Below are 72,089 nucleotides of genomic sequence, written 5' to 3' on the forward strand. Positions count from 1 at the left end.
CAGGGCCCAGGGCCTGTGGATTTGGCCTGGTGGCGGTTCTCGCTATATTTCAGGTCTAAGATATTCTTTGATTAATTTCTGTGGGCTTCACTAGAGTTACAACAACAAGTCCCTGAGTGCTAATTAAGGAAGAGAGGCGGACGGTGACTCATGCTGGAAAGAACCCTCCCGGCCCTAACAAAGCGTCTCAGGTCCACACAGTGGGAACAGCCTCTGATCAAGGCAGCTTTGACTTTGGGTCAGCAGATAATGGTCAGGGCTCTTACTAGCCCCCCTTTCTCTCTCTCTCTCTCTCTCTCTCTCTCTCTCTCTCTCTCTCTCTCTCTCTCTCTCTCTTTGTGTGTGTGTGTGTCTCTGTGTGTGTGAATCTGTCTTTGTGTGTCCTCTCTGTTTATGTGTGTGTATCTGTTTGTCTGTATCTCTGTGTCCTTCTGTTTGTCTCTCTTTGTGTCTCTGTCTCTCTCTGTGTGTATGTACGTATGTGTGAGTCTGTCTCTGTGTGCCCTTCTTTCTGTCTCTGTCTCTTTCTATTTATGTGTCTGTCTGTCTCTCACTCTCTCTCTCTCTCTTTCTCTCTGTCTCGCCCATCTCTGCATGCACATACAGGCTCCAGGTTCCAACTGTGTATTCCCCAGAAGAGCTGACAGGGACATCTGCTATGGCTGCTTGCACAGTTCCCCTGATGGAGGCCAACAGACCCTTTTGGGGCTTGAACCCAGGGCCTCACACATGCAAGGCAGGCTCCCACTGAATTGTGATCCTGCTGTTCCAGATCACAAGTCCATGACATGACGAAGGATCTGCCACCACCTAGGTTGGAAGTCACAGCATCCATCTGGCCCCAACCACGCAGGGCCATTTTGGCTGACCAAACCTTGTCTTGAAAGCTTGGGTGGTAAGAAGGAGAGCAGAGGTCGTTGCTTCAGTCACATGCTGGGGAAGGTTGACAAGGCACAAGTAATTCTTATCCAACATAGAAGCAGAGTGAGCCAAGAATGAGAGCAAATTCAAATGTGTATTTTCTTTCCAAGTAAGAAGTAGCTTGGAGCCCTTCCTGCCATGTGACTAGACTCTGGCTATGGATCTGACCTGGGAGGCCACAAAGGACCCATAGCCTGGGATTCCTCTAGGAGCCAAGGACTGAGCAGCAAGTGTGGGCATTATTCCCAGTAGAACTTGGTCTTGTGCAGACAGGGAGCTGAGTGCCACAGGTATAGTGTATTGCTGTCCATCAGAACTACAGCCCTGTCGTCTGGGTGATGTCAAGAGTACTCCATTCTCACAGGCTTCAGCCTCCACTCCTGGGAACACTTTGCATATAGATAAGAACCAGCTCGCTGTTCAGCCAAAAGGGATAAATCTTCTCTGGACCAGGAGGGACCCAGTGGCTGAATCTTGACAGCTGGGCAAGATACAAGTGCAGAGAACTTTGCTGTGAGCAGAGACAGCCAATGCAAAGCACCGGGCCACACAGGGCCAGCAACTCAGTCAGTGATGGAGATGGGCCTATCCACCAAGCAGCATGCTGGAGACCAGAGACCCAGCAGGGAACACACACATGTGGTCAGGTCATCACGGGGTGGTAGTTGACAGACAAGCAGGGCAGAAAAGCACACTCAGACTACATCCCCTTGTTCTCTGGGGTCTCACAAAGGGCAGTGGGGAAGAAGCTTTGCCATCAAGCACAGAAACTGTGGGAAAAGCGGGGTTGGAAGATTTGAGAAGCTATTTAAACTGTAAGGTCTTTCATTGATCACATAGTAATCATAAACCCAGGTCACATGACACTGAAGCTGCCCTTGAGCCCCGGCTTCCCCATGGGAGTCACTCCCCTTTATTTAGTTTTAGTTTATGTGTATAAGTGTTCACATGCATTTATGTATATGTGCCATATGCCTGGAGTACCCACAGAAGCCAGAAGAGGGCACCAGATACCTCTGGAACGGGAGTGGCAGGCCTTTGTGAGCCTCCATGTAAGTGCTGGGCACTGAACCTCAGTCCTCTTCAGAACCAGCCAGTGTGGTTAACCACTAAGCAATCTCTCTAGCCCCTTCACTGTCTCTTCTACATCATGGCACAGCTGACAGCACCCTCTTTATGAATTGTATTTTCATACAGCATTGCTTGTTTTAATTAACATTTTAAAATAATGGTAGATTCACAGGCAGTTGTAAAAAAAAATAATGCCCAGAGGTCCCATGTGACTTCTACCCAGTGTCAGATAATGGCAACATCTTGTATTAAGTAGGAACAGCAAATGATATCTTTTGCAGTCAGAGAAGAACATTCAACCATCCCTGTGTGACAGCTCAGATTCCCAGGTCTCTCATCCCCAGACTTCTTACATTACCCTGCAGGGATCCCTTCCTCCCTCTTTCCAGGATCCCTGAAATGGCTACTCTGTTCCCCAGGTCTACAGTTTATCTGCTATATAAACAGGACTGTCCAGATGCGATCTTTTGGAATTCACTGTTCCGCACACTGTAATTTTCTGGAGACTCATCCCAGCTGTGCTCAGGGGCTTCTTTCAACGGTGGAGGCATATTTGGTTCTAGCTCAGCTTGTGTCACAATTTGTCTTTAATATAAGGACATTACTGAAGACATCTGTGAACAGGAGTTTCTAGGATCCATGCCCAGGATCAAAGTTGCTGGGTCACAATGTAGTGAGGTGTTTTCCAGAGTAGCTGCCTCATTTCAAGTCCATGTGAGTGAGCAACCACCAGGACACTCACCCTAGAGATCGGGCTGCTGTGTGCAGCCAGTCGGATAAGTGTGAATAGATACTTGGTTCTCATTCCCCAGTGGCTGCTGGTGGTGTTTCATTGCGATAGAATCTCTCCATTGACGTGTCTGTCATAGCTTTTGTTCACTTCCTATTGAGTTTCAATAAAAATAAGAAATATAGTTTATTTCATCCACATCACTGTCCATCACCAAAAGAAGTCAGGGCAGGAGCTCCAGGCAAGAGCCTGGAGGCAGGTGCTGAAGCAGAAGTCATGGAGAAATGCTGCTTACTGGCTTGCTCCCCATGGCTTGCTCAGTTTGATTTCATTTACAACTCGGGACTACCTGCCCAGGGGTGGCATGGAGCTCAATGCACTGGACCCTCCCACATCCATCATCAATCAAGAAATGCCTCGCAGACTTGCCCACCAGCCCGCCTGGTAGAAGTGTTTTCTCCATTTCAGTTCCTTCTTCCCAAATGTCCCTTGTTTGGGTCAGGTTGACAAAACGTCAGCACAGCGCCCTTATGTTCACTGCTAACGCACCCAGATGCAGTTAGTTTTTGCCTGCTTGTTGTATAATTGGGCACTTTCTGACCTCAGTGAGTGTTGTAACATTTTAAAAAACAGACTTTTGGGGATTTGGGTGTTAAGGGGCACGTCCTCTACGATCAGGGGTTATCTCATTTCTTCCTTTCTACCTCACATTCGGTCTTCTGTAGTTAATGTAATCTGAATATGGGGACTTCATAGATGGTTTTTACCTAACTAAGAATCCGCTGAAAACTTTTTTTTCTAAGAATTTTGGTTCTCACCATCAGTGGGTGCTGAATACTGTCAAATGGTTTGCATATCAGGTGACAGGTCATTTGTCATTTCAGCTTTATTCTTTCAACATTAATGCACCATAGAGATTTGTTTCAAATCATTTCTTTTCATTTTTTAAAAATTATTTGAGAGTTTCATATATGTGTATAATGCATTTTCATCAAATTTATCCCACCCCCTCCCTTTCAGTTCCTCCCCTATCCTCTTACTATCTTTACCTCACAACTTCATGTGACTTTTTAAAAAGCCAACAGTTCACTTAGTGCTTCAAGTGTGTGCGTGAGTGTAAGACTATCTGTAAAACCTGATTGTTTTTCTTCTCCAGTGAACAGCAGCTGTCAATAGCTCCTGATCAAGGGACAGAGCTTCATGAGTTCCGCCCTTGCCTGTGCTTGGGTTTCAGCTGATTTGATCTTGTACATGTAGTCACAGCTGCTCTGGCTTCACATGTGCGATGGCCCTGTTGTGTCCAGCTGTGGGTTCACGTGTGTGATGGCCCTGTTGTGTCCAGCTGCAGGTTCACGTGTGTGATGATCCTGTTGTGTCCAGCTGTGGGTTCACTTGTTGGATGGCCCTGTTGTATCCAGAAGTGGGTTTATGTGTGCAATGGTCCTGTTGTGTCCAGCTGTGGGTTCATGCGTGCAATGGTCCTGCTGTGTCCAGCAAATGTTTTATTGCAGATGTCTATTACCTCAGGTTCTTACGATCTCTCTGTTCCCTCTTCCTTCATGACCCCTGAGCCTTGTGGGGATAAGGGCGTTATATAGCTGTTCAATGTCCCCATAACTGGATACTCCACAGTCTCTTAATTAATTGTGAGTCTGTATTAATTGTCATCTATGGTAAAATGTTTCTCTGGTAAGGGATGGAGGTACACTATCTGTGGATATAAAGATAAGAACTTGAGGATAGTTTATCGATATGTCCATTTAGTAGAATAATGGTATTAGGTTTTCCCTTAAGATCTAGGACCTTGCAAAGCCATGGATTTTGGCTCTGTTAATGCACCAGACAAGAGTTCCCTCTTATGGAGGGAGAAGCTAAATCCAATAAAAAAAATCTTGAACCAGCCCTGCGCTCCTGCAGTATCAATGGACACACACACACACACACACACACACACACACACACACACAGAATGGGGGGCCAAGGGGAGGTACACAATAGTGCTATGAAAAATGGTAACAATAAATGCATACATTGAAATTTCTCAAATAAATTTTTTTTAACTCCTCTGGAGCTAGAATCATAGGCAGTTGTGAGCCACCCAGACACTGGCGCTGGGAGCCACACTCAGGCAATGTTCGCCCCTAACCACTGAGCCATCTCTTCTCCCTCTAGTATTTGTGTTCTCAACTGTCTGTTTTTGATTTTGGTATCAGGGTAATGTTAGCTTCATAGATTGAATGGTTTCCTCCTATTTGTTTTCTGATTGAGACTGTAGATTTGTTATTGGTCCGTAGTCAAATGTTTGGTAGAATTTTGAGTATTAAATTATGAGTTTAGCTTCCTTAATATTTATGGGTTGTTCAAACAACCTACTTCATACTGGGCAAATTGAGGAAGGGCACTGATTTTATTCTGTGTAGGATTGGTCTGGTGAAGCCAATTTGGCAGACGTATGTAAAGCTGTCTATGGTGTGCCTTCACTATCCTTTTGAGGTCTTTAGGATCTGTAATAAATTCCTATTTCATGAATGGTATTGGTTTTTCCTTCCCCTTTCTTTGTGGGTATTGCTAAGTTTGTCAACTTTTTTTTTTATTTCTTTTCTCTCTTACATTCTTTAGGTAGAAGTTTAAATATTTTATTTGAGACATTATAATGTATGCATTTATTGTCACCAGTTTTTCTTACCACTACTGTGTACCTATGTCCTACAAATTTTTATGTGCTATATTTTCATTTTCTTTGATTAAATTAGACTTTAAAATTTTACTCCAGATTTTCTGTTTGACTTTTGTGTTTAAGTTTTGTAGACTTTTTTGTTACAAGTTCCTAGTTTCTGGCTTGATTATGCTGTGGTTGAATAACACATTTTCTATAATTTTCACTCTTTGGAATTTACTGAATTTATCTTATGGCCCAAGATACAATCTGCTTTGAGTTGTGTTTTTATTAGCACTTAAAACTTCGTCTACTCTGCTGTTTGTGGGTGTCTAGCTTTAATGTATATTAGATTCCACTGGCATCTATATTTTTAGTGTTCTTTTGTTAGATTGTTCTATGAATTATTGGGAGAGGGGCTGAAGTCTTCAACTATAACTGGATTTGTCTACTTGTTTCTGCTCTAATATTTTACTTATTTTTATTGTGTGTGTATGTGATGTATGTGTGTGTGTGTGTTGGGGGGTGCTCATGTCACAGTACATGTCAGAGGACAACTTTGTGGAGCTGGTTCTCTCTTTTTATCCTGTGGGTTCTGGGGATTGCAGTCAGATCATCAAGCATGTTCAACAAGTGCCATTACTTACTGAGCTGGCTTCCAGGGCCATCAATTTCATTGCAATTTTGTTGTTCTGTGTATGTACATTTAGTGTAGCAGAGTGGTTGATGCCTGCTTTTGTGTGTGTGTGTGTGTGTGTGTGTGTGTGTTTAAATCCAGCTAGAAATTCCTTTCTATTAGTGTCTTTAGACCATTTACATTGAATGTAATTATTACTTTGTTAGGATGTATGTGTACTATTTCTTTTTCTGCAAAGTTGTATTTTTATTTCTTTATCTTCCAATGGCATACTTGAACTTTTTTTTATGATTCCATTTTTGTTTAGTTTCAGTCACCCAAGTAATGTAAATTTGGGTAAAAATATGAATCTGGTGGTTAGTGTTTTCAGTTTTTCATAGGTGACTTTTCCTCTGTGCTCTGCTTGACACCAAGACTGCTTTCCTTGAAGTGCTCTGGGTGTAGGTGGGAAAACTGGTGGCTTGTTTGGGGACAAGAAGGCTTCAGAAAAGTGGAGAGTCTCTAGGTAGAGTCTCCTTCTTGAGAGGTCTCAGTTCCCCGCCTGCAGACTCTGAAATCTGCACATCTCTGGCATCTTTGAGGTACTAATAATTTGTGTATCTTTTATTTAAAATCCGAAATCCATTTTTCTTTATGCTTCAGGACTTAAATCTTCTTGTGTCTTTGATTTGAGCAGGGATTGCTTTTGATGATTTTTGTCTCTCAAGTTCCTAGAAGGAGAGGATTCAGATTATTTGCTTGTCTTCTCCTTCAGAGCAGAGCTGAGAATCTTGTTCGGGGCACTTTATTTTTTATAAAATACTCAGGCAATATGAGCTTGGAAAACAAAGAGAAGGCAGAAGTCTGAGGTACCCCACTGAGCTGGACATCACTGTAGGCAACAAGGATATGGCTGTGTTAAGGACCCTCAGCAGCCATGGAGACAGGCTCAGAGTTGTCCTACTCTGGGACCCAGCGGAGTGGTTCTGGATGTGTGAACTCCCTCGCACTAGCACCCCTGGATGTGTTCAGAAAGGATAAATGTCAAATGGCCAGGAAGCCCTAAGCAGAAAATGAGTAATACCAAAAGGTCGAAACACACTTGCCCTTAGCCAGTTCCTTAGTAGCCACTGAAGCAAAGAATGACAAGACGTTCTTCACTGTTATGACTTAAAGGTGTACAAGAAAAGTTTCTATGTTTAAAAAAAAACATAATCCCCAAAGTCACACATTAATAGTGTCAGTGGGTAATTAGGGTTAGATGAAGGTCTTCCTTTATAAAGGCATTATTGGCTTCCTGGGGAGAAAGAAAGAAAGAGAGAGTGAGAAAAAAAAGAGAGAGAGAGAGAGAGAGAGAGAGAGAGAGAGAGAGAGAGAGAGTCCATTCTGTCTCACTGTGCACCACCTCTGTCTACCCACCCCAGAAGCCGGGTAAGAACCAGGACCATGGGCTTGGGCTTCCCAGCTACTAGAACCATGAACCAGATGAACTTTCTTCTTTATAAATGACCTTGTTACAGGTATTTTGCTACAGCTGTAGAACATAGACAGACTAAGGCATTGTGTACTGTAGAATGCCATCACAGGGCAGTGGCCTCTCCTCACCTGTCTCTGTGTGGTCAGTCCATCTCTCCTCCCTACAGGGCTCCTTTACCAGCTGATTTCCTCTTCTTTCTCATGGATTCTGCTCCTTTATCTCCCAGCTTGCTTAGGGCTCACATGCCACCGCTCCCCCACCCCTGCTGCTGACTCCAGAGTCATATTCTTTTGGCTTCAGCTCTTCGGCCAACAAGAGCAGCCTCTGTTTCCCAAACCCCTAGAGGACCGTGCTTGGCCCAGCTCATCCTTTTGATAGAGGCCACCCATGCCTGGGCTCTTGGCAGCTAAGTGGTTATCCAGCGTTCACCTCCCTCCAATCAGCAGAGTGGGCGGGGACGAGAGGACTATGTGGAGACTGGGCTGTTTTCATAGAAGACCAATGGGCAGGAAGACTGTCCACGTGGAAGAGGAAGACTCCGGGACAGAGAAAGGTCTTCTGATTCTCCCTCACCTTTAGAATTCCTCAAAATGGACAGTGGGAGGAGATGGCTCCAGAGGTCAGTGAGACCATCCAACTAATAGAAATTCATAGCTCCTTCCAAGTGCTCAGCCTTGTCTGCCTTTGTTTAATCTGTGAATTGCTGGGCCGGTTTCAATATGATAAAGAGTCACATTTGTTAATCTTGGCATCAAAAGAGCGTTTTTAAAAAACTGAACAAAAACTAAGGAAGCAGTAAGTTTCAAAGATATAAGCCCACGAAGGAAAGGGGTACTTTTGTGGATAGTATATAAAGCAAGACAATCAAGCAAAAACCCCACTGGGCTGTGTGAATCTTTCACCCTACCACAGTGGGGAGGTGGGGAGCTTCCATCCAATTTGAACACGAACAAACAAGTACCTTGCACCAGCACAAATTTCTCTCATGGGCACGCCCTGTCTAGAACCACGCATCATGTCCCTTCATGGGCAAGCACAGCGCTGGTGTCTCCAACCTTACGTACAGCTTGTCAGTATGGAGTGAGTCCTTCCCACTCACTCATCTGTCGCACACAGCTGCACAAGGTCTGCAGAGACCGTGCAGCTCAGAGCTGGGTGCTAATCTTGTCGGAGTTTCTTCTCCTCTCTGCATCCACGTAGCCCCAAGCACTGGGAGCAAATTACCCAGGGGTTCATTTCAAACTCCACTCCTCCCTGTTCATTATTCATTTCAGGGACATCCCTGTGGGTTGGGCTTGGTTTTCATGATCCCTTCTTTATAGATATAGATTGCTGTTTCCTGGTGTTGTGGATCTCATGAAACCACAAAGCCATCTCTGGGCATTCTTTCCAGGGATACATGGAGGCCTTCCCAGAGCCTAGGGAGGATGCATGACCCCTGGGCTACAACCGTCCGTGCTCTAAGAATACTACACCCAGCTGCATTTTTCATTTTCCTCAGAGTCATTGTCAAGGTTCCCATTTGGCCATGGCCTCTCAAGATGTCAACGGGTCAAGAAAGTTTTCTGTGCTTTCTTCCTCCTTGCGATCTGTAAGCCTGGCCATTTTTAGCAGTCATTTAACTTCTGATCTTTATGGAAGTGCTGAATATATATTTGTTAAAATGTTCTGTTGTAAGCTGATAGGGAATCCAGGTCAGAGGGGTGTAGGGCCATGGATTCAGGAGAACTTTGATCTGGCATCAGTGGTGGAGCAAGCTGAGAAGTGCTGGGTGCCCAGCTCTCCCCATCCCTGGTGGCTGTATGCACTGCTTCTAGCTGCTATTGAGAAGAGACACCCTGACAGCAACTCTGCCCCTCCCCCATGCCAAAGAAATAGAGCATCCGCAGCAGGTAGTCCCAAGGCTCATTACACCCTCCCTTCTTGTCCCTTTCACCAGAGCTGTGCTCCTCAAGAATCACAGTAACAAATTGCCCAGCCTGGAAAGAGATTGCCACAGCAGCATGAGGACCCAAGTTTGGATCCTCAACACTAACATGAAGAATTCAGATGTGGCGTTGCAAGTTTAACCCTGGTGCTGGGGAGGCAGAGGCAGGCAGGTCTGCGCCGCAAGCCAGCTTAGCTGAATTGATGGGGTCCTCAAAAATAAGGTGGCAGGCCAGTCAGATGGCTCAGCAGGAGAGGTATTGTCTTCAGCCCTAAGTTACAATCTGAGTGTAATACCACTTGGAAAGAAAGAACCACATGTGTGCAGACCTCCACACACATGCATCGGTACAATGTGCCCACACATACACAGAATAAATAAAAGTAATTTAAAAATAGATAAGTAAATAAATGAGGTAAAGAATGATAGAAGATATCAACTGCCAAACCTCTGGCTTCCACATGCACGCACGCACACACACACACACACACACACACACATGTACATACACACATGTTCACATACACATGTTCACACACACATGTTCACACACATGTTCACACACACATACATACATGTACACACGTACACATACACACACATGTACATACACACATGTTCACATACACACATGTACATACACATGTTCACACACAAACATACACACATATACATACACGTACAAACACACACACACACGTTCACACACATGTACACATGTTCACACACATGTTCACACACATGTTCACACACACACACACACACACACACACACACTTGCCTACTTGCCTTTTTGGTGGGCCATGAAGGCAGACATGGATATCTTGGTGCTGTTCTTTCTTCAAGGCTCTGTAGGAACAGAGACCTGAACCCCATAAAGCTTCCTGCAAGACACTCAGCAGCCAATCTCAGCAGCCTTCTCTTCCCAGCCTCATGGAGACCCCATCTTGAGATGGATGCCTTTTGTCATGCCTTTGTCCCTCCCACCACCAACTATCAATCCCTACAGTCACCCCATGTCTCTGCCAGCTTCTATACTGCCAGCCTGTCCCCACCACCCCCTATTACTACTCCCTATAGACTCTATCCCATGCACTCCCATATCTCATGGCTGGTGCTCCACAAACCCGTGTGGCTTGTGGCCTGCTCCTTGCCTTGGGCCATGTTGCCTTCTGGCCGCATCCCTCTGGCCTCTGCTCTCTGTTGGCTGCTCTGTAGTTATCAGAGACCTCTTGGGCCAGTACACCAGCCTCACCTCTGTGTTTTGCTGCATGCATGGTGGCCAATCTTAGTGTCTTTTGCTCTATAGTCAGCATCTGGAAACGTCACTAGACTTACCATGTACTAGATGGTGTCAGAATTTGAAACCCCTTGTAATTGGTTCATACAGTTTCCTATAGGACAGTCACCCAAGCTCTGTGTATAACCATGCCCACACCAACAAAACCTGAAATCTGTGTGATCACAGAGCTCTAGTGACTTCATGGCCCACCACCAGCCCCTGGCTTATCACCAACTTCTGTATCTTTATACTCTGATAGAAAGACCCTCATGTAGGCCACTTCTCTAGCCTCTGGCTTCCTCTGGTGACAGAGTAGGTACCATAGGGTTCCAGTAGGCTAAACACTGTGTGTTCTTGCAAGCCTGCTGTCCCAGGAAGAAGAACTTTGCCACAAGCCTCAGGGCATGAGGCCTTGCTCAGAAGAAACAGTTTGGAGCTTCTGCTGTTTCCTGGCCTTAGACTTGGACAGGCCTCTCTAGCAGTGTGTCCCTGAGCCCGCTCTCTGTTTCCCCACCGCTGCGAGAGGAACAGTTGTCTACACACACTCCCCTCCATAGCTTAGAGCCTCAGCCTCAGCCTTCTGAAACTGAGCCGAAGTGAGCATTCCATCTTTCAAGTTGTTCCCCGTTTTGTCTTTCTGCTTGTTGGTTTATTTGTCAGGGTGACTCAAATCAACACATTTTGGTTCCTAGGCCCAGGTCTGCTGACCCTGGTGTTAACACAGATCAGCATGGCTGGCTTCTAGAAAGTCCTGCAACTACTAATGTGTGGAGAACCAAATGCATGTGTCTCATCCTTTCTCTTCCCCTTCGGAGTGGCAACAAATTCCATTTCTGCAGCCCTCTCAGCTGCCAGGCGTAGAGATGAGAACACAGGGAAATGTGGGACTGTGCAGGCCTCTTTATTGTTCCTGGGTGTGGGGCGTTATACACAGCACGTGGAGTCACTTAGCTGGTAAAATATCTCAATAAATAAACAAATAAGCAACATATACACTGAACAGGGAATATAAAAACTGGCTAGCTGAGCAGGTCATAGAGAAGTAAAGGACAGGAGTGTGCGGGCAAGAATTCCAGGCTTCCTCGAAACAGTTGCGGGAGGTCTGGGGTGGGAGGGATCTTGGGTTCTTGTTCTGAGAGCCTTGGTCCAGTTTAAACAGGTTCTACAAGAATGCATTTCTGTTTTATTTAAAAATATACATTAAAAAAGGCACTTAGAGGGAAATACAATCCAATATATATCCTTACAAATGCATTCCTGAATCTAGAACTTTCCAGGAAGATTCCCCCAAACTAAAACCCAGGAGGAAGATCCAACGGTGAGGAGATGAGGACACAGAAGTCACTGGCAGGAAAGGCGGTGCCCATCCCGTGGTATCTCTGAGAAGGATGTGAACCTGGGTCTCTGTCCCCTGCCACTGTTGTCCCCTCTGAACACTTGGGCACTGGGGTCATGAGGAGCCACAAGGTTGTCCAGGTGTCACAGCCATGGACGCATCCAGTTCCTCTTACGCCTGAGATGTGCAGGTCTGGAAGAGAAAGAGAAGGAAGTGAGATGTTGTAGCATTTGGCATTTGGGGAAGTATGGCCTTTATGTGAGGGAACCTCAGGCTGCAGCTATGGATGGAGAGCTGCTTCTGTTTTACGTGTGTCACTCCCAATTCCTTCCCCTGAAGAATCTGGGCAGGGATGGACCTCAGAGTTCCCAGGCCCTGGAAGGCTGCTGTCCACACAGCAGAACACCATCATCTTCTCAGGGCCACACACTGGCTCCTGGGAGAGACGCCCTTGGGCTTCCAGGGTGAGACTGCTGAGACTGAGAGGCCACTGTTGATGGTGGCTGACGAGGACTAGGAGGGACAGGATGAGCATGCAGGAGAATAGACAGCTCTGGGGAGAACTGTCAAAGGCAGATACATTTCTCTTTGTAAATTCTTAGGAATCCATACTTACACTTTGGAAAATAATTGCATTAAAATATGCAGGAAAAATCCTAGGAGCATTACAACCAATTTCCCCCAAAGTATAAATTCACACTTAGAATACCATAGCCTCAACATCTGGATAAGTATGTGATATGTGTACATAGTATATGTGTGGTGTGTGTATGTGTGTGTTATGCGATATGTGTACATAGTATATGTGTGGTGTGCGTATATGTGTGTGTTATGCGATGTGTGTGTGGTCTGTGTATATGTGTGTGTTATGTGTATGTATAGTGTACGTGTGGTGTGTATATGTGTGTATAGTGTATGTATGTATAGTGTGTATATCTGTGTATATGTGTATTATGTAATATGTGTGTATAATGTATGTGTGGTGTGTGTATATGTGTGTATTATGTGATGTGTGTGTGTAGTATATGTGTGGTGTGTATGTGATATGTGTGTATAATATATGTGCGGTGTGTATGGGTATATGTGTGTGTATAGTGTATGTGTGATGTATATGTGTATACGTGTGCATAGTGTATGTGTGGTGTGTGTATGTGTATATGTGTGTGTATGTTATTGTGTGTATAGTGTATGTGTGGTGTGTGCGTATGTGTGTGGTATGTGTATGTGTTGTAATGTGTGTGTATAGTGTATGCGTATATGTGTTTGTTATGTGATATGTATATATAATGTATGTGTGGTGTAAGTATGTGTGGTGTGTGATATGTATATAATGTATTATATAGTATGTGTGTGAATAGTGTGTGCATGTGGTATGTGATAAGTGTGTATAGTGTACATGTGGTGTGTGATGTGTGTGTATATGTATGTGTGTGATGTTACTGTGTGAGAAGTGTGTGCGTCACATGTGTACAGTGAGGTGTGTAGCATACACTATGCTGTGTTTCTCGCTCCCTCATCTGTCGGTGAGATTTACAACTTTCCATCACTACAGTGTAATACAACTGATTTTAAGCCATGTGAGACAATGAAAACTGGGCCAGTAGGGCTTGATGCCAATGCCAGCGTACGAGCTCTGCTCTCACGGTGATCTGGTGTAGGAACCTTCTGGGGTCACCTCTACTGGGGCCATCTAATGGTAGCATTCGGATGTGGGCAGTGGGTCAAATGTCATGTTCATAAAAGACACTGTATTCACATGCCACACATCTATGACCCGTGGGACAATTCATGTATACATGCATATATGGACATACATATGCACAATATATGCCGACATATGCCTGCAGTGCTCTGGGTGCTCCACTCAGCAGCACCCTACCTTCCCTTAGTGAAAGCTGATTTTGAGCCAAACTTCCTGGAGGGGGTGGTGTGTAGACAGGTGGGGAAAGGGCATCTGCAGGAGGGGGGTCCAGGTCCTTGAGGAGTCTGGAGGTTTTGACAACAGATCTCCACCACTCACCTCTGCCCACCTTGAGCTCACTGAAGACAGAAGTTGCTTGATGAGCCAGAATAAGAGGGGGTGGCCATTAATTCAAGCTTGCTTTACTGCTGCATGGTTCTCAGAGCAAGGAGGACGTGTTAGTTGGCACAAAAATCAGCAGCATGCTGAAAGTCTCATCCAGGTGGCTCATGAAGCCACTAAGGATGGGACCAGCCAGGTCTGAGCCATGCTCCGGGCTGCAACCGGAGCAGAGGCTGCATCTGACTTGTTAGTGGCTGTTCAGGGCAGCAAACCATTCTGCCACACCTACACTGGCCAGACAAAGGCCTCAGACGTTCAGTATTACTGTTCCCGAGACCTGAGCTCTGGGAGGGGCTTCTTAGAGCTCCAGGATGCTTCGCCCTTCTGGAATTATGACAACAATATAGAAAGTCTAAGATTTTCAATCAAATTAGTCATGTGCACACACACACGTGGACACACAGACACACATACAGACACATAGACACACAGAGACAGAGACATATATATGCACACACACACACACACACACACACACACACACACACACAAGTGTGCTTGCTTGCTCTCTTTCTCCCTCCCTCCTTCTTTTTTTTTTTTTTTAAGTTCAGAGTACTCCAAATATTTAAGCCTTTTTAAGTGGTCCTGGGCAGAGAGTCAAAGGCTGCTCAATTGGAGAATGTGGTTATAATTAGATAATTAATAGAGGGAGGGGGGAGAAAACTAAATGGAAGCCTTCCTCAGTGGGAGGAAATAATTACAACAGCTTTTGATATCTGAGCTGAGCCAGCCCTCCACGGGAAGCACAGGATGGTCCATGAAAAGCCAAGAATGGCAGGGGCTGTCCCAATAGGGTAGGTTTTGGGGGTTGGCTTCATCTGCCGGAGGGGCCTGGGGCTCAGGCAGAAGCAAGTGGCAGGTTCATTAGTCTTCTTGACTGAGAGCCTCCTAGCCTAACCCCCTTGATGTCACCTTGACCCCCACATGTCTGTAGACATGGGCAAATGTAAAACATCTGGCTTCAAGATGGCCTCCCCACTGAAGGGCTACCCGAGCCCCATGCATGGGCCTCCTGTGGCTCACTCTGCCTCTGCCTGGGTGGAGCAGGCTGCAGAGCTGCAGCTGGACTGAGAGCAGCATTCACTGGTTCCTGCACCAGACCCCTAGGCACTAGGAAGCTCATAAGGGCCTCGTGCTGGCCAAAGGAAGGCGTGCCACACTAGTGAGTCTCCAGCAAGTGAGCCAAGGAGAAGGGCTGGGAGGTGTCTGTCTGCCACATGTCTGTCCTTCCACTCATTCTCCCTCTTTCTCTCTCCTACTCCTTCTTCCCTCCCTTCCTTCCTTCCATCCGTGTGCACATTCATCTGCCTCCTAGTATGTGCTGAGTGTCTGGCATGTGCAAAGAACGGTGCCAGTTGCAGAAAACCCAGAGAGAGTCAGAGGATCAGACAGAAGAAGAAACACACATATAAACTAGACCACGGTCGAGATGCTGAAAAGCATCTCAAGGATAGACCATGGTGGAGATGCTGAAAACCGTCTCACAGAAAGTGCAGGTCAGATGCTGCTGTAGAGGAGACTTAGCTCAACTGTCGGAGGGAGCACAAAGTGCACACACGTGCATGCATGTGCACCCACACACATTCATTCACATACAGATGCACATGCATGCATACACACACATGCAAGCATACATACACATTCACATACACATGCATACACGCACATACATGCATACATACATGCGTGCATGCACACGTGCACAAGCATACACATATATGCACACACACACACGCACATGCACACACATGCACATATCTGGGTTTCTCATGTGATGCTCCCAAAGGTGGAAGGGGAAGTGACCAAAGAATCATGGGCGTGGCCATCATCTATAGTACAAAGAAGCCCAGCGTGCTCCCCTACCTTACTTGACCTCTCTGCCCCTAGAACTAGAAAAGGGTGAACTTTTGGCTCCACATGGCCCTACGGCTTGTCAGTTTGCTCAAGTGGGTCAGCCTCTGCCAGTCTATTCCTGCCTTCCTGCTTTCTACTTCCTACACGGACACTCTGCTTGTCCTAACACCAAGATTCTCTTAACTCCTGGGATTCTGGTTCCACAGAGGTTGGGGAAGTGGAAGTCTGAGTAGAAGTACAGCTGGACTAGAAGCTGAGGATGCCGTCAGACCACAGGGGTCCTATTGCTCATCCAACTCGGGGAGCACTTGGGCTTCTAGAGAGACCCATCTTCTTTGCCTAGGGCCCTTCCCATCCTGGATGAGTCTACACACAGCTTCTGAGATTCCCACACCAACTACCAATGGGAAGCTGGAGAGAGGGGATGGACAGCAGTCAGGAGTCCCTGAACTCTGACAAGCAATGATCAAAGATGCATGGGGCAGACTTCCATAGGAGCATGCACTAGCACCTACTAAGTGGCCCTGGAGAAGGAGGTGCTTCACTTTGAAAGACAAAGAGCAGGTTGGGAACTATTGAAAAAGACTTGGAAGCCATAAAAAGCTGAAGGATGATGTGGTTTTAATCGAGGAAATGATGATTGAGAGGCAGATGTGAGAAGCCTCCCTGCCCTGAGACGGACATTAGCCACTGAGGAGAGAGAGGGCAGGAATATCCTTCCAGCCAACAAAGAGGAGAGAAAGTCTTCAGACTAAAGCGGCGTCTAGAAGGAAAACAACCATGCTACAAAGAAATTTTTGGATTCTGAATAATAATAATAATAATAATAATAATAATAATAATAATAATAATAAATCTATGGAATTCAGACACAACAAGAAACAAAGCCAGTCAGACTCTCAGTGGTCTCCCACCTGTGTCCCCTACCTGACAGTTCTAGAATGTTCAGACCTTGATGGAGAAGGTAGGCACTAGGGAAACTCTCCAGGTGGAACTCCCAGCTATGGGACTAACAGGAAGCTGCTTGGGTATCCAGCATCTGCCTCCAGAGTGTGACAGGAGACAATACATTATCTATTGCCAAATAGAGGGTTGGAAAGACAGAGAACTGCAGAGTTACTGTGGGCTGGGCTGGGCTGGGCTGGGAGGCTGACAGGCTCTGGAGCTACCTCCTAGGCTGGGGTACCCCTAGTCCTGGCAACTCACGCTTTTTGCATCTCCCCAAAGTTGCAGCAGGGAAATGCCATGAGCCAGTACTCAGGCTGGGTGGTCCTGTGAGCTGTGAGCTGCCCCAGTCCCCATTTTCGCATTGCCTAGGCTGGCCTCAGATTTGCAAGCTTCCTGTATCCCACGTACCGGGGTTACAAGTGTGAGCCACCACTCTCAGAAGGCCATTCTCTTAATGACTGCACTGCTCTGTCTACCAAACTGAGCAAAGAAAACTCAGGACAGAAGAATGGACCCACGACTAACTGCCACCTGAAACAACCCACTTACCAAAGGTCCATGTGATCCATATGAATAGGTAAAAAACCTAGGTCATGGGATTTAACAGAAGCCACAAGGGACAGTAATTCCTACCTGTGTGACGCCAGCTGTTCCAAAGTGTAAGCAAAAGGGCACATTTTCTGTTTTATTTTATTTGTTCATGCCTGTTATTTTAAAGCCTAATTTTAGAGCCCTATCAGGTTAATAGAAACATTTCCCCTCTATACCTGTTTTCAGTTATAGCCTCCCTCCCTCAAAACACAGCCAGACACCAATGCAAGGGTACAAGTACCAGAGGAAGGAACATTGACACGTGCATCTGAATGAAGAGCTGTACACCATCAGCAAACCTGCTAGGGCTTTTGTTGCTTTGGTCTGGTTAATGTTATAGGTAGATTTCAGCATGTAGCCCAGGCCAGTCTTGAACTCTCAATCCTCCCAGCTCATCCTTCCAAATGCTGGGATTACAAATGTGAGCCTTGCTAAACTGTTTTTAAGAACTAATTCCAAATGACCTAAAATGTTAAATTCGTGGATTCAGAATGAATAGCAAGCCACAAGGCTGGAAGGCTGGGACAAGTCCGACTTCATCACACACGGAGGTTGGGAAGAGAGATCTGTAACCAGACCTTGTGCAAACTACCAACATCGACTCAAGAATGGAGAGGGAGGCCTTGGGGATGTGGTTCACATTCTCTGGGCAAAAACACTGAGTAGGACTAATGATTAGACCTACCTTGAGGGTCATGGACCTACTGTGTGTGTGCTCGGAAGGTCATGGAGACATTTTTCAGTCAGTGCTCAGGCTAGTCAGACTGCCGTGATAGTGAAAGTTCTTGAGGGGAGAAGCTATCTCCTTCCCTAGCTGAAGCCCTATGCCAGCTGTGGTAATTTGAATAAGAATGACCCATAGGCTGATATCTTTGCCCATTAGTCCCCAGTTGGTGGAACTATTTGGGAAGGATTAGGAGGTGTGGCCTTGTTGGAGAAAGTGTCACTGGGGGTGGGCTTTGAGGTTTCAAACGCCAATGTCCCCCTCTCACCCTCTCTCAATACCGCCTATAGATCAGGATGTGAAGCTCTGAGCTATTGCTCTAATGACAAGCCAGTCTGCCTTTCACCATGATGACCATGGACTAGTGCCACAAAACTGTAAGCAATCCCCCAGTTAAATATTTTCTTCTAAAAGTTGCCTTGGGCGTGGTGTTTCATGACAGCAAAAGGACAGTAACTAAGACACTTGTCAACAGCACGTGACATGCACTTAGTAGCTGTCGAAAGAGGGACAAAGTGAAGAGACCAGAGACAATTTAGAACAGGGGCTTCCACCAGGCCTGGCAAGCAGTGGCTGCCTACTGCAGGTGGCCTTGTAGGCCCAGACTAGGGTGGGCTGAGGACATCTCAGGTAGTGGGATGAGTAATGACAGAAAGGTAAACTTTGCTATGCCAGTGACAGATCGTGCAGGGAGACAGTGGACATAGGTCCTGCCTCTGTACTGTAGGGAGACAGCTGAGCCTCAGAAAACTCAGCTGTCACCTGTTACAGAAGGACAGTTGGTGAAGACCACACTGACATTACTAGACAGAGAGAAGACACTACTGACCCCACCCTCAAGCCAGCCTTGCTCCCCACCACCCCAGAGACCTCCAAGGCCTCAAGACCAGTAGGTGATGCTGACATGTGTGCTTTCTCAAAGCTGGCAGTCAAAGTGTTTTTCTCCCCTTGACAGAGAGGTAGAAAGAGCCCTGGGCTGGTGGTGCCCACAAAGCATCTGCAAGAGGCCCAGGATGATGGATCATGCCTATAGTGCACTGCCTGAGTCTAAATTCTGCATCCCAGAAGCAGGCGCAGTAGCCGCAGAGTGTGACCCGGGAGCCTCTCAGTTGTCACGTGGGACCCCAGAACTACACCTGCTCAGAATGAAGTTCCCAGCTCTTGTAGGCTGCTTCTGAGCATGCTCAGTCTGGCTGTTCACATTTAGTGGCAGCTCAGCTCTGTACAGAAGGAAACTGAAGCTGAGACCACCCATATCACACAGAAGGTTAGTTTAATGGTTGATGCAGGACTGTGGACATTTTGCTCTTCCCTGTCTGGGCCTGGCTCTACCATGGCCACCATTCTGAGATTGGAACAACTCATTTCAAAGACCTCAGACATTTACACCACGAGTTTCTCAAGAACAGTCTTTTGTAGGCCATGCAGTGGACACTGATGGCTACTCTAAGTGATCACCAACCTAAAAAGGCAGGCAGCAAGTACCTCAATCAGCTAAAAGGGCTTCATTTTCTACTGGGTAAGAGCTTCAAGGAGAGTACAGGGCCTCTGAGGGGAGACCAGCTCTGGGCAGCCTCAGGCCTGCTGCCAGCTCCAAGCTACCTACACACACACACACACACACACACACACACACACACACACACAGCCCTGTTGCTGCCTCCCCCAGCAGGCTGTCATTTTGATAAATGCATGTGCACAGACAGGGAAGAAGCAACATGTTTTGCTTCCAAAAGCAAAATCTTCTTCCATTCCAGATCCTGCAGCTAACTTAGCTCAGAGTTAAGGCAGGGCAAGGGCAGGTCAGAGACAGTGGATATCTGTAGACAAAGAGACTACCTCGCAAGAATCAAAAGCCAGGTTAACCTGAATTCTTCCTGTGCTGGCGTGTTAGGAGTAACGATCCAGCTCCCTTGCTGGATGCTAGATACCAGGAATTGGGTACTAGGAATTGGGTGCTGGATGCTAGGAGCTAGGAGCTAGGAGCTAGGAGCTAGGAGCTAGGAGCTAGGAGCTAGGAGCTAGGAGCTAGGAGCTAGGAGCTAGGAGCTAGGAGCTAGGAGCTAGGAGCTAGGAGCTAGGAGCTAGGAGCTAGGAGCTAGGAGCTAGGAGCTAGGAGCTAGGAGCTAGGAGCTAGGAGCTAGGAGCTAGGAGCTAGGAGCTAGGAGCTAGGAGCTAGGAGCTAGGAGCTAGGAGCTAGGAGCTAGGAGCTAGGGGCTAGGGGCTAGGTGCTATGTGGGAGTGACCAGTGTAGACTTATGGGACAAGGGTGGGTGTGCAAAAGTTGGTGCTTCCTTCTCTCCAAGACAACATGTCTGCCTATTCATCCTCTGAGCAGCCTCTGGATGACTCAGGTGCTAGGGAGGTCATATGGGTAACGTACAGAGCCACAGAACTGGCCTCAAACCCCTGGCCCACTACCAGTCTGAGGCTTCTGAAATGAAACAGTAGCTGAAAGAGACCTTTCGGGGAGTTTGAAGATGGGGGTTGGGGGCACTTCTGTGGGATGACGGATGTCAGTAGGCTCTGGAGGAGGGATAGAGACACAGGCTGTTCTTTCTCTGAGGCAAATGAAAATTGCCAAGCAATGGGCCTTTTGGGACTCATTTGTTTTTATAGTTTCCTCTGGGTGGCTGTGCCTAGGCCCCTCACAGGAGGTTCCTACCCTTCAAAGGGCTATTGTAGCATTCACCTACCTGAAGCAGCAACTGTGTGGTCTCCTTGTGGGCTTCTGGACCTCGGCTCTAAAGAGCTGGGCCAGAGCTTGGCTGCGTATCTCATCAGACAATGAGGAGGTTGTGGCACTAGCCATAGGGTTCTACAAAGCCAGGCAGCCACCCTGGTGGCAGAAGGGGTTCTTTAACCCTCTAGGACACAAGGCTTCTCTACTGCCCTGTAATGACCCATGGATGACATTCCATTTCCAAACATAACCCCAGTTTGCATATGATGCTCTCTGATCCCCCCACCCCCAGGCTCGGCATGGGGTAGGTCACGACTGTGTGTTCCACTTTGGAACCTGCCGCTCTGATTCTGCTGCAGCTGGTGTGGTCTTGGGAAGGGTGACCCCAGTGTATCTGTGCTGCTGAGACCTCTGTGTTCACTGGCTATCTCTGGGTGGCAGTATCCTGGTGCTTTTGGACCCTGGCAGGTAAGTCATTTGCAGGAAGGATTAGGGTGGACAAAGATGGCCACATAGGTCTTCCTGACATCTGTCCTCTCTCTAGCTCAATGCATGCATCTGTCCTGGGCTTGCTGTGTGTGACAAAGGGGAATACCCTTACTCCATTCATCACCCCCTCTTACCCATTGGGCTTGACTGTCTCCTTCAGGGACCCCAGGCTGACTTTTTGCAATGACCCCCCATTGGTGGCTCCAAAATAACCAGAGAAGGGTCAGGTTTGCCTCTATCCCAGGGTCACTGCAGGGTCACCACAGGGTCATTCTCTATCTACCATCCATCGATGACCCCACATCCCAGGATCTAACTTTGTCCCTTTGTCCATCTCCTGGGAGCTACCACAGCAAGGCCAGAACCAGTGTCCCGCTGGCTAGGACTTCCTGTTTTACTGGCAGCCTCCTGCTCAGTAAAGCCTGACTTTTCTTCCTCATAGGCCATCAAAAGGCTGAAAGGACATTCCCTAGCCTCAGAGCCACAATGAGCCAGGTCACCAGAGGAGCTGAGCCCTCTCCAAGCCCTGCAGTTTCCATGTCCAGGAATGACTCCTCGAAGTGACTTACGACTTCCTCAGATGCCGCTGAATCAGCTCCCAAATAAAACCCAGGGGAGAGAAAGGAGGATGAGAAACTGCTCCCTCCCAGCCCTGTGGTGACAGAGGCTCCTTCAGGGACTATCTAGTTAGGCATTGTCGTCTCAGAGACAGAGAAAGCACAGGACACAGGTGGGTTAAGATGGGCAGCCAGAACTCAAGTCCTAGCTGGAAACACCATTTCACAAGCAAAGGCACGGGGCATACAAGCACACGCTCTGGGGCGTTAACACTGCAAATGCATTCAGATGACATCAAGGAACACCGGCCAGCCCCCCACGTCAGCACTAGCACCAGCTCAACAGAGCCTGAAGGATGGCTGCAGGAGGGCACACTGGGGACAGGGCATGCAGAGATGACTGGGGTTGTCCTGAACCAGCTCACTGCTCACTTTAGGAATGACTAGCACCATTCATTGCAGCAAACAATGCCATAGGGTGTTCTAATGAAGTACTCATTTGAGTCTGCTCAGTACCCATTGTAAGTCCGCTCCAGACTATGGTGCTGTGCTGTGGAGTCAATACGCATTACAAACACAAACAATTCCAGTGTAGCACTGCACACTCTTGAAAACCCTCGGCACTATCTGCAGGCAGTAGGAGAAGGACCACAACAGAGAAACAGGGCTTAGCTAAGAAGGTGAAATGGGGTGGACCAGTGTCACTCTCGGGAAGGATGAGAGGCAGATGGGACTATATATGACAACCTAGAGACAGTGGTGAGTGTTGTGGGCACATGCATATTAGATATGCCTTGTAGAGCTGAGTCTGGCAAGGAGAGATGTGACCCAATGATGAGGGAGGAATCCCTCAACAGCCCTGAAAACTGGGGACACCAGACTCAACAGGGCCAGTGGGGCATCACAGAGGCTACACTGATTAACTGATTATCCAGGAGTTGCTAAGCTTCCAAAGCAGGTCTTTCCAAAGCCAGTCCTCAGTGAAGAGGGAGGGAGGGAGGGAGGGAGGGAGGGAGGGAGGGAGGGAGGGAGGGAGGGAGGGAGGGGAAAGCAATACAACCATCCTTGTGAAAGCTGGGTAACTTACTATGTTAGGATTTGAATCTAGAGTCCAATTCTGTAGCTCTTTGCTTCCTGCCTGTGATAGAACTCACAGAGCAAGCTGCAACAGGTCAAGTGGAACAGCAGAAGGCATCCAGGAGGGAGAGCAGGCAGGTAGCAGCCCCTGCTATCCAGAGGACTGAGCCATCAATACAGGATAAAGAAAGACTGAAGCCTGAGCTGTAAGAGGTGGGAGGACGACCTAGGAACAATCTCTATATTCAGAGTGCAACAGAAATGGTACCCAGACACTGATGGGTGACACCTTGGTCCTTTTTCTATGCCAGGCTCTGTGCTTTATTTGGCTGAGGCATGCATCACTCTGACCCAGCAGGTGCTTGGGGTCCACGTTTTACATGAGTCTCCCTGAGGTTCTGCAAGTCCGTGCACAGGCCCAACAATGAAGTGTGGAGGGGCAAAAAGCAGAGCAGTGGGAGCAGGCATCCATCCTGCAATCCGCACACAGTCACACAGTGCTCAGGGACACCGAGTCAGGAGAGCTGGGAAAGAGCTCTGTGTTCGCTTCTGCTAGGATGCCCTGTTACCTCAGGCCACTTGAGTGAAGTAGACATAATTATGGTCATAATTGCTACATTTTTAAAAAGTAATATTTCTGAATTAAATCCCATATTCATAAATTGGTGAGATATTGAAACACATTTATGCATTTATTTTGCTCTCCCAATGTATTTTGACTAGAAAAGCAATTTTTCTGTATTTTCTTAAACAATGAGGTTTTTTGTCAGTAAGAGGCATCATGCGTGAGTGATGGCACATGTGTGCACATCTCTGGTCCTATTTCTAGAAAAGAAAGCCTCCCTGGGAAACAATTGTGGGCTATGGGATGCATGATGCTCCTGGACTCTAGAACACTGGGAGTCATGGCGAGAACCATGGACCATGGACCTGCTAACAGCAAGGACTTCACCCTGTGACATCAGTGTCCATTCCCTAAGCACCTGCCTGGCTCTGTGAGTATGGCTGTCAGGGTCATCATCCATCAAAGAACTGTAGACATGGTCACAAGAATGGCAGGCAGACTTCTGACCCAGCAAATGGCATCCTTTATGGGCTTGCCTCCCTGGACAAAAATGCCCAGGGCACTCCATCTACACCAAAGGTCAACTTCAGTCCTGCAGCATCTCCTCCAGTGCCTCCTTCATCCATCTTGTTTGATGGTATGCCCAGGGGTGGGACTGCCCTCCCTGGGCCTCCATAGGCCCAGGCTGAACTGGGCTCATTTCCATGTACGCATCTCTTCACTCCTGTATGCCAGGCAGCTCAGGGACAAATTGTTGGATCTCCCTCTGCAATCCTTGCCTCATCTATAAATGGGCAGTGCAACCTTTCCAGAAGGTGAGGAGACACCTGGCACCTGGCTGGTGCTCACTGCAGGTTAAGAATCCTGTAATGAATATGTGTTCCAGAGCAGTTATTAACAAATGAGGCCACCAGCCCATGAAGAAGAAAAGATGCTCCGGGCCACATGCATGACCTTCTTTGGGATTCTAGGTACCTGTTCCTTCCAGGTTATGCAATACTGGAGACCACAGATGTGTGAGCACAAACAGACTCTTCTATGTAACTCATCACTCAATAATGAACACTGGCCATACAAAACAAGCATAGCATTCTGCTCTAGGCCCAGAAAGCAGGGACTGATAGGGAGAGGTTGTCTGTCAAGGAACACACTAGAGACTTTTATGCCTTGTCATCAGACATACTTAACACAGAATCATCCCTAGGTATCCTGAAACCCCCAGAGAATACCAACATTTGTGGGCGCTTCAGTCCCTCACATGAAATGGAACAGTATTTTCAAACTACACGCACATCCTCCCGTAGATTTCAGTAAATGAGGTTCCTATGTTTTGAAGAAAAAATAGAGCATGCCATAGAAAAAAATCTTTTCCAAATGTTTCCAGTCCTAAAGTGGTAAAATTTATTTATAGGCAACAAATACACATATACACATATGTGTAAACATATATGTGTGTATTGCATGTGGACACCCATCTACATAGAAACACCATGTATAAAGGTATGTATACATTCATGCATAAATGCACACATACATGCACACACATATGTGAACACACATTCACGTATACACACACTCACTTGTGCACATATAGATACATACACATGCATGGCATATACAAACACACACACACACACACACAATTTCTTCTCTAAAAAGAGCAACTTTTGACTCAAGTTCACTCCGGTTGTTATTTACTGAGTACATGGTTTGGAGCAGAGATTTTAAACTTATGTGGTCCTAACTGGTTTACCATCAGGAAGTCAGTGTGAATACAGGTTACTGGGTCAGCCAGTCAGACCCAGCATCTCTTCTTGGCTGGCTCCCACAACCTTCTCTCTCTGCCCCTCTGGGACTCCAAGGATATCCACTTGTCTGCTGCTAGGAGAAGGGTTGCCTGCACAGAAGCCAGCTGCAGCTTGGAAAGTGGGGTGTGTGGACATACCCAAGGAGGGCATTGGATTTTTGAAGAGCATGAATGGCCACCACATGTCTAAGGACACCTCCAGTTCTATGTCTCTTGTGGACTTGCCCTGGGAAGTCATCTGTGGGACTCTTAGACTCACAAACATATCTTTGCCTTGTATTTTCCTATCGAGATGACAATATTCCTAAGTTTGAAAGTCAGAGGTGACTTTTATTTTGAATTACAGCAAAACTCAGGGCCCGAGATACCAAACAAGATCTTGGATACCAGCAGGGTGGAGGTGCCTACTTCTGTCTCCGAAGGCTCTCCGAAGGCTCGCTGCAAAGTTTCCAGCAGAACCAGGCCTGATGCTTTCTGTGGGAACCAACCCTGTCCTAACTGCCCATTAAAAACTTTTAATTAAGACTTGAACTCCATCTTAACATCCCAGAGTCAATTCTTTTGCCAAGACAGACCCCATGAATATGCAAAATGGTTTTAATGTCAATTTTATAAGCGGCTTCAGCCATCTACTTAAGGCCTTGATCCAAAAACCCACCTTCCCGCCCCATGTCTCTTTAATCAAGCTTGGTCACTAACTAGATGTGATGCAGATGTCCTGAGAGGCTTTAAAGAATTCAGGTTGAATTCACTTTAAACAAAACACTGCCCTGCAATCAAATAAAAAGGATGAAAGTAAACCAAGAGGAGAAAAAAAAAAAATCAACAAAACCCTCACCCGAGGCAGGACTCTGAAAATACTAGTAAATCTGAACCACAGATAAAACCTTGAACTAATGCTTGTGGAAAGTGCGAGAGAACGAAAACTTCTCAGCCTTCTAATCTGTGCGTCTTTAAGGAAATCTGATCTCGGAGAGCTACATCCACTGTTCACATAAAGTCCTGGGCGAACCCTGGAAGAGGTTTAATTTGTGAAAACTGTAGTAAGAAGTGCCTTCCATGGCTGAGCTCCTGGGGCGTGGATTTTAAATGGCTTGGTTTATTCAGCTCTCCTGGAGGATACACATCTCGTGGAGTGAAAGCAGTGACAGAAGATTTTTCAGGAGGTCGTGAAAGACAGCAATGTATTATGGGATTGCTTTCCATCCCAGCAGTGCGGTTCTGCCAGGGTGAGTTAGGCCTTGCTGCAATAAGGTACATCCCCCTGAATGCTGAGGTTTCGTGCCGAATTCTCTCAGTTCTGGCTTATTGGGGTTGGCAGTATTATGCTCTACGCAGTCAGGCTGGGACTCCGGCCCGACTCAACATCTTATGGCTGTGCCGTGTATCATTTTCAGGAACCAAGGGCAGCAAGAGACCCCAGAGTGATGCATGCCAATTCTTCCACTCTTTAGCCACAAAATACCAGCAGTACTTCCTCCCAAGGCTCATTGCTTGGAACCAGTCACATGGCCCCACCCAACCTCAGGGATTGGGGGTGGTATTCAAGCATGTTCTGAGACCTCCTGACATATTTTCCAGCCCAAGCCTTCCAGGGCAACAATGGTGTGCTGCCAGCTTTCTCTCTGTCCTCCTGCTGTGGCCGTGGGGTGAAGCTGTAGAAACAACGTTGGAGCTTTCTGTGTGACTGTACTTACTGGCATCCAAGCACCACAGCTGAAAGCTCAACTTTTCTCACCTCCCATCCCTGCCCCCACTCCTCTGCCAATCTCTTCATCCCCCCCCCGCCCCTCCCAGCTCATAGACATGTAACCACAGGCCAAACACCCATCACATTTGGATGGAGACATGGAGCTTCACGGACACCTCACACCCCTGACAACCAGAAGACAACTAGGGAGCATGTTTGGGATGTGGAGTAAGGTGAGCTCATGATGGAAAGAGAACAGCCGTCCAGGCTCATCACTTTCACCCCTCCAGTATCCGAGAGTTAGATTTCTCCCGCAAGCCTTGTACTGTGAACAGAGATGGCATTTTAATGCGTTGTGAAGAGAACACGTTCTTCTTAAATAGTCTACCTGGGGTTTAGGGTGTTGCAATTGGTTGGTAGAAGACAGTTAGCTGTGGGAAGATCTAAGCCGTGGGCACTGCGGTGATTAGTCCATAGTCCCACTTCACTCCCAGTCTGGAACACAGTCGGCAGAAGGACCGGACAGACATGAAGATATGGGGACCATTCTGTTAGCTCACGACGAAGGTCACTGAATGTCTGTCTTCATGGGGAAACCCCCATGAAGTGGGGGGTTTAACTCTAGGCTGAAACTCCAAGTACAGTTTTAAGATCCCAGATCAGTCCCCTCTCGAAGCACACCAGAAGTGAGAAGTGTCTCAGTGGTAGGTACCAATCTCCAACCAAGACCCAGGCTTCCCTAAAGCCACAGAGGCCAGATCTTCAGTCTCCTCCATTTACTACATGAAACAGCAATGGTCAGCATTTTTGATGAGGCACCACGTAGGCCCCTGGAAGTGGCTGTTAACCAGATGAGCTGAGCCCTTGACTCTGCAGAGCCCTGACATAGCCCAGGACATAGAACCAGTGATTCAAAGGAGGAATCCGGTATTGCTCTAAAGCCCAGGCCCAGGGAAACCTAGAGATGGAGGGTACAGCCTGGCTATGATGGCTGAGCTTCTGACCATCAGCCAGACTTCAGTGATTTGGGCAGGATCTGTAGACTCTCTGGATCAAAGAATAGGAAAATGTGGTACCCAAGGACAATGTGCCTTCAAGCCCATTGATGGTGTACATGACCTCCACAGACAAGCTTTGCTCTGCCTTCACCTGTGCTGTCTCAGGAAGCTAGATGTGAAGTGAAGGCTGAGGGGTAGAATGTACTGGTGAGAGCACCTCAGACTCAGAGATCTTCCTCAGGGAGCAGTGAGCTGCTGGCTGAAAGCCCACCCTGTTTAGCAAGCTAGCACTGGGGGAAGGAACCCTTTTTTCAAGGGACATTTCTATCACCTTAATCTCAGCCACGTATGCCAACACCCAGACAGAAGGAACTGTTCATTCCCTGCCCGCAGACTTACCCTGGGGCCTGTGCAATGGAACCTTAACCTGGAAGTTGGTTCATGAGTCACTCCAGGCTTAGAATCTTGGTTTGGATTTAACCCTTAGCATCCTAGGCAGGGCAGTCTCAGAAGCCAGCTTTGAAGGTCAGTATGAATACCAGGTAACGTGCAGGGGAGCCCTTGGGCTGGATGGAGCTTTCCATCCCTCTGTCTGGGGAAGCACAAGATCTTACTCTAGCAGCAGGTGGCAAGGAGACCTGAGGTATACCTGGGTAACAGGACCCCAGAGTGAGGGTGAGGATGCACAGATGGTTATTTGATAAAGGTGAGGCCCCCATATCATGTCCCAAGCACTGTGAGTATCCGCAGTGCCTTCCTTCTAAGGAAGAGCTAGGCTGCCTGGCTTCACCCTAAGACTCCTGAGAGGAGGTTAGTGGCTGGGGCGGGGGGCGCAGGGAGGGGCTCAGATAAGCAGGGTGATGGAGACAGCTAACACTGGGTGAGACAGACGGAAACCAGAGCTTCCAGCCTTATCAGCCATCAATCACTGAAGTCCAGCTGATGCAAAAGGGAAGACCAGCCAGTTATGTGCATCTCACAGAAGGGAAGACAGAAACAACAACTCCCTTGGCCTATCTCCTCACAAGGCTTAGCATCTGTCTCCTTTCCCAGGGCCCTCTCTGATGCCCATGGAGCCAGGAACATATCTTATCCAGCTCCCTCAGTGGGCTTGGGGCTCTTCCCCAGCCAGGCTTCTAGAAAAGTCTTTGCCTCTGGTGCTAAATGTTTTCCCTGATACATCTTCAAAATCCCACACCTTGTGGCTCTGCTAGAATTCGGGGAGCAAGGAGTGCTGAAAGCCACCGAGCAGTCCCTGCCTCACCCGTTCATATAGCTCTGGGTATCCATGATACCTTACCACTCTGTCTTTTCTCTCCTGGTTTTTCCTGTTTAATGTCAAGTAAGCCAGCCAGGCTCCTCGGGGACCCACAGCTGCAGAAGCGAGCAGGAGTGGATTTTAAATCAGTAGAGAATTTTAGAAGTGAGTCAAATGGAAAAAAAACAAAAACTGGTATGTGACCCTGGGGCTCCGCTGCTCCCACCAAGTGCTCAGCATTCACCCCATATGTGGATACCCCGTGTGCATGGATCTGTGTGTGCTCAGATCTCTGTGTGTGCAATGTTCCCACTGCGAGTATGGAATCCTGTGTGCACAGCTCCCGCTGTGTGTGTGTGGATCCTCGTGTGTGTGGATCCTTGTGTGTGCAATTACGTGCATGAGTCCTCATTTGCACAGAATCCCACATGTTCATAGTTCCCATTATGTGCACAGGTTGTCGTCTTTTTGCATCACCTACTGTGCGCATAGATCCTCATTTGTACATAGTATATTACGCATGGATACCTACGTGTACACACATTATCTTCATGTGTATAGATATATGGGTATAAATCCTCCTGTGCATGAATTTCCCTATATGTGCAGATTCTATATAAGTTCCCTATATCCATTTGTACTCTTACAGAGGATGACATATTACTCACAGGGCATTTCCACAGGAGGAAAGGGTCAGAGGTGCCACCCAGTCCAGACAATAAAACAGGAATCAGTAAACACCAGAGTCTCTCCTAGGTGCTCCCAGCACTGCTCCAGTGAGCAAAGTCGACAGTGGAGGCTGAGGTAAAGCTTCTTAGTAGGGCCCTTGCCTAGCATGCGTGAGGCCCTAGTTTGCATACGGAGCCTCACAACCCAGCTTAATAAGTATTTAAATCGCAGAGAGTGGAGACTCAAGTACTCCATGCCCTCGCTCAAGTCTCTAGAATTAGCTGAAAAGCCAAAGGAAAAGAATCTCAGAAGGACAATCTATGTCCCTCTCATTTCCAACTAGGAGGACCAGTGTTGGGAGCTGTTTGTAAAAGCCTGGCATTTACTATCTGTCTGGTGGCTTTGCCCTAGCAATGCCCCCTGGAGGGACACACCTGGCTGAGGAAACCTGATCCTGGGTGCCCCAGCTTTCTGGCAGAACAACTCAGAAACCATGGTTATATTTTGTTTTCAAAAAACCTTTGTCCTTGGAGGACTTTAAAATTGAGTTCCTACCTCCTGGGACTCCAAACAGACCCCCACAACCCCCTCATCAGAGAGGGAAATCAGTCTGGAGGTTGTAGCACTCTCTGCTCCTGCAGGAGTGCAGCTCAGGAGTCTGAGTGCTTTTACAGACCATCAGCTCCTGGTTGGGAGGCAGGGTGCAGAAGGAGACAGTCACGAGGCTGACTGTGGGAGCTGGGATGAGCGCTATGGGCTGCAGTTCCTACATGCCTCCCAAGGACTGTCTGTTCTGTAAGGCAGGGCATCCTGGCACAGCAAGGGACACTGGGTTTTTGTTTCTGCTGAGGCCACGGCATGAAAGTAGAAAACCAGGATGATGTATTTTCCTGCCTCCTTTCTTTCTGATGACCTTGAAGGTTCTCAGAAGGCAAGTCAGCGCAGGTGGACTCTCTCTCTCTCTCCTCAACCCTGAGCTACACAGGGGCTGGAATTCCATGACTGCCAGGCCACACTACACGGCTAAGTTCATCTAAGATGGGTTTGGAGTAAGTCAGGTTCCAGAAAAGTCCCTACATCCGGCTGTTTGTATGATCCTTCAATAAGAGCTGTGGTAGGGTGTGTGGGGATGGGGAAGAGGGGGCATTAAAGGCTGGCATGGCTGGGAAGCCCAGACCCTCAGAGGGAGACCCTTCTTCTCCCTGGATCCAGGAAACCCCTGCACACCATCTACAGGGCACGTTGTTCCTCCAGGCATATTGGTACAGGATGCACATGCACTTGTGTGGGTGAGTGGACTGGAGACCACTCAGCCTGGTGGCTGAACTGATCTGATCTGAGATGAAGTAGAAGATCCCACAGCAAGGTAGTTTGTCTAGTCTGGTGCAGGGCAGAGACCCCAAACTTTCCCAACCTTGCTAGTCTCTCGACATAGCAATGTTTCTGGAACCTAGCCCTTGTAAGAGCCTCAAGAATTCTCTTTTCTGAGACACTACTCCCTGGCCCAGGCAGGCTAAGGTCATGACTGAATGAATGAGCAAGGGAAGGAATGGGCAGGTGTTTGGGCAGTGATGGGTACAGGTGAAGGGGAGCCAGCCACCTCTGCTGTCATCAGAGGGCAGGCTCCCTCAGGTGCGGCTGGTGAGAGATGAGCCCTGGGTGAGCCTGGTCAGTGACCCACATTCACTCAACATGATGCTAAATATAAGTAATAGATCAATATGTCAGTGGCCTGGGGTTGTATCTGAGGTCCTCTCTTTGCATACACAGCTTGCAGCCTCCCCGGAGAACTAACTCTTACCAGCTTTGAATCAGACCACCCAGTGGTCACTGTGCATCCAAGACTCTGTTTACTCTGCTGTAGCTAGTTCTTCATAAACTATCTCTGTTCTTGTCCCTTAGCGAGCCCTTCTGTACCCCATCTGCACCAGAACAAAATCCCCCCTTCTGCATTTTCAGGGAGCCTCCTGTGAGTACTGACTGACAGACCAGCTCCCCAAAGCTGTATGGACACACCGGTACTAACTGGGCTCCTGGTCTTCATGGGTATGGTTTTCAGATGGGCATATTGGTGTAGATTAAGGGCCATGGGGCAGAGGGGGGCAGGGACGTCTGATATACTGGAGCAGCAGGTCTGGCAGGGAAGGCACACATGGGTGAGGCTTATCATATATAGCAAAGGGATTCTGAGGGTTGAGAATACTCATTTTTGAGAGAATGGACTGAGAGTGTCCCTCACTAGTGGAGAACCATTTTCAAGTTCTTCAATAACTAAATTCACTAAGACAGGGCCAACCCTAAGCCTTTAAGAAGCTCAAGCCTGGTAAGGCAAGATCAGACCCCAGTGAGAGGAGGGAGCCAGGCAGGTTATTTTGTCTCCAGATGGGTCGCTCATACTCTGGCCTTTCTGTGTCAGGGGAATCTCCTCCAAGCACCGCATCCAGTGCAGAGTGACCACAGGAGACTCTTGTTACAGTATGACTTCTCGCTTTATGACTTGGGTGTTTCAGCCCCTAGAGTAAGGTCACCTGCTCCTACATTCAACACCCCCATCCTTTCTGTTGTCTGCAACATTAACACTTAAACATTCAAAGGCAGTCAACTCCAGAAGGTGGCCTGTTATAAAGAGGGCTGCACAGACTCCTGCTATGAGACCTGCATCCTTCTGTCTCCACTGAATTTGTCCCAGTGGTCACAGGGAGCTACCAGAGACTGTTTGAGACTTAACTCTGTAGTCGCTCCTGTCCTAGGAGGAGCATGCTTCTGTGTGGCATCTCCTAATGGAACAGACTCTGGAGCAGGGTGGAGAACACCTGGAGAAAAGCTTGGACCCCTGCTGCTACTCCCTACATCAGAGCCAAGGGGCAGGAGCTGACCCAGATCTCTCCCAGCTGGGCTCTGACAATCACCAGACCCCTGCAAACCAAGCAGGTCCATAGATTCCCATGGCCTTAAGAAGTCCTGAGGCCTCCCTGGATGAGTGGGTGGGAGGCTGCCTGCTTATGCTTTTCGGGATGCTCGGAGGGGCATTTGCTGGCTGCTGTTGAACTAAGGCTGGAGGGTTTGTCAGGAAGGTACAGCATGAGGCTAATTGTGCACAGTAAGGTGAGCTCTGACAGAGCACTCGGTGGTGGCCTACTCATGCCAGAGAGCTGAGGCAAGGACTAGGAAATGTTTTGGGGGGGAGGGCACCCAACACAGAGCTTACTACCCATGCCCCTTCTTACTACCCTTACCCTTCTGTCTGCTGAGTACCAGGCCCCCCCATACTGGGAATAATGCAGCCCTTTCTACCCAGGGGTTTACACTGACTGTCCCCTTCACCCTAAGCCTGCCTGTGACAAGTATTAGCTTTCTCTTGAGGACTCCACGGCTCATGGCATCCATTTTCCATGTGTTTCCCAGCATGCACCCAGATGTTTTGTACCACACCCCTTGCAGCAAGAGACAGACCACCCCTTGTTTCTCTGCATAAATCTTAACACCTCTGTTGTCCCGACTCTCAGAGCTACCTGAGCACAGTCTTGTAGCTTTGAGATTGTTACCCATGTGATTTGGTAAAGAAATGACGTGCTCATCCAGTCATCCCACTGTAAGCAGAACGCATCTTTCAAAGCCATGTTCTGCAGTACTCCCCAGCTGAGACTTCTCTGTAGAGAAACCTGCCCCATCTCTCATTAGGTAGATAGAAGATAATATCTAAAGTTTCTTCTGTGTTGTATCGTTTTGTTGCATGCACATGTGTGTGTATGTGTAAAAGTCATAGGATAATTCCTCAGGCACCACCTACCTTTCTTTTGAGAGAGGCTCTCTTACTGGCCTAGGGCTCACCAAGTAGGCTAGGCTGGCTGGCCAGCAATCCTTAGAGATCTACCTGTCTCCTGTCCCCAGCACTGGTACACACACACACACACACACACACACACACACACACACACACACCATGCTTGATTTCTTTTATTTTAAAGTGAGTTCTGGAAGTCTGAACTCAGGCTGTCCTGCTTGCAAGGAGAGTACTATTTACTGGCTACTCTATCTCCCTAGTTAGCACTAGTCTTCGTTTCTGTGCCTGGCATCTTTTTGGCTGACAATAGAGAGCACTTGGCCATTGCAGATGTGCATAAGAGAGTGTTGCACTCAGTCCTTGGTAAGTGCCGCTCCATCAAGGCCTGCTCATGGGTCCTACTGAATCTGAATAACACTTGTGTTGGTGATAGGGTGGGGAGCAGGGCTCCTGAAAGCCAACTGTATCATCTACAAATATTTATGTGTCGTCTGCCATTTGTCTCCTTCTTTTTGTCTTCAGGACTCCGGTCAGTTTTTAGCTTCTGTGGCACTACTTTATCGTATTATTTTTTAGATTAGCATGCTAGGTCTTAGAAACTACTGTGGTCTTTTTGAATGAAGTGTGCTTTGTTGATTTGCTTTCTCCCTCACCATCCCCCAGTGGAATTACTTTAAAAGACAAAGACAATCTTGCCAGGCACCCCTGCCGACTCAAACAGAGCTGCTTGCAGGGACAGGAAAAGGCTCCTGTGAGGAGGCTGAGTTTTCAAGTAGCAGAGTGATTGCTCCAGCAGCCTGTTAGCACAGAGTCCACTCCAGGTCCTCTCTTTTCTGACTATGGGAGCGAGTGCTGATTGACATAAATGATCAAAAGAACAGGAACGTATCAGATGGTCTTTAAGAGCACCTTTTGCGGAAGTGTCACAAACTTTGTAACTATATTATCAACGTTGAGCCACCTTTATGTCTCATGCAGAAACCCTCCTATTTCCCCGATGATATATTCTTTAGAAAGATCAGTACATTTTTTTTTCTTGCAAATGACCTAGAATGTAAACTTCTGAGGAAGTTGATTTCTTTTGCTTCTGTCACGCCCCTCGCTGGCCTTGAAAGGAGCCGAAGTGAAGGCTCTCGTGGGTTCACACGCTTTTCTTTCTCCTGATGTAGTTTCTGTCGTGTTGAGATGTCATAGGGAAGGTCTTTGTCTCTGCAACTGCTGTTGAAACCCAGTCCTGCCTAATAGCGGTGCAGGTGGGGTAAAGGGATCCGGGCTCAGCTAGACACAGGCTCTCCCAGATGGATGTCTCCACCATCCATGAAGCTCCTGTTCATCATCTGCTCAGCTTCATGCATCTTATGTATGTATGTAAGTAACATATGTATGTATGTAATATATGCATGCATGTAAAATGTTTTATTTTTTAATTGTGTGTATGCCTGTGTGCATGTGGATGTAAGTGTGCATGGAGGCCAGAAGAGGGCGCCGGCGCCCCTGGAGCTAGTGTTGCAGGTGATTGTGAGCTGTCTGCCATGGGTGTTGAGAATAGAACTTCAATCCTCTGCACGAGCAGCCAGTGCTATTCACCACTGCACTTACTTTTGAGATAAGGTCTCATGGCTGGCCTGGACCTTACTATGTAATTGGGGCTGGCCTTGGACTTTATGTATTTATTTGGTGGGGGGTGTTTATGGGTGCACACATGCATGCAGAGGTGTGTGCTCATGTATGTAAGTAGGGTGGGCCAAAGTACTCTTCTTCAGTTTCTCTCTACCTTATCTTTTGAGACAGGATCCTTCCCTGAATCTCTTAGTTAAGGTAAGTAGACTGATTGACTTTTGAGCTCCTGCCTCTGCCTCCACAGTGCTGGGATTGAGAACACATTCACCACACCACCCAGCTTTTGTGTATGGATTCGAGGGGTTGAACCTAGGTCCTCATGTTCCTGCAGCAAACACTACCACCTGAGCCAGCTCCCCAGCCTCTTCTGCTCACTTCAGTGTTCCTGCTGGGATTACAAGTAAACACCAGCACACAAGGCTTGTGTCTCCAAATAGTGAGCTTCTTGGCAGTAATAGTAGACAACAGTAGTTTGCAAGGGGCAGAAACAACCACTAGGTTTCTTTCTTTCCAGAGCCTCTGTCACCATAGCCAGTTACGGAGCTGGAGATTTGAACTCTGACCTGGAGCCTGGGCCCTTCCTGCATCCATTTCCCTCCAAGCCCCAACAGACAGTGCTAGAGCCCAGAACCAGCTACCTCCTTTGTCTTTTTCTCTATTGCATCAGAATCTTCTAAAGTAAACTTTCACCCAGCCAGGGCTGTGCAAGGCCAGAGGGCTTTGCCAGGGATCTGTGAGGTAACTTTCCATCTGTTTATTTATGCTTTGCTACTTGGGGACAGGGGGAGAAAGGCACAGGGACCCAGGAGTCCCAGAAGCTAAGTAGAGTAGCTGACATCATGGGAATTTGCATGGCCTGACTCACGGTGTCTCTTGGTGAGAGAGTAGAAGTTCACAAAGTGCCTTTGGCTCCTGTGTCACCAGGAATTTGCAGTGTTGCAGCCGCTGGAAGCCCAGCCCTTACAGATGGTGTGAGATCCCACAGTTTCCAGCCACATGGAGCACACAGCCATGGGGACCCTCTATGGAAATGTTGGTCAGCATCACAGAGTCGTCCCGATTTCCTCTTTCATCTCTTGGCCGAGTCTACCTTTATCCTGTAGGGGAATGGCTGGAACTCTTCTGTCCTAGTGGGCAGTACAGTCAGAGGGGTCCTGAGGTGACCTTCTCTTCTGATGAGTCCTGAAGGTGACATCCCCCACCCCCTCCTATCCTCAGGGCTCCTTGAGGGATTTCTGGCTACCATGTTTCTTCAACCCAGTGAAGAAAAATAGAACTGTGTCTTCTGGGGCCCAGGACAATGACAGATACCAGCTGTCCTGCCTCCCTCCCTGGTTTGCCCTGTTAGAGTAAACCATCTCAAAGGAGGAGATGCCAACAACTGTCTTTCATAGCTTCTCCACTGTTGCTGGAGCCTTCTAGTGGCAAGAACACTGTAAATCCACCCAGGCTGCGATATGCTGTGGTTCCCTGTCCTCCAGCCAGTGCCTTCCCTGTGGATTTCATTTATCCTTCTCTGGGAAGTTATGAACAGAATCTATGTGAGGACAGCTGGTCATAGGGAGGGGACTGGTGTGGTAGAGAGGACAGGAAACCCAGAACGTAGATGTGAGGGTCCACTCACATCTGGAGGATAAGTCAGGGAGTCCAGTGCTATGGGGACCCGGTAGATAGCTGTATCACCATGTGATACAGCAAGCTTGTGGACATCAAGACACATGACAGAAGAGTATGCCGTGCTTATAGCCATAGTATTCATGAAAGTCAAAAGTGCGAAGCTGGCAGGTGTCCATTCACAGACCAGTGAATATACATAATGCTGTATAGCATGCAATATCAGTTAGCCTTAAAAAATGAAATCCTGGCATAGCTGTAACCTGGACGGACCTTAAGGCATATGCTAACTGAAATGTTTCCCAATGTCGGGGACAGAGGACTGGAAAGACACAACTCTCAGTTCCCTCAGGGAAGCTGAGGTCTGTGATGCTCATTTCATGTTGCTGTCCCCAGTAACAGCCTGGGGACAGGTTCACTGCCATATACCATCTCAGAACAACGCCAGTGGCACGGTCTACCATTGCTGTGGTCATCTGAATGTCGTGAGCACCATTCTTCCTAACTTCCACATTGCTGGATATCGAAACGCCCAACTTGATTCTGTCTTGCTCTTATAACAGCAGAAAACACCAAGGAATAAAGAGGATGTGTTGCCTGATGTCTGTATATGAGTGACTGAGAGTTTCAGAACCATTCCTGCCATAGTTGCATGACTTTCCCCTGGATGCTGGTCTATACTTGTCCATCCATCCACCTGCCAGCAGGTGTCTGTCTACAGTGACTGCCTTGGCAGGCTGCACCTTTTCTGGGTACCTGAAGAGGCTCCTCTATGACCAAGCCATCTCTCAAATACTTGCTATTGTTTGACTCTGCTTGCCTTTGCTAGAAGCTTCCTCCTGAAGGGTGAGGTGGGCTCTCACAGTGGTTGGCATTTGTGTATCTCTGAAGGTCAGCCATGGTCTGGAGCGTCTCATGGACTTGCTGGTCATTTCCTTCACTTTGGAGAAATGTCTATTCAAACTTCTGGCTCATTTCAACTGTTGAATCTTTGGAATTACTAATATGTTCTGGATATTAACTTATGTGTGTGCGCGTGTGCGTGCGCGTGCGTGTGCGTGTGTGTGTGTGTGTGTGTTCACCAATTTGGAAGCCAGAAGTTGGCATCAGGTGTCTTCTTCTGTTGTTCCCCACGTTATCGTTTGAGAATCAATCTTCCATAGAACCCCAAAATTCACTGTCCCAGCTGTGAGGTCTGTGTCTGTTCTACAGTTATGGGTTTGCAGATGTTTCCCCCCACACTTTCCTCAGCTTTTTATGTGGGTGCTGGGGATTGAGAAGCCCTAGTCATCTCTCCAGCCCCTTGGGTATTAACTCTCTATCAGATTTATGGCTTGTGAGAGTTTCTTCCCATTCCGAGTGCAACCTTACTGTTGCTCTCGGGTCTTTTGATGCAGAGAACTTTTAAGACTTCATGGAACCAAGGCCGTCTATGTTTGCCCTCATTGCAGCCTCCTGTAAGTCTCACCGAGAGCCTAGGCTGCTCTTTGAGACAATGCAACCCTCTGCTTCACCAGCTGCACAAAGTCAGCAGCAGCCTGGACCAGGCTTTCTCCTCCCCTGAAGCTGCTCCTCACTGCACTAGAGGTCAATTCCCACACTGTGCAGACCAGTCTTTCTGCTCAGTCCAAGTGGGACTTTGTTGGAGTCATCTGTCCACTGAGTCGTCCCCAAACCATAAGTCTCCATTGCCTGCTCTCAGAATACTGATCCCACCTGAGCCCTCAGCCCAGGGGCTCTGCTGGGCTGTCATTAAACTCTCTCCTCCTTTGTCCTACACATCCCCAAATGCTATGGTAACACCAGCCTTGCCACCACCCTAGGGAACACAGAATGATTGATTCTCTCCTTGTTTGTGGCCCGGACCCCCAATGCCCACTGACCCCTTTGAGACCTGCTTTCTGCCTCTTGAAACTCACTCTATCATAGACTATTCTAAGGTATGACATTAGCAAAGACTATGCTGAGAATGTAGCTGTCACAGATGCAGTCACCCAGGGTTGCCTAGACGCCCACCCTTTTTCTCCAAGCCTCAGGAAATGCCATTTGGGATGTAGCTTGGGAGGAGACCAGTGTCTGGTGTGACTGTACCCCTGTGTGTAGTGGGCTCAATCTTTTGCCCTGCAGCGGTTCCCCACCCTGCTTCTGGACTTAGCAATCAGACTTGGTAAGTGTCTTGTTCAAATCCTGTCTGACTATGGAGTTGGATGAAGCCCAGGGTGTACCACCGTAGGACAGCAACTCCCAGGAGAGCAGGTAGAAGCTCGAGGCCTCCGATATCAATTCCTGCCTGAGCTCTGTCTTGGATATTATACTTGATGAGTTCCCAGGACCTTCCGCCCAAGGCACCAAGAACCAGGTGCAGGAAGCCACGGCTGAGCCAGCACACCCAGACGTCGGGGGCTGGTGTGGGCAGGACTGAGTCTTCAGTGGTCATCACAGACAGGGAGGTGACTGGGCACTGCTAGCTGTCTTCTCAGCCTGCAGTTTTGATGGAAACTTTGCTTCTATTTCATCTCTCCTTTGCTTGTTTTCTGAGCCTCCTCCAGACCGAGTCTCTGACACTGCCTGCTATTGATCTTCAGCTCTGGTCCGTCTCCTGTGGGCTTTGCTCATCTTCCTGCCTGGTCCCAGAACCATACTCAAAGCTGCCTTGGCTTTCTGTGCGATACTTCCCTCCCAACCACCTTATATGCACACCTCTGACCCTGATGAGGGTGCCACTCCCTTACCAGTTTCTAATTCTCAGCGCATGACTTATGGTGAAGTTTCACATGAGCTTTACACACGCGTGTCCGACCACGTGTAGGACTCAGCCACCCCTCTCTGCATGCAGTAGTGCCTCAGGCATCACTCAGTGCCAGGCCTTCTGCAGTCTGGGGAAGGCAGGCAGATGTGGGCTCACAAATGATTCTGACAGGCACACAGGATGTCATAGCTAAGGACCATCACTAGAGGGCGTTTTGGGGCCAGGGAGCTTAGGTGGTTGCAGTAGGTGTCAACGGGGATGACCAGAGCTCCGCCATGGGTGGACACTGGAAGCAGCTGCTATAAGAGGGTCAGAGGGGTGTCTTAACTAAGTGGAGCAGAGCAAAGTCACAGACCATGGTGATGCCATGGTTTAGGGACCAGCATCTGGATTCCTGACACTCTATTCTTAAGGGCCCTGGGCATGGTATGGAGAGGGCATGCTCAGTGCACAGCAGAAGCACGCTGGGGGGGGGGGGTGGCAAAGCTGGTCAGGTTGGTCAAACTGCTGGGCAGACAAGGCAAAGGAACGACATTTGGAAGGTAATGCCAACCGCTCAGTGGAACACAGCTCCTGTTACTGCAGTGACAGTGAGTCAGATCAACGTGTGGACAGGAAGACCATGTGAGGAAGAGCTGGGCACAGTCAAGAAGAAGACCACCAGTCCCCACCGCGCACCATGAGGCAAGGAAACTGCAAATGTCCCACAACTGGGAGGGGCATTTTGATCACACTTGACATCTTCCTTGTCGATTTGACTGGATTTAGAATCACCTAGGAGACGCACCTCTGTTTGTGAGGACTTTTCCAGAAAGTTTTAACTAAGCATTGAAGATGTCTCTTAAGTGTGGGTAGCAGTAGTCTTTGGATGGGGAGGGAGTCCTGGACTGAGTAGAAAGGAGAAGGGGAACTGGACACCGGCATTCATCTCTGTGCTTCCTGACTATGGATGCTGTGCGGCCAGCTGGCTGCCTCCTGCCCCGCTGCCACGCCTTCTCCTCCATGATGGTCTGCAGCCTCGGATAGCCAAAAGAAAACCTTCCTGAAGCTGCTTCTGTCAGGCAGTTTTTCACAACTGTGAGAAACAAATTCAACATGATACAGCCTCAGGAAGTGGTTCATGTCAAGGAGACATGTGAAATGTTAGTTATTCTGACTACACACGGAAAGGTGGTTTGCCACTGAGGGTGTCAGTGAGGCTTCTAGCAGGAGAAAGGGCTGATTTCTTATGCTACACTAGGAAGACAAGCCCCTAAATAGCATACACAAGGTACTCTGTGCTCAGTTAGTCCCTGACCCTCCTGGGTATAAAGGCCCAATCTGCAGACCTGGGGTTAGACCTTCTGGGCCACAGACACCAGTTTTGAGACACACACTCCATCTCCTAAGAGCAGTTGACAAGAGTATAGAAAATGCCAGCAAGTGCCTGGCTGTGACCGAGGTGGGCTGTCACCCTTGGGGACACACAGCAGCTAGAACGGGTGGCTGCCTCACATTTGCAAAAATATATTTCACTAGGAACTGGGACAAATTTCATAAGGGGGAATGGAATTTTTAGGCAATCTGCAAAAAAAAAAAAAAAAAAAGCAGACTACCTGGATTCACTTTCTAGCCTGCGCTAATCACTATTTAGTTTCTGGGGACCTCAGTTTTTTTACCTGTGAAATGGAGGAAGCCCCAGCATCCCTGGGTCCTTTTGAAGATACAAGTGATGGAGTGCTGGGGACCAGATGAGCCTATTGCAGCCCTTCTGGCCACCTGCCTTTGCAGGGCAACGATGTCTGTGTCCCCAGCAACAACAGAAGAGAGGGACTCTCAGCCACCTTCTAGCCAGATCCTCTGAGCCTTGCGTACTTGGAGAATCCAGGAACCTCTGATCTCCCTTGACCGAAAAGGCCCAACCCCACCCAGATTCCATACTCAGGATCCTGTGGAGGGAGAAGGCAGGAAGAGGGTATTCTACTTCCACAGTAGTCTTACTCAGTGCTCAGGAGGGGGGATGGGCATCCGTGTTACCCAGGGTCAAGGCACAAAGCCTGAGAAGGCACATGAGGGTGGGGTGGGAAGATGGCGGTGGCTTATGTGTCTATGGAATCCAGGCATGGACAACCCCAGAGCAGGTGTCTGTGGTACTTTATCCTTAGGGTAAAGGATAAACTACCCTAAGGTCCCACACAAGACCTCAATCCGCTGGGACAGACAGCAGCTCCCTGAGTACCCACTGGTCTGTTTCTGCCTTGCTCTGCTTTTGTTCCAGTGAGACCCAGCCTTCTCCCCCATCTTCCCCTCCTCAGGCTGACCTGGCTCTTGGGCTGGGTGGGGCGTCCTTAGAGCTGGGAGCCACCTCCCACCCTGCACCCCAGGGATCAGTCAGACTTTCCTGCTTTGTTTATTCACGGAGCCAGGAGACACAAGCTCCGGCTCTGAGTCACCCTGCTCCCAGGGCTCTGATTCATGGAGGAGGCCCCTGCAGGGGACTGACCCCAGCCATTAACTTCTTGCTTCTTTGAGATCTCTACAAAAGGAATCCATGGTTTTGAATCAAAGACTAAGGTGCAGGCCTGCGAGAGCGTGACATGTTTATGGTGGTGAGTGCTACAGAGGGAATCTGAGCGTGGGAGAGCTTGCCCCTCACCTCTGGCCACTTCCCGCCTAGCTGATGGAAACTCACAAAAATGTCAGTCATTACCCTAAAAAAGATTTGGTCATCTGGCAAGTGTGGTCCTAGAATTTGCCAGAAGTATGCGTCAAATGTGTGAAAGAAAACAAGGATAACAGAAATTAGATTACAGCTAAGGACTGGACACAAGATTCAGAACCTGGTTGCTTTCCAGCCCTGGGGAGACCCAGCTGGTGGCTTGATCTATGAAGAGGCTGCAGAGAGCAGGTCCTGGGAAACAGGGTGTGCAGGGGAATCAGGTCAGAAACTAAGCCTACATGGAGTCCCCAACTCTCCCAGGTCCTAAGCATGTACCACGCACAGTATCAGCTGCGACCTAGGTGTTGAGTTAACTTTTTACCCTACAGAAGTGCAATACAAACACCTGCAGGTGACTGGCTTCCTTCCTGCTCCCAGAGCTGAGGTGGCTTTAAAAGACTCTTCTCAGCGTGGCCCACCCAGGGGAGCTAGTCAATGAGTTCATTTAGCTGTTTTTGCTTCTTTGTTTGTTCTCTGCTTGCTTCCACAATCTGCAGCAACCAGTGATTAGTGTCCTCTCCAGTGGCACTGCAGAGGAGTGGAGAACAGAAAGGAACCAGAGTCTTGAGGTGAGTCTGCCGCTGGGAGGATGAGCACATGGGGATCTCTGCTCTAAAGCCAAGCAACCAACCAGTCAAGGACCTCACGGCAGGTGGCCCTGGCAGATGGAGCTCAAGATAGAACCTCATAGTCATAACTGCATCCCTGTGGTCAAGGGCAGCCTGTGAGTTACACTCCTGACCTAAGGCAGCCTGGCTAGCACACTCCAGAGGAATGCCCCAGATTTATCCAACAGTCACCGTGTGAGGACAGGGTGTGAGGACAGGGACGGGGCTCACCCATGGATTGAGGAAGGCATGACAATATCCCTCAAAAAGCCCCTTTCTGGTTGTTTGTCTGTTTGTTTGTTTTTGTAGAGCCTGCAGCACGCTGGGCCAGCACCCCACCACTGAGCTACCTTCTTAGATCACTTCAGTAGGATACAGGGAGGATGCTGAGAGAAAGTTCTAATGGGAACCCATCCCCTGGGGAGTGTTGGCTGAAGTAGTGTGGTGACAGCATTGTTTGTCTCATGGAGGGTTGGTTGACCTCTCCTGTAGGAAGGGGTGCTGGTGGTCATCTTTGTCTTTAAGAGCCTACTCTGTGTCCATGCTCCCTGAGAGCAAAAGGGATTCAAGGCATCTGTGGGTTATTTAGAAAGCATGCTTGTCCCCAACCCAGGCTCACTGTACATGGTTGGTTTCAGGCTACTTCACTGAATTGCAGCCTGAGGGGTTTTCTACTTTTTACAATGCAATGGAATGAAGATTTGGGGGGGGGGGGGGGTGGGGGGGGGGTGGGGGGGGGTGGGGGTGGGGTGGGTGGGGGTTTGTTTGCATGACTTTGCACTGTGTGGTTGTCACCGTTCTGTTTTTGAAACTGATTATTGTTACCTTTGCACTGTGTCTAATTTATGGCTAAACACTCTTGTGCTATCGTTTTCATGGCTACTTCTTTTTTTTTTTTTTTTTTTTTTTTTTTTATTATTATTATAAGTAAGTACATTGTTGCTGTCTTCAGATACCCCATAAGAGGGCATCAGATCTCATTTCGGATGGTTGTGAGCCACCATGTGGTTGCTGGGATTTGAACTCATGACCTCCAGAAGAACAGTCAGTGTTCTTAACCACTGAGCCATCTCACCAGCCCCTCATGGCTACTTCTTAACTGTAATCTTGCTACTGGTCTGAATTATCTGATCTGGGGGATGTCTGATATGGGAACCTTAAGGGAGTGGCACCCACAGGTTGAGAAAAAGTTGCAATCACTGATTTAAAAGGCTCCCTAGAGGCAGAATTGCTGGTTCCAGGGGGATTCCAGCTGGGCTATAGCTCAAGGGTAGAAGCCCTGCCTAGAACTCCAAGGCCTGACTTCCATCCCCGGCACCACTAAGCAGATGAAAGGCTTGGATAACCTAGAAACTGTGCTGAAAAGGGATATTTGCAACTTTAAAAACTCTGACTCTTGTTAGGCAGACTGTATGAGTTTTCTTCCAGGCTAGAGATGGGGGACAAGGCTTGCTCCCCACCTTCCTCAGTTCTGAAGATGGTCATATTTGTTCATCTTAATGAACCATACATCTGCCAACGTTTAGAATCTCTTGTATTATCATTGAAACCTCACACTTTCCTTGGTGTTTCTTTTCTGTTGCAAATGTGCTAATGTTCCCTACTGCCTAAGTCACCATCTAGCATGATTACTGACCGATTTGATTATAGATGTGATTACAGTATGATTTGTCTACTAAAGTAGGCCAGAAGAGATGTTGCTGGGCACAGATGGAAACAGCTCTGTCTTTCTGGCAGTTTTTCCTCGCAGCCGTTTGAAGATCTCAGTGGATATGAAACGTCAGATAGCACTTTCTTCCCGCTTCTTTTAAAACTTTTAATTGGCATAGCTTCTGGCTTATTATGGAAGGCTAAGCTTTGGCTGGGTGGAAGTGACTCTGTGGGACCTGCTCTGCCGCACTTAGAATGGGCAGCTATAGAAACTGGAAGCCAGAGGGGCCATGAACAGTCACTGTGGGGGACTTGGAGGACATGTCTTCCATGTCCTGCTTGTATTTGCCTATGATGTGGTAGATAACTATTCCTACTGGATACAGCCATGGGACCTCAAAGGGACAAACCATGTTCCTCTTGGGGACCCACCCGCAAGTCTGACTTTGCTCTCAGTTCTCTGGGAACAGGTGTGCTGACGGAGAAGCTGACCAAGTGCATGCTTTCCCATCAGGCCCCCTGCTTTGGGGACAGTGGCAGGGGCAAGTACGAGACAAGGCAGCCCAAATGTGCTGACCCGGTCCACACCACCTACAGGGCATCTCTGAAAACCACTTGGAAGTCACAGGAGGAAAACGATGGTACATAAGATGCCTGTGACCAGGGACGGGATGAGCAGAGTCTCTCCTGAGCATCTGAAAAGAGAAAGGTACGGCGTCCCTAAGAGAACAAACACATGGGCTGCCCGTGCAGGTGAGCAGTGTGCAGTGAACAAACGCACATCTGTCTGTAGCTTCGAGCCCCACAGATGCAGGGAAGCCCAGTCCAGGCAGAAACAGAGGGGCTATAAGACCACGCAGTGTCCTTGTAGAATTATCCAGTTCTCTCATCAAGTCAACAGCATAGCTTGCCCAGGACTCAGGCCGATCCTTCTGTTTCCACCTACACTTCTGGGATCTCTCTCTGTTCCATTTGACCTGGGGTGGGGCAGGGAGGAATGAGGGGCAGTGCGAAGATAAGTGGCTTTTGTCTGCTGGCAGCTTCCTGAGGATGGGCAGGAAGACATTCTTGCTCAGATTCTCAAAATCCAGCCGATAAAAATCTAGGACCAGCAAGTGGCTGGGTTCCCACAAACATCTCAGCACTAGAGTGCATGCGTGGTACCACCAAAGTGATGGCTTTCATAAAGAAACAGGACTGGGGATCTGTGAGATAGGTGGCCCAGTGGGTGAAGGCACTCTCCACAAAGACTGAGAACTTGAGTTCGGCCCCCAGAGCCCACAGGATGAGGGGAGATAGTGAACACTCACAAGTTGCCCTCTGACCTCCACACATGGGCTGTGGTACACTCTCACAATAGACTGACCAACAGACAGACAGACAGACAGACAGACAATTGATCAGACAGACAGACAGATTCTAAATGTAGTAATTTTAAAAAGAAATAGTATTGGACCCTGCCTACAAAAATACAGAGCCCCCTGCCAATCCCTCTTGGCTGGGAGGCTGTGACAATGTCTCAAGGCCACATGTGGAACAAGGCAGAATTAACACATCTGGGAGAAAAAGGAAAAAAAGTGTGAAAGAAAGATAACCTAATGGCCTTGAATGACATGATGCTTGCTTTCTGGTGTCCCTTCTGGGGACAGCAACTACACAGAAGACAAGTAAGGATCTTATATCCTTGCTGTTGGTACCAATGCTTGGAGGGTCTCTGGATCTAGACATCAGCCTGATACAGTTTTCTCTGCAGGTAGACAGACTACTCCAGGTGGGGCTGCCCCTGTCACCAAGATGGGCAAGGCAAACTCTCTCCACCTTATTGCTGGTGTGCAAAATGTTTCTGTCCTTGTCAGTGGGCGTCCCACACACTTGCTCTTCTCTAACCCATCCTTCAGAGCTCAAGAACTCAGCCAAGCTTTGAGAGTCGAGAGAACTGAGCAGACACCTGACTTCAGTCAGAAGTAAAAGAACATGCTACCAGCATTTCTGAAGCAGGAGTTGGGGACATAGTGAAATACAGAATACAAAATTTGTGATTTGAAACATTTCAAAGTCTTCAACAACTGTAGGATCAAATGCCTTCATGTTATGGAAACACCAGCACTAGAACATTCCAGAACATTTTTCTCCCTCCATACAGAAATCCCATACCTGTTAGCAGGTCCCTCCTCCAGTTCACTCTCACCGGTCTCTGGCAGCCTCCAGGAAGCTTCTGCCTCTTTAGACATTTTATATAATCAGAGTCACACGAGCTGCAGCCCCCTCTCAAGTCACTACTTGGGCTTTACATGTTCTCAAGATTGACCCCAGTGATATGTGGGTGTGACCTTCTTGCATCTGGATGGAACTCATGTTATCCACCCTTTCCTGAGCTGATGGACACCTGTGTTGTCACCGCCCTCCAGCTGCTGTGAACATCTACACACACACACACACACACACACACACACACACACACACACACACAGGTTTCTGTGGGCAGAGCTGTTTTCGTAGTTTTGGGTTATGTATTTGTGATGGAGTTGCTGGGCCAGATCAGCACTTAAGAGGTTTTGTAACTGCAGGGATATCAGAAACTCATCATTTTACAAACAGGGAAACTGAGGCCCAGAAAGCACCCCACCACCACCTCAGAAAACTGCAGACCTGGGAACAGGAAAGTGTTCCTTACCCCACGCCTGACTTCGGGTGTCTCATTCTAGGTCAGATCTGCCAGACACAAAGGAGTGGGTTTTGCTGAGAAGGCCCCTGGAGAACCAGCTTGCTTCCTACAAAGGCAACCAAAGAAAGCCTTTGGTTTCTGTCTAATTAAACTTTCCCAAATTAGAAAAATACCACGTCAGAAGTTTCAGAGGGGAAAGACTCACATGTGATTTATTCTGGAAACAGTGACTTAAATTAATTGCAAAATCCATTGTGTGGAGTCAGGCTGCTCACAGGCAGCCACAAGCATTTAGTCGTCCCCAGGAGCCGTAACTCACTGCTGCACTGGGGAAAGCACCACGCAGGACGGGCGCAGATGGCACCCAGGGACAGACACGCAGGGGCTTTGCTTTGTCTTCTACTTGCCCTTTCTCTCTCTCTGGGCAGGAAAAGTGAACGGCCTAATTGGTGCTAAACAATACTCACTGTAAGTACAGAGAGACACACACAGCACACACACACAGCACACACACAGCACGGCCACCCAACCAGGAGCCGACTACAGAAAAGCCTCACGGTGCCACATTCTGTCATCAACCAAAGTCCTGCCACTCATGAGCAAGGTTGCTCAGCTGGGTGGTCTGGCTCGCCTTCGAAGAGAGGGTTGATTCAGTTTTCTCTGAGTCTCGGTGGCACAGTGGCTTTTGAAGCAACGGTGACCATGGCACTGTACTTAAAGTTATTAAATCCGGAAAAGGACAGCAAACTGAATCACGACTCCCACTTCCTCTCGTTAGCCCAGTGGAGGCCGAGTAGTCCTGAGCTCACACCCAAAGAGGGACTGTTTTCTGCTCAAGGCTGTGGGGCCACAGAGATGCCAAGGTAGTGGGATAGCACTTTGTACATAACCCATGGGGTCCTTTCTCATGCTCCCTCCACTGTCTGGAAAGGGTACTTTTGTGCTGCTGCTGCCCTGCCCTGGGCCAGTTGAGCCTTCTTGCCAGAGTCCCAACTCTCGCCCTGAGGACCTCCACTTTCTCTGGCACCCAAGGCCTCTCCTCTGATTCTGATAGGGTTTTCAGAAGCAGGACCACAGCTGTAGATTTCCTGATTCCCTTCACAGAACAGTGTTGATGCCCGAGAGCAGACAGGAGGCCAAGGCTCCCAGCCTTGCAGAGTGGTCTGCCCTGGTCCAGCCTGGGCTCATGGGACTGATGAGGCTTTGTGGTGCTATTGTTCTGTGAAGGCAGGCGGGGCAGGCTTGTTCTCATAGAACTCGTCTGAATCTCACTGGTTCACAACCTTCCTGGTACTGAGACCCTTTAATACCATTCTTTCAGTTGTGCTGAGCTCCAACCAAAAAATTATTTTATTGCTGCTTCATAACTGCAATTTGCTACTGATATGAATTGTAACGCAAATATCCGACATACAGGATATCTGATATGCAATGCCTATGAAAGCGTTGGGGGTCGAGGCCCACGGGTTGAGAACTTCTGCTCTGAGGGGTTCTGGGCTGAAAAGAGGTGCTGTGGGCAGCAGTGGAGCGGAGCCCACACAGCTTGAAGTCTTCTGCTTCTGGACTAGAACTCCCAAGTCCCTTCTGTGCCCTCCGTAAAAATCTGAGCACTTTTCCTATCTTCTATCTCAATGTTCTCTTACTTTGTCCGTCTTGAGAAAGCAGACTTTTTCCTGTTACAAATCGTAATCGGCACACTAATGAATCTAAGGTTCCCAGAGACACACGATGAAGTGAAATTGTCCCATATGGAAATGACACGAAACTTCTCACTTTTAAAGTACAGTACACAGAGAGAGTACGTGAGACAGGCTGAGGGTGTCACCAAAAGGATCCTGTTCCACTGGCTCTTTAGAGAAGACCCTCCATCCTCAGAAGACAGTTCAGAGGCAGCCCTGATGTCTGCTGTAATTTGCCATCTGGAGAAACACCCCAAAGTCCCTGCTGCCCTTATAGTCCAGCTTGCTTATACGGCATGGGTGGGCCCTTGGCTGCACAGAGGCAATCAACCCCATAACTCAGCTCTACTTGAGGGAGCTACCTGCTCTGCCACACCCTCGTGCAGGGCCTTGGCTAGTCCGCTGCTGCAGTTTGGGGATATAAGCAAGTCATCCTGGAAGAGACAAATCCACAAAATAGGATATTTCTAGGCTCTTATAACACAGACATTGACATCTGACTGGGACTGTTTTATTTTACTATTAATAGTAATAATATTAATAACAGCAGCAGGAACAATAACAACAAAAAACAAAAGCAGCAGCCAGCTAAGGAGAGGGGTCTCCAAGCACACATGTGGGTCTGGGTGAGCACACTGGGTGGGTCACAGAACACAGAACTCTCAGGACTCTGGGATAACAGGATCCTCCCAGAAGGTGTGTTTACCCCTTAAACATGGCCTTGTCACCCTAGTGAACACAAGGTCAGCCTTTGAGATCTTCTTCCATTGCCTTTGTATGGGAAACCTCACTGGGACTTGTGGAAATCATTTTTACAAAGATGACGTCATAGCTAAAGAGTCAACAGGTGCACCAGGTCTGAGGAGGAAGACAGAATTTCCAGAGGTAGGAATGGTCACAGCAGAAAGGCTTGGTGACCAGATTCTTTACTGGAAGGTTCCTAGCTCCCTGTACCAACAGAAGCAGGTCCACTTGAGGAGGAGCATCCTGGTGGCCTGGCCTGCGCCAATAAATTGCAATAGTTAGAAACCAGCGTATGTCCAAGTCTGTGATTCATAATTAATTGATTTCAGGAAAAGCAATCAATCCCCAATGAAGAAGTCACTCGCATATCAATCCAAGCAAAGCAACAGAGGCATGCGATGCTCAAACCAAAACCAAAACCAAAACCAAAACAATCAAACAAAAAACCATACCTTCCCACTCGTTTCCCTCGCACTTGCACTTTGCAGACATTTAGGCATTGTTCACAGAAAAATAGTAACAATGTTTTTTTTTTTTTTTTTTATCAAGACAGGCAATCTCTTTAAGAGTAAGATTAAAAGTTTGCACGAGTTTCTGGAAAGTGCTGCAGTCAGCGTAGTTTGCCAAGCCTGCCAGTGCCCTGACCTGATTCACTAGGGGCACCCACCCCTCTTTACCCCTGGGGTGAAAGTCTGAGAAGGATCACTGACACTTTTACCCTCCAGGTAAAAAGATTGTTGAGTTCTGATCTCTCTGAATCAGTCCACGTACAAACCTGAGAGGGACAACGGGAACATTCATCTCTAGAATAGATGGAAAGAAAATGCTGGCTGCTACATTTCTGTGCAGGGAGTGTTAACTCTTGAGTGGATCACACAAAGGAACCCGCGAGGCAGTGGAGCGCCCTTGTCAGCTGCAGGCTATTTCTTCTACAGAGTCTGTTTATTTTATAAGGCAGCCCTTTCCTGCTGTCCAAGCAATGAAAACTCTCTGACCTTCTGAACAGGGGTTACAGAAAGGCTGTGTATGGGGGTTCTGGAAAGATGGCTCTGGGGTTAAGAGCACTGGCTGCTCTTCCAGAGGACCCAGGTTTGAGTCCTTGCACCTACATGGTGGTTCACAACCATCTGTAACTCTAGTTCCAGGGGATCTAATGCCCTCTTCTGGCCTCCACAGGCACCAGGAGCACACACAGTACATAAACATACTGACATATATGTTAGCAAATATCCAACACACATAAAATAAAAATAGAATTATTTTAAAAGGCAAGAAGGCTGGATGGCACTTGTCTGTGCAACAGTGGCAAATGGGACACACAGTAAAAGCATGGGCCTGCCTTCTTTCTGAGCCGGGAAGGCAGCAGTGGGATGGAGCCCTGCCCTCTCTCTAACAGCTGGCTAGAGCGGCCTTCACTGACCCCCCCGAACCTCTGCGTTCAGTCACACCACCAAACTCAACCACAGGGAGGATGTTTGGTCACAAAGGGTTACTGAAAGTCAATGTTTCCTTCAAACCCACCCCCCTCCCAGTCACACTCCAGATAAGCAGAAACACAGATAAACTTCAGAACAGCTGCCCCCCCCCCACACACACACACAATGTGCCGTCAGTGAACAAGCTCTTTGGGCAGAGAGTGAACTGGACAGGAGAATTTAAAATCACTGCCCATGTTATGCTCAGCGTTCAACCCTGTCCTTCCTCAAAGTGGCAGAAAACTGAACCACAGAGTTTGAGGGCTCAATCAGGTCAAAGAGGCTTTTCCTGAGACCCCCAGAGATGAAGTCACAGTTCTCAAGAGGCAGAGGCTGGGTTGTCCCAATCTCCGCTGGGTCACATGACAAAGGGAAGCTAAGAGAAGCTTCATAGACAGGGTAGCCGAGGTCTCCCGCTGTCTTGTCTCATTCATAAACACAGGACCTTGACAAGACTCTGAGCAAGAGTTAAGGACAATAACAAAACATTCCAAGCTGCTGAAACACTGTTGAAAATAACTGTTTTCAAGGAGTGCTGAAGACTTCCTTCATGTTGGGGTAAAGTCACATGCCAGCCTCTCCAGCTCTAGATCCAAGGCTCCCTTTGATGTGACAACCATCAGTAATCACTGACTGGGGGAGGAAAAATATTCCACTGTGCCTCAGTTTACATCAGCATGAAAATTACAGCCTTAACTTCACATTCTTGTCCCAAATAAACACTCAATTAAGGTGTAGTTTAACATAACTAAATCACAGAACAGGGTCACAGAATGTGTTCTGAAGACAAAGTTCATGATCTGAGATCTCATCCCATATCTCTGACTCTGTCTCTGTCTATCTCTCTCTCTGTCTCTCTCTCTCTCACACACACACACACTGTAACTTTAATATTTATATTACTTCAAACCATCCTTTAGAATTATGTGTAACTTTGATGAAAGCCAATACAGTATTAACATCCTCAAAAGTAGATGCATGCCCCTTTCAGATAAGAATATCTGTGACTCCATTTGCAAAGTTCTTTCTCTGTTAGTCTGGAGGTCAACTCCTGTTGGAATCAATGTTCAGTGTCAAGTTTCTGGGACACCACTGTTTTCTTGGGAACTTCTAATTGATTATATCTATAGCAAGACTTCACATTCTAAGTAGAAGTACAATAACACAAATGAGGAAAACTCTAGACTGCCATGCAGATTTTTGATTTTAGTTTATTATTCAGATAAAACAGTAATAGTTTCTTCTGAAGTTGTCCCATTTAAATACAGACTAATTCTTATAGAATATGTTTAATTTTTTTTTTATTGTGAAGGGGAGGGGATGGGGATGGAGATGAAATGCTTGAAAGAAAGTGTCTTTGTGAAACACTTTCCAATGTGTGGAAGATGATTATATTCCAATAAATACTTTAAAAATTTAACTGAGAGATAATTTTAATTTTTCAAGAAGGTTCTGTGGTTTTACTCATTTCTCCTAAGGATGGCATCTTTCCAAAATCTAAAACTTCGTAGCCCCTACTCTGTCTTCAGGTGTTAACATTTTATTCCTGCATGTGCATGTTGTGTGTGTGTGTGTGTGTGTATCTGTGTGTGTGTGCATTCCGTTCCTTTCAGTTTTACCACATGTGTAGGCTCAGGTGACCAGGCACAATACCATTTGAAACAGTTTCTGACTGTTTAGTTTCATCTTGGCTTTGGAAAACAGCCATCTGTGCGTCTTAGATCCTGTTCCTTCTATAATCAGGCTCTGCTTCATGGCCACAGTAACTTACCCACCTCTTTGAATTTTACAGTCCCCTTCGTGAACTCACTGCTGGTGGAGAGCTTTGCTTTCTGTAGCACACTTCTGCCTTCCCAAGAAAAGATGCAAACATACACAGACATTCCTACCCCTTTCACAGGGCTCTTAAAGACACCAGAGAGAACAGAGGGATGCAGACACTAACCTGAAAACTGCTCCAGAAGTGCAGCCTTTAAACCTGGCTTATTTAAATATTTTTAAAGTCCGTATTTAAACTCCAGTTATGAGTTACAGTGCCCTGTGCACAAAGAGTGGACCTCATGATTTCTTTGCCAGGCAAAATTAGCCCCGCATCTGTGCCTTCTATTCAGGACGCAGTGAGTGAGCCCGGTGGAAACTCAATGCTTCCAGGCTTACAACCTGCTTGAAAGAGAGCCATTTTCAGACAACCTCAGTAAAGGACATTTCAGATGACCCCAGAAAACCACTCCAGCCACCACGCCAGCAGATGGGAGGCAGGAAAACACTGCTGATCTTTAGGAGGACGGCTCCCGCCAGCAGCTCTTACTATAGGACGTTCTGTAAGACCATCACATGTGTACCTCACGTACCTCAGCTGTTCAGTCCAGTCTATTCAACAAACAAAAGCTCCTCCGGGATTGTGCATTTCCATTTCTCCCCAGGAGAGTTTTGAGACTAACTAACACCCCGGATGTAGCAAACACCTCCATGAAGCAAGCTTCCAGGGGAGAAGAGAGGCTGACGTGGAATGGAAGGTAGGGGAGACACATACTCTGTCTATAGGAACCAAAAGTGCTTGGAAGGAAAGAGAAAAGGAAAGGAAAGTTCAGTTGTTGGAGATGAAACCTTGTTGAAAAGCCGTGCAGAGTCAGCAGAACGGGAGACGATGCCGCCTTCAACCATGACCAAGACGGCAAAAATAAATAGTGGATGAGAAATGGCTGCCTTTCTCTGTTCTGGACCAGGTGACAGTGACCCTGCTAAGAAGGCTTCCATGTCTCACAAACACACTGGACCCCTTCTGAGGCTTCTTTCAGTTATTTGAGTCCTGCTGGCTGGGAAGGCCCCTGATACTTAGTCTAGTTGAGTTTTTGAACACCCAGCCAAGGGTGGAGAGGATAAACTTTAATGTAAGCTGGACTCCATGGGCCAGGCCCTGTTTCTCTCCACAGTCAAGGATGATTTAAGCTTTGTGTCGTTAGTAAAGATATGTCACAATAGACATTAAAAGTATATACAGTTCACTGAAATGTCTAGGTTCCTCTCCCTCCAGGCCTGTAATGAATGTTCCTTGGAAATGTTACAGAGAAATAACCAATTACAATTAGCAACATTTCTAGGAGATTCAAGTAATGACAATTGTATTTATGCTCCTTAAGAGGGACTGGTTAAGAATCAGAACATAAAGGTGTTCATTAACACAACCTTAACAAATCAGACGAAGGCAGGTCCAACATCAGTGAATGCGTCAAAGGTGGACACCTTCCCTTGGAAAGAGTCCTCTGTGTGGCCAGGCATCAGTTAAGCCAACCAGCCAATGTATTATTTGAAAGTAAACAGGCCTGCATCTTGCTTTCCAACCCAATGTGTTATCTGATAGTTTAATGCCTTTTTGTCCAAATAAGCTCTTAACATTTTTCATTTGTTTATTACAGATATTGCATTTTTGGATTTTAAAACATATTTGATTGCAAACCTTGATTGAGTCAACATTGTGTAAGAGAGCAATTATCTTAAAATGAATTTTAAGTGCCCCTGCTAAATCCTCGCATCAGGGTAGGATCTCCTGGTGTTGGCTTTCAATAATTTTTAGAAGGACTATCTTAACGATAGTTCTGTTGACATTTTCCTTAAACAAATTCTATGTGTGTGTATAAAAAAAGATGGTGCGTTTCATCTGCCTCCTCAGGCGTGTTGTAAACCATGGTGGTAAGAAGGGTGAGTGGAACTAACTAATGGACACTCATAATTTAGGCAGCGAAAAACAGAATTAATGTATTATCCCTCTGTAGCTTCGAGTACTTTGCCAACCCAAACTTTCTTTCCTAGAGAAATACGTGATTGAGACAATTCCCATCTGTTTTTTGACAAACACAGGGGAAGATTCCCACAAGTGACTCTGTTAAACACTCTTCTTAAAAACTATAAAATAGTTGTCATGGGGGGGGCAGTTATTTCATGAAAACAGTTTTCGATGACAGAAATCAAAGATTTTTTTAAAAAGAAAGAAAGAAGGGGGGGGGGGAAGAAAGGGAAGAAAGGAAGCCCACTGTATGAGACCAGCATTTTGTAGCCACAGCGGCAACTTTCAAGGTATTATAAAATAATAAAACCATAAATAGATGTTTGGGACAATGGCTAGTCAAATTAATCCAAATTCTTTCTGTGTAACGCGGAGATTTTCATTAAAAAAAAAAAACTCACAAGATGTGTAAAAAAACTAAAATTAAGTGGGAAGACTTTTCTACACCGCACTCCCCTTGACGATCGAAGCAAGGCCTCAGACCACAGAGCCTGCAGCCTTGCCTGGAGGATACTGCCCTTGGGACCGCCTAAGGATTTGAAAGGTGTCTGCAAATCAGCGGGTGCAGGGCATTCTAAATACTCTGGTAGAGAGAAACACCCGGTCCAGTGCTCAGCTATGTTGAGGCGCCTTCTTTCCAGGCAAGGCCCTGCTCGCGCTGCTTCTTCATCTACATCCACTCCACACTCAGACCTGTTACCTAGCCTGGATCGCTTGCTTGCCTTGCTAGCCTCTGTGTCGTTCCAAGTTCAAGAATGGTGATACACTAAGCACACAACTCTAAATACGATCCACCTGCGTGCTGGCAGCCAGAGACTCCAAGCCTTTACATCCACCCAGGCCTGGGCGCTTGAGGGTTCCATACATTAGGGGCGACAGGGTCTACTGCACTCCTGGCGCCCAGCGATTTGCTCCTCAGAACTGTGAACCTGGAGCCCCAGCGCTGAACAGAAACCTCTCTGTCGCGCCACTGGTCAGCATCATTGTACCTACTGAGCCGGCTAGGGCCCGAAAGCCGTAGCATCCAAGGCGCGGGCCGGAACTGCAATCAGAAAGAGCAGATTGTCTGCACCACGCGTGGACTTTTCGGCTCCACAGAACGAGCGCGAAGCAACAGGTCAGCCACAACCCAGCGAGCATCGCATCTCCTGGTCTAAATAGAAGACGTTTTGACAACCGCTCCCCACAGGGTCACCCACAGATACCCATTCACCAAGAATGGAAAATGTGACCATTTGTCCAATAAGTGTGTTTGGACACTGCTAGAGAGCCACAAGCTCAAGTTCCGAACTGATACCCCTGGCAAAAGCCCTCAGGCGTGCCCCTTGGGTAGGCGAGTTTTCTCTTGTTCCGCTAACCCTTCCCTGCAGGGTGAGGAACCTCACCCCATCCCTGTGCAACTGGTTGTCTGAGGAACCTCCAGGAGGAAAGATACCCTGACCCGTCCGCCCGCCCACCCCTGCGTCGTGGGTGCCCATCACAGGCAGCACCTACCCTGGCGTGCGGCTCCGAAGGTGGGTGGCGCGGCGCTAGTGGGAGGCGGACATGGACCACGCGCCCTCCATGCGCCACACGGAGAAGGCGTAGCTGAGACGCTCGTGAGCCACGTAGCTGCAGCTGGTCATCTTATTGTCCATCTCGTCGCTCTGGAGAACCTGGTAGAGGAAGTCTATGTACCTGGCGGCCAGCTTGAGCGTCTGGATCTTGCTGAGCTTGTCAGAGGGGAGCGTGGGGATGATCTTGCGCAGCGCGGCGAAGGCCTCGTTGAGCGACTGGGTGCGCTGGCGCTCGCGCACGTTGGCCAGGATGCGCTGGCTCTGCAGCTCCTCGAAGGACTGCGCGCTCGGGCTGCCCTTCTTGCCGCGCTTGCCCGGGGTCGGGCTGCCATCTTCGCTCGATTTCTTGCTGTAGCGCCGCTTCCGGCCGAAGCGCTTGGGCTGCCGCTCCAGCTCTTCCTCGCTGGTGCCCAGACTGTCCACGGGGGACACCGGCGAGCTGGAGCCCTCCTCCATGGCGCCCGCCCGGCGCGCGTGGGGCTGGGGGGCGCCGAGCGCACGCCACTGGCCAAGCCCGCGGCCGCGGAGCACAGGCTCCCGAGTCGCTCGCAAAGGCTCTGATTTCGAGGCCGGCTTGTGCAAAACCGAGGTCTCCGGGAGAGGAAGTTATTCTAACTTTTTTGGAAACTCTATCCCGGCTGGGTTGCTAAATAGCTGTCAGGAGCGAGGGCGGCGCGCTGATTGGCCACCGTGGCCAGGGGCAGGACAAGTTCTGGGGCCTTCGCTGGCCGCCCCCGCCACCCCCACCCCCCCGGGGCGGCACTTTCAGTTTTGTCTCCTCTTTTTTCGGCCCTGACTTTGGCCGGCATCTCGGAGGCCAGGTCCGTGAGCGCAGCCTGCGCTCCGACCCGAGGCGAGGTGCTGACCCCTAGGTTCAATGGTGCCTGCCTTTGTCTGAGGCTCCTGGAGCGGATTTGGCCCTGCCAGGGTGCAGGGTCTCTGCGAGGGGTGGAGGAGGCGAGTCAAACCCAGATGTGCGGACCAAGGACACAGCTGGGAGCCTCTTGGGATGCGCACTGAGACCTCGGCGTCTGCAACGCGATCCTGGCCGCAGTGAGTGGAGCTGTGCAGACAGAGTGCCACGACCCGACCCGGGGCAGAGCAGGTACTCGCCTGTTGGCACAGATGTCCACTCCCACGATCTCGCCTCTTGGATCCATAGAGACACCGCTCTGCTCGGGCCAGAATGCGAGTTGGGGATCCTTTTTCAATCCCGATTTTCTGGGGTTCCTCAGCGTGGACACGTTTTCAGAACCTGCCCCCTAAATGCTTTCTAGCTTAGGTACCACAGCGAGCCTCTGCGGGAGCGCCCATGTGCCCGCCATGCCTGCCTACCTGCCCTGCCCTGAGGGCTGGATCCCGGCTTGGGGTTCAGCCTTAGCCTCTACTCTGTTTCGTTTGCAGGCGGGTGGTGTGCCCAGAACACTGAGACTAGAAGAGGCTGGACCGGTCTGAAGTCCCCTGCCCTGGGCACTGATGGGCAGGGCAGGTCTCAAGGTTGCAGAACATTGGTCCAGGCCTTGGTGAACAGACATCACGGACTCCAGCCCTTTGCCATCTGGACTCTGAGCGCAGAGCGCCAGCGCGTTTGAAGTGTTTGGGGTCTCTTTGTTCGCCAGGCCGCTCTAGCTGGGGCCTGGAGGTGGTTTACAGCTTCCTTGCCTTTGAACCTATTCCCAGGTGACCCGGGCTCAACTAGGCCAGGCTTGAGCCTGGCTGTCAGAGAAGCCCTGTGATCAAGGGCTGACTAGGTCTTATTGAAGTTGAACCTGAGGCCAGAGACTGCTCAGCCTCAGCCTCTCCTGGGGGCAGTGGGGAGGGCTCCGATGTGGGGCCCGAGGGTTGAGACCACTGTCTAGGGAGCTGGAAGGGCTTTGTATACCACTTCTGGCCCCCCTCGCCAAAGGTCTGTGTTCTCCACATTTGGGGACTTTCAACACCCACCGCTGCAACAATGCTCTGTGGAGAGCAGGCCCACTCACAGAGGACTGGCACAGTACTACATGCTCCTTAGACATCCTCAGGCTTCAGAAGGATAGTTAAAGATCTCTTCCAGTCACAGTGCTCATCGCCAGGCTGACTTGCCTTTCGGGAAGCCCACATTTTATCCAGTGCCCCAAAGTAACTTTCCTTCATCTTTTAAAAATTCAAGATTACTTTCAGGAGCAAAAGAAAGCACACAGATCCCAGCTTCCTGCCTGCCTGGGACGGCCTTTTCTGGGACTTCCGGGTGGAAGGCGGAGGGTGCAGGCATGCTGGGTCACTTTTATCACCCTGTATCACTCGGGGTGAGGAGTCTCCTGACCTGGACCTCCTTTAAAGTCCGTCCTCAATAAATAAATCAGGTGATACCGTCCTCCCTCTATAACCAAAGGGTATTTTTTCAACAGAAGCCTTCTGGTACCCAGCCCAGCCCCCTCCCTCCTTCTTGTATCTGTGTTTCCCTTTCTCACTGTCTTCTCTCCCCCTCCTCCCTTCCTCCACCAGGCAGAGGTCATAGTTGAGAAGGAAAGGAAAACAGCCCAGCCAAGAAGCCTGGTAGGTCTCAAGCTGCCCAGGCTCTGTTCAGCCAGAGGATGGGGGTGGGGACATTGCATGGAACACAGAGCGGCCACTCAGGATGGGGGCTCCCCTTTACTTAAGACAGTGGTTCTCAGCCTTCCTAATGCTTCGACCCTTTAATACAGATCCCCATGTTTTGGTGACCCCCCCCCCCAACCCCAACCACACAATTATTTCATTGCTACTTTGTAACTGTAGTTTTTCTACGGTTATGAATAGTAATATAAGTATCTGATATACAGGATATTTGCTATGTGGCCCCCCCCAAAGGGGGTCAAGACCCACAGGTTGAGAACCAATGACCTAGGCACTAGCATTGAAGATTTCACCCGAGGCCACAGTAGCAAGCCAACTGTGGATTTCCAGGCAGCAGCTCACTTAGGTCTTTGCTCTTCTTCAATGTTGATCTTTTCTAGTTTAAACACTTTTTTTCTTTCTTTCTTTTCTTTTTTCTTTTCTTTTCTTTTCTTTCTTTCTTTCTTTTTTTTTTTTTTTTTTTTAACAAATCAAAAGTGTAAGGAGGCTGAGGAAAGCTCTCGCTGGTGAAATTTGGAACACCTTTCTCTTCCAGACATTGCCTTTGTTGAGACTTAAAAACAAGGCACGGGCACACACCAGTCTCTCCGATGTCATGACCCGGTTGATGGGACGGTGGCAAGCAGCCTTCTCTCTTCAGATTTTTTTGAAATGAAGCACTGATGAAAAATGAGCCAGCTTGGGAAATAATACTCTGGTTATTGATATCACCTGATTTTTTTTTCTTTTAAAAACCGAGTCATTAATAAGGTCTAATAAAACCAAAGTATTAATAACACAGGAACAAAATGTGTTTGTATGTGGGTATCCACCAGACCACCCAGGCTCACTCAGACGTGTGTGTGTGTGTGTGAAATATCACGCAATAAGGGTCCATGGGCACACATGCAGTTCTTGGTATATTTTTTCATTATCAATGTGGAAAATCATGTCAACGCTTCTTTTTGTGTATGTAAAAATGTGTGCTTTGTTTCACAGGACTTCAGTTTACTGAATAAAAATGTGACCTGGAGTTCTGAAAGCTTCTTCTATTGCCTGCTTTCTCTCAGCTAACTTGTAGGAGCAGGCACTCTGTTCTCTCAGCCAACTTGATAGTTGCTGGCCCAGTGTTAGTAACATTGTTGCTATTGTCACCTGGGGATGATCTTCAATGCTGGGACACCATCGGACAGCTCTTGGGCTTTATTAGGATAATAAAATGTGTGCTTGATACTCAGGAAACGTTGTTTTTTTTTTTTTTTTTTCTTCACATTCCCTCCGAAGCTGTATAAAGAGCAATAAACTTATACCTTTAAATGCTACTGGAAGTTGCAGGTACAGTGAGCATACCTGTGGGCTCCTGCAGACTTAGTTAAGCTGTGAGATGTGAGATCAGATACTTAACAGAGTTACTGCGTGTATGGGCTGGGGAATTGGTGGCTTGTCACTTTCTCTTGAGCTGAGAGAGGCAAAGCTTAAGCAGGTGACAGAAGCCAGTATTTATGTAAAAACAAAATCTGTGGCATTTATCAGGAGGTTGAAGATGCCTTCTTGGTTCTTTCTATGCCATTGTTCCTGGCAGTAGCTTGGCAGTGACTTGCACAGCAGGAGAACTTGAGTGCCTTCCTTTTTGAATCGATTTTAGACAGAGCGGGCACTGAATGTGTCACCTGGTCTACAGGAGCACTAATTCCAGAGGTGGGCTCTAGAGAATTATGTCAAGCTGGTAGCTCATCTCTATAAACCACAGGAGTCTTTGGAATTGCTTCACTCCATGGCTCCATGTTAGAGTTGTTTGGGAATCATGCTGTTTGCTTATTAGCAATGCTGTGTCATGGTTGGTGCCCTTCCTAGCTGGATTTGTATCATCCAGAACCTTCCTGAGCAAGCATCTGCCAGGCCAGAGAGCTCATCTGCTTCTCATCCCAAAATCCCAGGTTGAATAAAGTCCCACAGTGAATGACTGACTCTTAGTGAGGAGCCTGACAAGTTCCAGAAAGTGATAGAGTCCTGGAGCCAACCCCCTGCCTCCATTACAGCAGCCACTGAAGATGGAGTCCTGGAGACAATCCCCTGCCTCTGTCACAGCAGCTGCAGAGGGACAGATTCTGCTTTTAGAACTCCTTCAAGTGGCTGTGTGCTATGACCTTAAGGAAAGGATGCTATCACTGTGTTTGTGGTGTTACTGGGGATTTACCCAGTGTCGGGGTGAAAACATCTCCATCCTCCCTTCCATCCTCCTGCTTCTTCTTGGCTTGACACCGATTGGCTTGTGGAATTTAGGATTATCTAAGAGACAAGCCTCTGGCAACGTCTGCAGACATTTCCAGAGAGGTTTAACTGAAAAGAGAAGTCTACCTTGGTATAGTTGGCTCCTTTCCATGGGCCAGTGGCTGAGACTGTAGAGGAGGAAGCAAGCCAAGCGCCAGCACCTCTCTCTCTCTCTCTCTTTCTCTCTCTCACACACACACACACACACACACTCTCTCTCTCCTGACTTTGACCAGCCTGCTGCCATGCCATCCTATGCTGAGCCAGCATAAACCCTTCTTCCCTTAAATTGCATTTTCCAGGCGTTCTGTCAGGTAGATAAGAAAGGCAACTAAGATACTTCTCAGTCTTCATGTTTCTAGTGATAAAATCAACACTGTTTCTGTGTCGGTTTTCATTGTAATAGCTCACATCTTTGGGAGTCAAGATTTCCAGAGACAAGGAAAGCAGATGTTGATATTTAATGTGGAGATAAGTCAGTGACTGTGCTGAGTTCAGTGGAATTGAAGCTCATCTTTATTTTATTAGCAGTGGGCATCCTGGTCCTGACCCCTAGGAAGACCCAAGGTTTCTGCTATCTGCCAGAACGAACAATTCATTGGTCAAGGTCTGAGACCAAACTGTGCCATGTAAGATTGGAGTATCAACAGGACTCTGTCCTAGCCTACTTGGTCATGTTAAAAGGAGATGTGGTAGTCTGAATAAAAATGACACCCCCCCATAGGCCCACATAGGGAGTGGCACTATTAAGAAGTGTGGCCTTTTGGAGTAGGTGTGGCCTTGTTGGAGGAGGTGAACTTTCAGATGCTCATACCAGTCTTAGTGGCTCACTCTCTCTTCCTGATGCCTCCAGATCCTGGAGTAGAACTCTCAACCACTTCCTCAGCACCATGCCTACCTGCAGGCCACCGTGATTTCCACCGTGATGACAATGGACTAAACCTCTGAATCTGTAAGCCAACCCCAATCAAATGTTGTCCTTTATAAGAGTTGTCTTGTCCATGGCATCTCTTCACAGCAATGGGAACCCTGACTACGATAGGAGGAGAACCTAAACATGATTCCACAGGTCAGAGCAGTGCAGGACAGACGGACAGACTTAGAATAACGGCATGGATAGGAATATGTCAGATACCTCAAATCCATGAATCGTAATGTCAGTCAAACAAGTCCTAATGGTCTCCATTGGCTGCTGCTAGGAAGTTGGCTCACAGCGCTGGGAACCTGGGAATAAAGGGGAAACACAAGCATGTAGCCCAGTTTCTTTCCTAGCATGCTTCAATGTCATGGAGGAGCTGCTGGGGAGAAATAGGCTCATTCTAAGGAGGGTCTTCAATGGGTGAGGACCCCGGCATGGTGGGCGCACACTAGCACCATTCTACTGAGTTCTAGTGTGAGAGTGGGCATGAACATTTAAGGTGGAGAGAAGCAGCCCATCCCTTGAGAGTTTATAGACCACTTCTCCCAGTGCTGGATTTTGGGGTGTCAGTTTCAGGAAATCCACGGTGAATGTGGATGAATATAGTTGTATCACATGCTGCTGTTGGCTCCGCTTCTTCTGCTCAGATACCAAAGGATTCCTTGCACCTTTGACTACATAGATAAGACCATCCACATACCTAACAGGTGCCCATACCGATGCACTGGAAGGGTACCCGTGGTAGGAGCTCAGGCCTGGTGCCCTTGGTTGCAGATAATCAAAGGGTAACCTGGATCTGCTTAACAGAGACGGAATTTGTTGACTTATTCCTGTGGGTATCTTGGCCTTGTTCTCGATTCAGGCTTGGCAATATCCAGAAGATAAAATGGCTTTATCTCCCGTCTCTCCTTCCCCTCCCCTCAGCTCTGCTTCCTTCTGTGTGGGATCTCACATCTGACATGAGAGGCCTGACCCTCCAAGCTGAGACCTGGCTGGATAGACTTCAGGAATACGGCTGTAGTTGCTCCCAGAAAGCACAGACAGAAGAGCAGGCTGGTGCCCTGCTGGCAAGGGAGGCCTCAGGAAGAGATACTTGGCTGGCGAACAGTGTGTAGAGATTTAGGAACCATTGAGAGAGGTGGGCAAGGCTCCTGGGCTCACATAGTACCACATACTGAGCTTAGATTTCCTGATAGTGGCAGTGGTGGGCAAAGAGATGCTCCCAGGCCGTGGTGGGCATAATTGATTTGGTTTTGAAGACAGCTGCCAACGTGAAAGCTATTGTAGAAGGCAGCCAAGGATTGTGTGCACTCATGTGGAGGTGGGGAGAGGAAAATGTGTGCACATGTGTGCAGATATGTTGGAGAGGGAAATACAGCATGTGCTCATGTGTTTATGCATGTGTTGGAAGGGAGTGTGTGTCTGCAGGTATGTGCACATATGTGTATTTGCATGGTGTGTGGAGGGTGAGGTTTCAGAAAGGGAAGCTCAGGGATTGACTGCTCCTGGTGTGACAAGAATGCCTGAAGCTTGGCTTGGTTTATGAGGCCATATTGACACAACATAGGACAGCAACAGTGTCTTTGTGATTTTCTTTAAACTAACTGGGGCAAGAAGGTATGCAACTTGCATGTTGCTTTACCATGTAAGACAAATTAATGAGACCCAGCTACAGCACATAGAAGGGCAGGCAAAGGACCAACAGTGGGATCACAAGAGATCCCACTGTTTTTGCAGAGGGGGGGGTTCTGGTCAATCGTGAATTAACCCTTTCAATGCCAGGGACTTAGTCTCCACGTGAATGATCAATATTCTATGGATAAGCAGTTTCACTCAGCATAAAGGCATCCTCTATGGAAACCCATTTCTCTGTTGGGAACACCAGCAAGTATTGGGGAAACACAGAGTGTGATCTTCTCTCCTCTGTCTGAATAAGTGCAGGGGACTTAAGTGGCCACACATGCCTGACCCTCATAAAGTCCTGCTCCAAGGTGGCCTGACCATAAATGTTCCTGAAAGGTCATTTGAATTCATCGTGCCCTATATTTTATAATTACAAATTATGGCTTCTCTTCCCCATGACAATTTTGAGCTTTAGCAGACCTTAAATTATAACTTTATATATGTTTCAAAACAGTCTTCAGAAAGCTCTAAATTCATGAGTTGAAATGTGACTTCGGCCGCCCTCACTACTCACCCGACACAGTTAATGCCATGAGCTTAGAATCAAATTTGTGTGTTAAAATTCTGACTGCATCCCAAATGTAAAAACACAACAAAGCCATCTGCAGGGGAACAGTCCTAGGGATGTGGCAAATTCCTCTTTTATAGAGGTCACCAGAGCAGCAAAGCGTGTGTGCTACAGGCCTCCCCAGAGTGACAGAGAAAGAGACACAACTGGATAACCTTGGTTAAAGTACATATGTGTGTAGGCATGTGTGATTGTATGTTTGCTTGTGTTCGTCTGTGTTGGGTGTACATATGTGCTTATGTGTTTGTGTGTGTTCACATATGTGTTTCTGTATATGAAGTTCAGATGTACCCATGTCTGTGCATGTTGGTGAGTGCATGTGTTTCTGGAAAGAATGTGATGACATTTAACTCCTTAGATCATACATGTTGGATTTTGTTTTACATTTTTATGCATTTATTATTCTGAGTGTGTGTGTGTGTGTGTGTACACGCCATGGTGCATATGTGGAAGTCGATTCTTTCCTTCCTCTTGTGTATCTGGGGATTGAGCTCATTTCATCAGGCTTGGCAGTAAGTGCTTTCACCCAATCAGTCACCTCATCTGCATGCATCCTAATTAATTAATCAATTAATTAATTAGTTAATTTCACTTCATATTTTTTTTCTGGTGTTGGGTTTGGAATCATGCCTCTGGCCCTCATCCCTAACCTTGGGCCACACATGTTTTGTTTGTTTGTTTCAAAAAGTTTTAGCAATTCACTTGACTCTTTTTCTCTCGGTTTATTCTTTTATCTCTCTCACAGAGGAGAAGAATTAATACCAGCCCATGGGTACCCAAGCTTCAGCTCCATAGTTATACTCAGGGCATTGGGTTTCCTCACACTGGAAGCACATCACAGGATGGTAATGGCCACCTGCCCCAGACTTCCTTCCATATGCCTTCCACCCACAATCTCTCCTCCTTCCTCTTCTAGAAATCTCTCACATCTAAACTCCAGGACCTACCTGACCCCTGGGGACACTCTAAATTCTGAGTAGAAAGTTAAACAGGGGCTGAGAAAATGGCTTAATGGATAAAGTGAGAGACCACTGGAGTCTGGGTCCCGGAACCCATGCAAAGGCCAGCCATGGCAGGGTGGATGTGTAATTCCACGACTCCTGTGCAAAATGGGAGGTAGAGACAGGAGAGTCCTGGAAGCTCTGGGGATGGCTAGCATGGCACACACAGAGGCAAAGAGACCTGTTCTCAAGCAAGGTGGAACTGGAGAACCAACATCTAAGGTTGTCCTGTGACTAGTACCATGACATACATAGACCCACACTCATATACACAAACATGGGCACACTCAAACTTCATATATATGCACACACACATTCATGTGCACATACACATACATACACACACCCCAAGTTCAAACTGGCTGTATCTATTTTTTTGACAGATGTGTACACACTAACACAAGAGAGAGAGAGACAGAGAGACAGAGAGACAGAGATGGAAAGGGAGAGGGAGAGGGAGGGAGAGACTGGGCCTGGGCTTGGCATGGGCTTTTGAAACCCGGAAGCCCAACCACAAGGACATATCCACTCTGACAAGGCCCACACCTCCTAATCCTTACAAACAGTTAATCAGCCAGGGACTAAGCATGCAAATATATGAGCCTATGGGGGCCATTTTCATTTGAACAACTACAACTCACCTGGTGTGAGCATCTAAGGCCTATATGTCTCTCCTGAGGGCTCCATTGGTGAGCATGCCGGTTTATGCATCTGTTGGCCTGAGGTAAATTTTGTCTCTGAGGAGATACAGTCTTTATCTCTGTGCTCTGTTTGTACATATTGTGTCTCTCATCTCTATGGGTGGCCTGTGTTTCTCATCTCAAGTGGTAGTACAGCTGATCCTATGAGTGCCAGCTCAGCTGTCTTAGTTATGGTTTCTATTGCTGTGAAGGGACACCATGACCACGGCAACTCTTACAAAGGGAAATATTCAGTTGGGACTTGCTTACAGGTCCAAGATTTAGTCCATTATCATCATGAACCTATGATGTTTAATACTCAAGCCACCATGTCAGCCTTAGAAGAAATTGTCAAACTACATTCCAAATCAGCCAGGTCATTTTGCATCCCTGCTCAGCCTCAGGTGGCTACAGTAAATAAATAGTTAATAAAACAGCCAGGTAGAAGAACTGGCATTCCCACACAGTGCTGGTCAGGGAGGTGAGCAAGGCATAGACACTGAGACTGACAGCTTGGTCCTCAAGAGCTTAAATATAGAATAACCACGTGACCCCGAAACTCTGCTATTGGGTACATACCCATCCAAAAGAATTGAAAAGGGTGCTAAACAAAAAGTTGGATTGATCTTTATTCATGGCAGCACCACTCATAAGCACCGAGCCACAGAAACCACCCACAGATGGACAGGTCAATAAATGGAGCAATGGTGTGCTGTTCAGCCATGGAGAGGAGTGAGGGACTGACCCAGGCTACAGAGAGAGCAAACCTTGGAAACCTTATGTTCCGTATGAAGCCATATGACTGTATGCATGGGACAGAGTGGACGGCTCCAGTAGAGAACAGCTCCAGAGGGAGAGAAAGCAGGTGGAGGTTGCCAGGAGGTAGATGAGGTAGGACTTCAGCCAGGCCTCTTACTTGCTGCATTTGATGACACTGGATCATCTGGGCAGCTTGTGGAGTCCAGGAGACACTATCCTTTCCAGCTCTGATAGCTCTCCTCACAGCACCCTCCATATGCAAGACTTGGTTTTTTTTTTTTCTCTGTGCTCAAGTATAGAGAAAATTGTCAGTTAAATGAAAAGGGAGGAGGGGAAGAAGAGGAGAGGAGGAGGGTGGAGAAAGGGAAGAGGAGGAGGAGGAGGGGAGAAGAAGGGAGGAGTAGGAAGAGAAGGGGAAGAGGAGGAGGGTAGGAGGATGAGGAAGAGGGGAGGAGGAGGTGAGGAGGCAGAGGAGGAGGAAGAGGAAAAGGGAGAGACTCTGTATTAGCTCAGGGCCCTGCATCCCCAGCATGAAGCCAGTACCACCCTACAGACCAGAGCCCACTGGAACTAAGTCCCCAGCCTGCTCTTCACTTTCCTTGCCTGCCTTTATCCTGGAAACCACAGTCCAGGATGCTTTCCTTGTGTTATTTGTATTTATTTATTCTGCCTCCAGTATCCTACACTTCTTCAATCTTTATTTGATTGTTGGTGTTTAGTTTTGGTTAGTTGTGAGCTAAGGTCACATAAATTCAGTCTCTCTCTCTCTCTCTCTCTCTCTCTCTCTCTCTCTCTCCCCCTCCCTCCCTCCCTCCCTCCCTCTCCCCTTCCTCTTCCCCTCTCATCTTTCTCTTTCTCTCTCCTCCCCTCCCCCTCCTCTCCCTCCCTTGTCTCCCTCTTCTGCCCTCCAGACTGGAAAGGCAGGCTGGTGAGTGTTTGACATTGTCCATGCCCTTAAAATACTCTGTCAGTTATGTTACTTACACTGATCCAACTTCAAGTTGAGCGACTCACCCCACCTCTGAGGTGCCCAACTTCGCATGTGCTTGTCAGAGGAACAATCTCCGATTAAAACCCAAACCCCTTGCATCCCAGTTCGCATTGCTCCGCCCCCCCGCCCCCCCCCCATGTAGTATTTAGTTCCCTGGGAGATCTTACCTGCCGTACATCTTACCTCTCTTGTCTTCCATCCTCTGTTATGCTGCATCATGCCCTGTCCTGTCTGCTGTCCACACAACGGCGTCAGCTCCTGCTATGACTCTTCTGACAACTCGCCGTCTCGATGGGTCATCTTTTATAGATTCTAGGCACTTCAGAGCCTGTTTACTGAGTAGGGGCTGCCGCATGTTACATGATGGTGGGAACTGGCAGAGCTGGTGCTTACGCTTCTGACAGGCTGTTGGTTGAGGTGGTCTCCTGAGAGTCACATGGAGCTCTCATAGGAGACACTGGGCCCCACCTTTCTGCCCAGAAAGACTCCTAGTTCCCAGGTTAGCTTGGGATGGCATATATCTTCCCTTACTCTGGGCTTCTGATGCACCTCAGCTCTCAATGTGTCACGCTCATCACCTGATGGTGGGAAATGTTGTCTTAAATCTTTAGCCCACTTGTTCTTCCATGTGAACATAAGAGCCCAATACTAGGGACTGAACTACACTCGCCACCATGCCCTTCCCGCCATGATAAACCTCGCCCTATGAAACCAAGAGCCCAAATGAAGCCTTTCTTAAATTGCTTCTGTTCTGCATTCTGTCTTATCTATGAGAAGAATACCACACACTGTGGTGGTTTGAATGAGAATGGCTCCCTTAGGCTCAATTATTTGAATGCTTGGTCCCTAGTTAGTAGAACTGTTTGAGAAGGATTAGAAGGTGTGGCCTTGTTGTGGGAGGTGTGGCCTTGTTATGAGAGGTGTGGCCTCGTTGTGGGAAGTGTGGTCTTGTTGTGGGAGATTTGACCATATTGTGAGATATGATCTTGTGGTAGGAGGTGTGGCCTTGTAGGAGGTGTGGTCTTTTTGTAGGAGGTGTGACTTTGTTGTAGGAGGTTTGACCTTATTGTGGGAGGTATGATCTTGTTGTAGGAGGTGTGGCCTTGTTGTGGGATATGTGGCCTTGTTGTAGGAGGTGTGGCCTTGCTGTAGGAGGTGTGGCCTTATTGTAGGAGGTGTGGTCTTGTTGGAGAAGATGTGTCCCTAGGTACAGGTTTGACCGTTTCAAAAACCCCACTCCAGGCCTTTTCTTTCTTTCTCTGCCTGCCATTCGCAGGGTTGTAAGCTCTTAGCTACTTCTCTGTCACCTCTCCTGAATGCTGCATTAGTTCATTAGTAACAATGAACTAATCCCTCCCAAAAGTAAGTAAGTCTCCATGTTTTCTTCCGCTGGTTGCCTTGGCCATGGTGGGTCCTCACAGCCAGAGAACAGTAACTAACACACACACCTTGCCTGTTCTGGCTGTTAGGTGCTGCTGGCTGCCTTGACCTGAAGCCACGTCCTTCTCATCTCTACCTCAGACCCCACATCACCTTTGCTCCTGTGTCATTTCCTCTGCATTCCTATCAGGCCAGTAGCTATAGGAGTTTTTTGTACCCATCTCAATAACTCCTGTGATCTACTCATTTGAGTATCTTCAGTTCCCTGATCTCTGCAACAACTTTTTTTTTCAAATAAAGTATGTGGGGATTAGGATGCTAATGTGCTTTTGGGGGATCACCGCCCAACCCTAAACCCTGAAGTTGCTAAACTTAGCAACTTCAGGTTCTACTATGGATTAATATGGTTCCTACCTCATGCTTCTGCTTTGCCAAAGAACTAACTAACTCCTGTCCCACTGCATTCCTCCAGAAGACTGTCGCTATAGGTAATTAGGTTCCCTTGATAGTCTTGTGTCTTCAGCTCTGTGTGGAACTTGAGGGAAGACTGATCTTGAAGATTTTGAGACTTCTCCCAGACTCTGCCCCTCATGAGTCACACATTCTGGTATGGGTATAATAAAGCCCTATTTTCACTCTCAAGGACATTTTTGGACAATAGATTGTCCAAAATTCTATATCTATAAGCATAGATATAGAATCTGGGTGCTGGGTCTACCCCTGCAATCTCTCCTGTGCTCACTCATCTCTTGTTTGTTTCACAGGGACCTATGGGTGCTTAGCTCCTTGAATAATGAACCTCCCTCCCCAGTCACTGTGATCATGGAAGTGACCCTGGTGAAGCCGTCTATTCAACCCTTCCCCAGGGCTGTCTGTTCCAGATGTCCCCAAGGCCCAGCAGTCATGGGGATAGAGAAGAAGAGTTCGTCCAGAGTGTGTCTAGACAGGACAGCTGCCTAGAGCACACTCATCTTCCTGAAACCCTGTTGATTTGAGGCCAAGTACATGGAAGCTGGAGGGTTGCTCGGAGATAGAGCCCTATTCAGACCCTGGAGTCACAGGTGTGTCTCTTGCCCTCCAGGTAGAGGGACAGCACAGATGGGCTGCAGTCCCTGATTGCCTTTGACCCTTGGCTTCAGAACACGCTTTATCTTTTAGAGTCATGGACGTATTTAAGCTGTCAATCCTGCTCTGGCTTTCTGTCTTTATCTGGCAGCTCTGCTGAGCTCTTCCTTCCTGGAGGGAAGAGCTCTCCCAGCACTGAACATCTGGGGAACACGCCACCACATGGAATACACACACACACACACACACACACACACACACACACACACAGTTGACTCTTGCTCTCAGCCTTGCCCTGTGTCTCACATCGTTGTAGCTCATGACTCAAAAAGTCCTGTGAGGACCTGGGTCTGCAGAATACAGGCAGCCAGGGCATACACCTTCCCTTGTTTAAAACTAACTGGGTGGGGGGGTGGGAGTGGGGGTGGGGGTGGGGTGGGGGGTGGGAATGGGGGTGGGAATGGGGGTGGGGGTGGGGTGGGGGCTCACAGACATTGGGGCCCTTAGCTTCACCTGTCTCCATCTCCCTCCACGGTCTTTCCTGTTGGTCAGTGATAACAATGATGGACATTCGGGCCTCACAGCTCACACTTCTGTGACAGGTATCCGCGGAGTTGTGCACTTGGATGAGTAACAACCTTTTGTGGCTTTGGTTCTATAAACAAGGGTGACAGCGGGACACATGTGCAAGCTTTCCTGATGACCGAGACAGTAGACAAGAGGGAGGGACCTTGATGTCCTGGGACTTCCAGGCTTCCTTTAACCCTCCTTCTGCTCCAAGTCATTCCAGAGTGGCCTGAGGTGACAGAGCTTCAGTAATGCACTGTCCTCTCTGGGAGCACTGGGGAGGCAGAAGAGGTTCACCTCAGGTCCCCAGAGCCTATGAATATGCAGCCTTCCATGACAAAGGGGACTTTGGAGATGTGATTAAGGGCTGAGGGGGAAGCTCAGCTCTAAAGGGTGCCATGGCCTTCACCCCAGAAACAGACAGAAGTGGCATAGTGCTTCCTAGAGCCTCTGGGAAGAGCCCACACTGATAACACAGGATCACAGATCTTTCCCACCACCTACCCAGTCTGTACTGAATTGGAAGTACACTGCACAGCAGCCCTCAGGTTGGCTGCCCCGGAGAGAGCACACAGTACAGTGTCAGGCCTGGAATACGCTCACAATGCTACTTTCTGCCTTCCTAATGAAGCCTGGCTGTGCAGCACCCCCTCTCCCCCCCCCTGCACCTCCTAAATTTGCTTAATCGTGTACTTGCTTAATTTTCCTGCAAAGCCAAACCCTCCTCAGGGTCCCCACACAAAGTTTCTGACAGAATGTAACCACAGTTCTGATGGATGTGTGGGGAACCTCATTAAGGGCAAGAGTGCTTCTTGTACCCACAAACCCCTCTCCCCCCAAAAGAAGCAGCTGGTCCAGCACATGGCACCGTGGGGCTGTCTTGTCCCATGAGGGCTGTGGAGAACTGAACTGAGGCTGTTGACATGATCCCCAGTAGACTCTCTTAATGCTCATCCCTTCAGCCTAGTTCTGTAACAATAGAGAGTGTCTCTG

At 48.1% G+C, this 72,089-nt stretch overlaps 1 protein-coding gene across 1 annotated transcript; it reads right to left on the bottom strand.

Moving 5' to 3' along the window:
• Positions 1–11,565: 11,565 nt before the first annotated feature.
• Twist2 (twist family bHLH transcription factor 2) lies at positions 11,566–57,310 on the bottom strand. The gene is made up of 2 exons (XM_034522050.2): positions 56,574–57,310; positions 11,566–12,208 (listed from the first exon to the last, which is right to left on the bottom strand). Exon 1 carries the CDS (start codon positions 57,089–57,091, stop codon positions 56,609–56,611), a length of 483 nt encoding a protein of 160 aa, XP_034377941.1. The 5' UTR covers positions 57,092–57,310; the 3' UTR covers positions 11,566–12,208; positions 56,574–56,608.
• Between the last annotated feature and the right edge of the window lie 14,779 nt (positions 57,311–72,089).

The sequence above is a fragment of the Arvicanthis niloticus genome, chromosome 17 (genome assembly GCF_011762505.2).
Source record: "Arvicanthis niloticus isolate mArvNil1 chromosome 17, mArvNil1.pat.X, whole genome shotgun sequence".
NCBI lineage: Eukaryota > Metazoa > Chordata > Mammalia > Rodentia > Muridae > Arvicanthis > Arvicanthis niloticus.

Excerpts from the sequence above, each read along its gene's own strand:
- Twist2 (XM_034522050.2), bottom strand. The coding sequence starts at position 57,091 with ATGGAGGAGGGCTCCAGCTCGCCGGTGTCCCCCGTGGACAGTCTGGGC.